The 57,373-nt window shown below is 44.1% G+C and overlaps 2 protein-coding genes, 2 non-coding genes and 1 pseudogene across 5 annotated transcripts; 1 reads left to right on the plus strand and 4 right to left on the minus strand.

Annotated features, from left to right (window-relative positions):
• The first annotated feature begins 223 nt into the window (after positions 1-223).
• GET1 (guided entry of tail-anchored proteins factor 1) lies at positions 224-15,947 on the plus strand. Of its 2 annotated transcripts, none has more exons than XM_069566268.1 (5): positions 224-441; positions 8,738-8,903; positions 9,921-9,988; positions 13,060-13,174; positions 15,048-15,947. In XM_069566268.1, exons 1-5 carry the CDS (start codon positions 265-267, stop codon positions 15,119-15,121), a joined length of 600 nt encoding a protein of 199 aa, XP_069422369.1. In that variant the 5' UTR covers positions 224-264; the 3' UTR covers positions 15,122-15,947. The 2 variants fall into 2 exon arrangements, with proteins under 2 accessions (XP_069422369.1, XP_069422360.1); XM_069566259.1 differs by having other exon boundaries at positions 251-441; positions 9,921-9,961.
• Positions 15,948-30,820: 14,873 nt separating this feature from the next.
• On the minus strand, positions 30,821-54,295 carry LCA5L (lebercilin LCA5 like). Its single transcript, XM_069566309.2, has 7 exons — positions 53,977-54,295; positions 46,058-46,572; positions 42,721-42,858; positions 37,919-38,003; positions 35,488-35,594; positions 35,204-35,321; positions 30,821-31,573 (listed from the first exon to the last, which is right to left on the minus strand). Exons 1-7 carry the CDS (start codon positions 54,293-54,295, stop codon positions 30,843-30,845), a joined length of 2,013 nt encoding a protein of 670 aa, XP_069422410.1. The 3' UTR covers positions 30,821-30,842.
• Positions 39,412-46,394, minus strand: LOC138427028 (nucleophosmin pseudogene; annotated as a pseudogene).
• Positions 49,436-49,505, minus strand: LOC138431654 (small nucleolar RNA U2-30). Its single transcript, XR_011253805.1, has one exon. It is a non-coding gene; the product is annotated as a small nucleolar RNA U2-30 (small nucleolar RNA).
• LOC138431656 (small nucleolar RNA U2-19) lies at positions 49,635-49,714 on the minus strand. Its single transcript, XR_011253806.1, has one exon. It is a non-coding gene; the product is annotated as a small nucleolar RNA U2-19 (small nucleolar RNA).
• Positions 54,296-57,373: the final 3,078 nt, after the last annotated feature.

A 57,373-nucleotide genomic window follows, 5' to 3' on the forward strand; every position in this document is an offset into this window, starting at 1 on the left:
ATACAGTTACTTAGGAATGAAGCTGAGTCGATTTAAATAAAGTATTAATTACATACTAACACAAGTGGTTTGCTGATAAAACAAAACTAAAGACACGGCGGAGGCCGAATTTGGGAAATAGGTTCTGCAGAGATGAAAGAACCGGAGCAAGAACGCTACGGAAGCCGGGAATGTCAAGAAATTAGAAGAAAAGATGGCCCCGCCTCCCGAAGCGCGGCTCAGTGCGCAGGCGCGGCGGCGCCCCACTGCGGCGCGCAGTTCTCAATGCGCACGCGCGGCCGTCGGCGTGGTCCCCATGGAGCTGCTTTAGCCGACCCGGCGACGCCGCTAGCTTCCGAGATGAGCACTGCCGAGGCCGACCGCTGGGCGTGGCTGCTGGTGCTCAGCTTCGTGTTTGGGTGCAATGTGCTCAGGATCCTCCTCCCGTCCTTCTCCTTCTTCGTAAGTGGCTATCTGGCCCTCCGGGGACCGGTGGGGTCGCAGCTTCGGTCCTCGGCTAACCGGCGGTAGACATAGGGTTCTCCAGCTGGCCGCCTGAGGGCCGGGTTCGGCCTGCTGAGGTGTCTCGGCTGGGCTGTTCTGTGTTCTAAGATGTTTTTGAGTGTGCTATAGTTTGGCTACAAAGCTTTACCCCTAAATCTGGATTTCTGGATTCTCGGTGAGAAAAACAAAGCATAATAACCTGCCCACACTTGGCCACGTTTTCACGTGGCAGCAGCCCTAAGCTTGGAGTGCCCAGTGCCTTTCTGCCCTCCTTCCCCCTCATTTCTGTTATCCTCTTGCCCCTGGGAGCGGAGAGCAGCCTTCGGGTGCTGAGGGCCAGTGCCCGCAGCTCGGCAGCCGGGGCTCCGGGAGGTCCCGCCTTGTCGTGTGCAGTGTCTATTGTGCCAAGTCCCAAGGGATGGGTCTCAGGGTGCAGGGGCTCCCATTCTTGGGGCGGGAGGGGTTGGAGACAGCATAGACAGAGAATCTCAGTGCTCTTCGTGTTGCTTCCGTTTCCCAGAGGAGCCACGGCCACCTCGGAGCACTTTGCGGGGCGTTTTGCCCATCATGAGTACACTGCCTCGTGTTCAGTCGCCAGGACTGCTGCCACCGTCATCCCATCTTCCTATACCTCCCTGAGGAGGTGTCTGGCCCAGAGTCTAGTAGTTGTATTAAGTCATCCAGCTGGTGACTGACGGCTGGAGATTTGATCTTTGGTTTGTGATCGATCCTCCAAGGTCTGCCCTTCTGGAGCATGAATATGGATGGGCTTCGGTGGCACATTTGATGGGAGGTGTGTGGGGGAAACGTAGGGAGCTGTTCCCCGGGGCAGGGCGCCCTCTGTATGCCCACGGTGGGACTGAGGAGCTGTCAGACTCAGACCCAGGCTTCAAACGTGGCGTGCACCACACTAGCAGTATCCAGGGAACTCAGTTCTGTTCTCTCCAGATATAAATTTGCGGTGGCTGCGATGTTCGGGTATTTAAAGATAGACAAGATTTCTACTTCTTTTGCTTTTACTCTACCCTGGAAAAGACCCTGATGCTGGGAAAGATTGGGGGCTGGAGGAGAAGGGGGCGACAGAGAATGAGACGGTTGGATGGCATCACCGATTCGATGGACATGAGTTTGAGCAAGCTCCAAGAGATAGTGAAGGGCAAGGAAGCCCAGCGTGCTTCAGTCCATGGGGTCAGAAAGAATCGGGCACGACTGAGCGACTGAACAACAACTGGTATCCACCGAGTGCCTGTTTTATGTAAAACTCTATTCTAGGACCTTACCACCCAAATTGCCCTGTCTCTGTGTTATGTCACTTCAGTTGTGTCCGTCTTTTTGTGACCCATGAACTGTAGCCCACCAAGCTCCTCTGTCCATGGGATTCTCCAGGCAAGAATACTGGAGTGGTGGTAGCCATTTCCTCCTTCAGGGGATCTTCCTGACCCAGGGAATGAACTCGCATCTCTTATGTCGCTTGCTTTAGCAGGTGGCTTCTTTACCACTACCACCACCTTGCCCTGAGGCATGGGGAATTCAGTCTTAATCCCATCCCCCGTTCAGAATTTTTCCTGATGCTGCCTTGTGTTTAAGATGATGTCCCAAGTACTTAGCAGTGCATAAAATACCCTTGAAGAGCAGGCCCTTGCCCACTTTTCTTTCATTTTATTTTTTAAAAAATTGTGGTAAAATACACATAGCATGAAATTGACCACTTTAACTTTTTAGGTACATAGTTCAGTGGCATTGAGTCTGTTCACATCGCTGTGTAACCATCACCACCATCCATCTCCAGAACATCTGTAGCTTCCTAAACAGACTCTCTCCCCACTGAACAGGGGGAGTTAGCCCCGTGTGGCTTCCCCCCACGCCTGGCAACCACCAGCTTACTCTCTCGTCTCTCTGAATTTGACTCTTCTAGGCACCTCGTATAAGTGAAGTCATAGTTTTCTGTCTTATATTTTATGTCCTTTTCTGTCTGGCTTATTTCTTCACTGAGCATAGTGTCTTTAGGGTTCATCCCTTTTGTAGCCTGTGTTAGGATTTCCTTCTTTTTTAAGGCCAAATAATATTCCATTGTATTTGGAGTAGGAAATGGCAACCCACTCCAGTATCCGTTCATGGAAAATTCCGTGGACAGAGAAGCCTGGTAGGCTATAGTCCATGGAGTTGAAAAGAGTTGGACACGACAGAATGACTGAGCATGCACTTACGTATATACTGCATTTTGTTTTTTATTCATCTTCTGATGGACATTGGGGTCGTTTCCACCTTTTGGCTGTTGTGAGTAATGCTGTCGGAATGTTGGTGTATGTGTTTATTTGAATCTGCTTTCACTTCTCTTGGGTAAATATCCAGAAGTAGAATTGCTGGATCATACGGTAATTCTGTTTTTTTTTTTTTTTTGAGAAGCTGCCATACTGTTTTCCACAGCAGCTACATCATTTAAATTCTCATCATTTCAATTTCTCCACATTCTCCATCACTTGTTATTTTTAGGTTATTATTTTTTTCTTTTTGAATAATAGACATCCTAATGGATGCTGAGTGGCTTATCTTCATTTTCCTAATGATCAGTGATGTTGAATACCATCTCATGTGTTTATTGGCTATCAGTATATGGAAAATGTCTATTCTGATCTGTGGCCTATTTTCTGGCCATGCCACATGGCTTGTGGGATTTTGGTTCCCTGACTAGGGACTGAACCTGCACCCTCAGCCCTCTCAGTTAGAGCTAGTGAGTGGAGTGCTTACTGCTGGACCATCAGAATTCCCTGTGGGCCGTTTTCCCATGGGGCTTCAGGAGCTGTCCCTAGGAGAAGGGCACCCTCTGCAGGTGCACCTCCAGAGTAAGAGGCTATGTTTTGATAGTTGAGTTAGAAGGTGGCTCAGACAGGGCTTCCCTCCTAGTTCAGTCAGTAAAGATTCTGCCTGCAGTGCAGGAGACCCAGGTTCAATCCCTGGGTCGGGAAGATCCCCTGGAGAAGTAAATGGCTACCCACTCCAGTATTCTTGCCTGGAAAATCCCATGGACAGAGGAGCCTGGTGGGCTGCAGTCCATGGGGTTGCGAAGAGTCGGGCATGACTGAGCGATTAACACTTCACTTCTTCACTCAGACGGTAAAGAATCTGCCTGCAAAGTAGGAGTCTCGGGTTTGATCCCTGGGTCAGGAAGATCCCCTGGAGAAAGAAATGGCTACCCACTGTAGTATTCTTGCCTGGAGAATTCCATGGACAGAGGAGCCTGGCAAGCTACAGTCCATGGGGTCACAAAGAGTTGGACACAACTGAGAGACTAACACTTTCACTAGAAGTTTTTTATACAGTCTGGATATTAACTCCTTATTAAATATATGACTTGCAGGTTTTTCTCCCATTTTGTGTGTTGCCTGGCACACCTATAGAATCACCTAGATTCTTCTGACTTACCCCCATCTCTCTCCGCCTCATGTTGGCTGCTGCCGCCTAGTCACTTCAGTTGTCACTGCAACCCTATGGTCTGTAGCCTGTCAGGCTCCTCTGTCCATGGGATTCTCCAGGCAAGAATACTGGAGAGGATTGCCACGCCCTCCTCCATCAAACCTCATCTTAGAAACACATACAAAACTAATCTCAGTTGTTCAAAGAGGCTGTTGGTTTTGTATTCCTCAGTGAATTGTTCCTGGGCTTCCCAGGTGGCTCAGTGGTAAGGAATCCACCTGCAATGCAGGAGATGCAAGTAATTTTTTAAAATTAATTTATTTTTTAATTGAAGGGTAATTGCTTTATATAATTTTGTTGTTTTCTGTCAAACCTCAACATGAATCAGCCATAGATATATATATATATCCCCTCCCTTTTAAACCTCCCTTCCATCTCCCTTCCCATCCCACCCCTCTAGGTTGATACAGAGCCCCGTTTGAGTTTTCTGAGATATACAGCAAATTCCCATTGGTTATCTATTATACATATGATAATGTAAGTTTCCGTGTTACTCTCTCCATACATCTCACCCTCTCCTCTCCTCTCCCCACATCCATAAGTCTGTTCTGTATGTCTGTTTTTTCACTGCTGTCCTGCAAATAAATTCTTCAGTACCATTTTTCTAGATTCTGTATATATTCATTAGTATACAGTATTTATCTTTCTTTTTCTGACTTACTTCACTCCGTGTAATAGGCTCTAGTTTCATCCACCTCATTAGAACTGACTCAAATGCATTCCTTTTTATGGCTGAGTTTATTCCATGGTGTATATGTACCACAACTTCTTTACCCATTCATCTGTCCATGGACATCTAGGTTGCTCCCATGTTCTAGCTACTGTAAATAGTGCTGCAGTGAACAATGGGATACATGTATCTCCTTCAATTTTGGTTTCCTCAGGGTATATGCCTAGCAGTGGGATTGCTGGGTCATATGGTGGTTTTATTCCTAGTTTTTAAAGGAATCTCCATATAGTCTTCCATAGTGGCTGTATCAATTTGCATTCCCACCAACAGTGCAAGAGTGCTCCCTTTTCTCCACTTCCACTCCAGCATTTATTTGTAGACTTTTTGATGATGGCCATTCTGACTGGTGTGAGGTGATATCTCACTGTAGTTTTGACTTGCATTTCTCTAATAATGAGCGATGTTGAGCATCTTTTCATGTGTTTGTTAGCCATCTGTATGTCGTCTTTGGAGAAATGTCTGTTTGGGTCTTTTCCCCACTCTTTGATTGGGTTGTTTGTCTTTCAGGAGATGTGAGTTTAATCCCTGAATCAGGAAGGTCCTCTGGAGATGGAAATGGCAAACCACTCCAGGGTTCTTGCCTGGGAAATCCCATAGATAGAGAAGCCTGGCGGGCTATAGTCCATGGGGTCGAAAAAGAGTAGGACACAACTTAGCGACTAAACAAACAAAAATAACAGCTATAAATAAGACCTATCATCATCTCTAGCTCCTTCCCCAAGCTTACAGCAAACCTAAGCCCTGCAGCTTCCACATTCTCATAAGAAATTATTGCTGCAGTCTGCTCATGCATGAGGCTTGTGTCTTATTAGATGGCTGTTTGTCATTCAGGTGAAAGATACTGGGTTTGTCCTTGGACCCGGGTCATATCCTTTTGCTGCATCCTACTGCTGTATAGCCTCTCTAATCTCAAGCCAGTTGTTGTTGTTGTTCAGTTGCTAAGTTGTGTCTGACTGTTTTAGCCCCATGAACTGCAGCACACCAGGCTTCTCTGTCCTTCACCATCTCCTGGAGTTTGCTCAAACTCATGTCCATTGAGTTGATGATGTCATCCAACCATTTTGTCCTGTGTTGCTTCCTTCCCCTGCCCTCAATCTCATCAGTCTTTTCCAGCTGGCTCCTCACATCAGGTGCCGAAAGTATTGGAGCTTCAGCATCAGCATCAGTCCTTCCAGTGAATATTCAAGGTCGATTTCCTTTAGGATTGCAGTCTCTCAAGAGTCTTCTCCAACACCACAGTTCAAAAGCATCATTTCTTTGGCATTCAGCCTTCTTTATGGTCCAGCTCTCACATCCATACATGACTACTGGAAAAGCCATAGCTTGACTATGAGGACCTTTGTTGGCAAAGTGATGTCTCTACTTTTTAATGTGCTTGTCTAGGTTTGTCAGCTTTCCTTCTAAGGGGCAAGTGTCTTAATTTCATGGCTGCAGTCACCATCTGCAGTGATTTTGGAGCCCAAGAAAATGGAATATGTCACTGCTTCCTCTTTTCCCCTTTGTCCTGAAGTGGTGAATCAGTAGGGTAACCACCACAACAGTCAAGATAAAGAATATCTCTGTGACCTCTGAAAGTCCTTTTCCCCACCCAGCAATTTCTTGGTTTACAAAGTTTAAGCAGCATCTATGAACTCCTTCCTCTTAAGATGATTCTGTGGTTTTAGAGCTAGTTGGGCACATTCCTGTGTTCTTCTCTAGGGTGGATCTGGCCGGAGTGTATGTCCTTTAGTTAGAGTGTAGGGCAGTGGTCAGTCCAGGGCAGAGAGGACAAGCCGAGCAGAGTGGAGCCCCCGCTGCAGGCTCGAGGCCTGCAGGAGGCTGCGCAGTGGTAAACACAGTGTGCTGCGGCGCAGGCGCCCTCTGGCCACCGAAGGGCCTCATTGCTCGGGCGCCGGAAAGCGGCCCTGGTGGGGCATTGAGGGGAGGGGCGCGTCTGCGCACCTGGAACTGAAGAGTCACCATACTGTGTGCCAGGCAGCAGGCACGGGGCTAGAGGAACAGACTCAATTATTGTGCACCTGCTGTGTACCAGTACACTGAAATATGTTTATATTTTTAAAAATTTGAAACAAACACAGATGTGCAGAGAAGTTCAATAGAAAGAACTGGTTGTTTCCTGAGCCATTTGAAAGTTAATTGTCGCCTTGAACACCCTCTTTCTCTCTCCCCGATACTTTAGTGTGTAAACAGCGGCCTTGTCCACAGCCCAAACGTTAGGTACAATCCTCCTGTCCTGTTCAGGGTTCTCTGTCCTGACCAGGTCCTTCCGAGCAGAAGGACCTTAGTCAGTGTCGTGTGTAGCGCACACTTGTCAGGCCTCTCTAGTCTGGAAGGAGTCTTGGTCCTTCCCTGACTTGTGTGGCTGACATGCCTGAGAATCGCAGGGCAGTGGTGTTGCACAGTGGCGTTCTGTGGCTGTCTCTGTCCGATGTTGGCGGGTTTGTCACATGAAGGATGCTGTGTTTCATTACATCTCATCAGGTGCTGTGGGCATGGATTTGGGGATGTCCACGCATCACTCGGGGCCAATCCCGAGGGATTCTTAGTCCCCTACTGTGGAGGAGCTGGAAGGCTTTGAGCAAATACTGAAAATGTATTTGCTCCACTCTTAATGAAGGTTGGAAGCTGGAACGAGCATAACAAAAAGTTATGAGCGTTCACTGAGTGCCTGAGGCTGGGAACGGATAACGAAGGGTTATACGCCCGGCCTTGAGGCTTTCGAAGGCTTCCTTCTGACCACCTGTTTCTGAGAGCAAGGACTGTTGTTTCATGATAAGACTCCCTTTAGAGTTTCGCCAAAGCTATGTTATGGCTTGGGTGGTGGGAACTGTATTTTATGCTTAAATGCTTTGATGTTTATCTGAAATGGCTACGTGCAAGTCTGTCTTATGCTCTATTCCCTGAAAATTATAAAGCTACACAATTGGATAATAAACTTTGTCAGTCCACTAGAGGCTGTCCCTGAGTGTCCTTTTCAGAGTGCGGTTCTCCGAGCCTTATACCCTACGAGGTCGCCCGTGGACCTCTGTGTGCCCCTGTGAGAGTGGTCACCTCTCTCTCCCCTCACTGTCCTGGGACCCTCACTCGTCCTAGTCAGTTTGGCACCACCTGGCAGCCACTGCCATCTGGAGTCTGGGCCGCTGGCGTTCCTGGCAGGTTTGTGTGTGTGTGTTGAGGGGTGGTGCCTGGGAAGGGTGTCAGAGGCGAGAGTGGGTCCCCTCCACTATCTGGTGCTAGGAACACCTTGGGGAGGGCGCCTGGGCCAGCTGCTTCCCATAGGGGCCCTGGCTGTGCAGGCGAATCCTTTGCAAACATTCATGTCTGTCATTGCCTCTGTCTCTATGTCTGGAAAGTCACGTGTCTCCAATTTTAATCTACGCCTGCAGGACTCATTCTAGTTCTCTACGGATTTGTCTTTCTCACTCCCTTTTCTAACAGTGAGAACACTGCTACCGTTATCCTCAGTAGGTTTACTTGACTAGCTCAATGCTTTGTAAATGATCCTCGGTCTCCAGCACCGCCCCATCCCTCTCTGGGGCTCTGACACCATGATAGGCGGGGTTCCTTCTTCCTGTCATGTATGCTTATGTAAGCCCCCCTCACCTGCTGGGACTCTGACTCTCATGCCAGGCAGCTCCTCTAGGAGCGCTGTCTTCACCAGCCACCACTTCGTCCCTGACACCCAGCACCCACCCCTGCTCTGCCCTAATTGAGGACAGAATTGAATTCTTAAGGGTGAGAAGAGGATGCGGGATCCTTGCCGCCTGAGTGCAGCTCCGGGGGTGGAATCAGCGTTCACTCTATAATCACAGTTTTACAGTACACAAATGTACATAGCAGCTGAAGGAAGGGCATAGTTGACAGGAGACTCGCCTGTAAGGAGTCTTTATCTGTGCGGTGATTGTGGGCAGCATGCCCAGGACATGCAGCAAAGCCAGGCTGTGGAGGTAAAGGGCAGCTCGCCCAGGGGCAGGAGGCGGCAAGCCGATAGGACGGAGGAGGAGGAGGAGGTGGGGGACAAGGCCCTGACCCCTCTGTTTCCTCCCCCAGATGTCCCGGGTGCTGCAGAAGGATGCAGAGCAGGAGTCCCAGATGCGAGCGGAGATCCAGGGCATGAAGCAGGAGCTCTCCACCGTCAACATGATGGACGAGTTTGCCAGATATGCCAGGCTGGAGAGGAAGATCAACAAGATGATGGATAAACTCAAAACTCATGGTACTGTGCTCAGCTGTAGCCTGGAAAGCTTCGTAAGAGCTGGTTCACAGAGAAGCCTTTATATGAAGATGCATAGCGTATACCCTTTGAGCTTCAACGTTCTGATGTTGATGGAGAGTTTTAAGTTGTCTGGAAGAGACCTGACAATAATTCTTACTTTGTCCTTAGTTTGCTGATGAACCTTTGCTTTCTAAACACAGAAACCTGGGAACTCCCTGGTGGTCCAGTGGTTAGGACTCTGCACTTTCACTGCTGGGGCCCCAGGTTCCATCCCTAGTCTGGAAACTAAGATCACGCAAGCCTCGAGGTGTGGCCAAAAAAATTTTTTTTAAACTCAAAAAACAAAACAAAAAAACCCACACAGAAAGCTCTAACATCCTCTTAGATTTTCTTCATTCTCTGTAGGCTGATACTCTCAAATTCAACACTTTTCTGAGAGAAGCCCAGGAAAATCTTACAGTGAATTTTCAAGGGCTTTTGTGAACACTCTCTAAAAATTGCCCAGGAGTCTCCTTATCTGAGTGTTGACTTCAGGGTGGGGATCAAGTCTTACTCAGCCACTGTTCCTAACTCTCTCATGGGATGGAGAGGAGGTCAGCGTGTGTGCCAAGAGTGTGTGTGGCTTGTAAAACATGCCAAGGGGGCCTCCCCAGGCCTGAGACAAACTAGACTATGGGTTAGTGTCCTGTGTGGGCTAAGAAGTCTGGAAAGAAAGTATAGTTCTGTTGGTTAAGTGCATTGTAAAATGAATCTCTGATTTAGATGAATAGTTTTAAGAGTTTTTAAAATTAAAGCTTCAGATCTCATAATCTGTGAGTGATTCTATTTTGAATAATGGCATAGTGGGTGATTTTAAAGAAATTGCATTTTATATTTTCTAAGCATGTTGAGCAAATGTTGCATACATAGTTAGAAAATATTTAATGAGAGGGAAAAACATTTCTGTGTTCTTGAATATTTTCTTCATTTTTTTTTGTTGTTTGTTTTAGGACTGATATCATTTGTTTTTCCTTTCAGTGAAAGCACGGACAGCTCAGTTGGCCAAGATAAAATGGGTTGTAAGTGTTGCCTTCTACATATTGCAAGTAAGTGCCCTGTTGTGTCACCTGGGGGTCATTGAAGTCCTCCAAAACCGTGTGACCCAGAATCCAGGCCTGGAATTCAGGCTTTCCCACTTTCAGCTGCCGGCTGGTCCTGCTAGTGTGTGACTCTGAACACTGTGAGTTTCTAAGTTAGATTTTAAAAAAAGCACCTTTCTTCCTCTTAGTCTCTTTCAGCTTTTCTCTTTGTTGTTGTTGTTCAGTCACTAAGTTGTGTCTGACTCTTTGCAACCCCATGGACTGCAGCATGCCAGGCTTCGCTGTCCTTTACTATTTTCCAGAGTTTGCTCAGACTCATGTCCATTGAGTCAGTGATACCATCCAACCATCTTATCCTCTTCTGTTCTCCTCTTGCCTTCAATCTTTTCCAGCATCAGGGTCTTTTCCAGTGAGTCAGCTCTTCATATCAGGTGACCCAAGTATTGGAGTTTCAGCTTCAGCATCGATCCTTCTGGTGAATATTCAGGGTTGTTTTCCTTTAATGTTGACTGGTGGTTTGATCTCCTTGCTATCCAAGGGACTCAAGAGTCTTCTCCAGCACTACAATTAGAAAACATCAATTCTTTAGCACTCCACCTTCTTTATGGTCCAACTTTCACATCTGTACCTGACTGCTGGAAAACCATAGCTTTCATTTTACAGACCTTTGTCAGCAAAGTAATGCCTCTGCTTTTTAGTATGCTGTCTAGATTTGTCATAGCTTTTCTTTTTAGCAAGCATCTTTTAATTTCGTGGCTGCAGTCACCGTCCACAGTGATTTTGGAGCCCAAGAAAATAAAATCTGTCACTCTTTCCACTTTTTCTGCATGTATTTGCCATGAAGTGATGGGACAAGATGCCATGATCTTAGTTTTTTGAATGTTGAGTGTCAAGCTAGCTTTTTCACTCTCCTCTTTCACCCTCATCAAGAAGCTCTTTAGTTCCTCTTTGCTTTCTGCCATTAGAGTGGTGTCATCTGCATATCTGAGGTTGTGGATATTTCTCCTGGCTACCCCTCCAGTATTCTTGCCCGGAGAATTCCATGGACAGAGGAGCCTGGAGGGCTGCAGTTCATGGTATCTGTAGTCAGACGTGACTGAGCTTTTCTCTTTAAGAATTGTTAAATGTTGGAATTTTTTTAGCACATGAGCTTTTCTGGAGTTCTTTCATGTTGCAGTGTTGGGAGCCTGGGGGATCAAGTTGGAGAGCTTATTATTATTTTTTCATCTTCCTATGTGCTTTTATTTATTTTTTTATTGGCGGATAATTACTTTACAGTGTTGTGGTGGGCTCTGCCATACATCAGTGCCAGTCAGTCATAATTATATACTTATATCTTCTTCCTTTCGAGCCTGCCTTCTGCCTCCGTTCCGCCCCTCTAGGTCATCACAGTGCCTTGTTGGGCTCCGTGTGCTGCACAGCAGCTTCTCACTAGCCCTCTGTTTTACACGACGGTCTGTATATATCAGTGCTGCTCTCTCTTTTCCACCCTCTCCTTCCCCTGCCGTGGAGTCCACCAGTCCTTTCTCTGAATCTTTTTTTTTTCTTCTCTGTAATAGGTTCATCAGTACTGTTTTTCTAGATTCCACATACATGCGTTAATATTTGATATTTATTTTTCTCTTTCTGACTTACTTTGTGTAACAGGCTCTAGGTTCATCCACCTCACTACAATGGACTCAGCTTCGTTCCTTTTTATGGCTGAATGGCATTTCATTGTGTGTGTGTACCACAGCTCCTTTATCCATTCATCTGTCGATCGCCGTCTAGGTTGCTTCCATGTCCTGGCTGTTGGAAACAGTGCTGCAATGAACACTGGGGTGTGCGTGTGTCTTTCTGGGGTGTGCGTGTGTCTTTCTGGATTGTGGTTTCTCCGAGTATGTGCCCAGCAGTGGGATTGCTGCGTCACATGGTAGTTTTATTCCTAGTCTCCATGCTGTTCTCCATAGTGGCTGTACCAGTTTACATGCGCACCAGCGGTGCAGTAGGGTTCCTTTTTCTCTACATCCTCTCCAGCATTTATTGTCTGTTGCTACTGTTTTGTAGTCGCCAAGGCGTGTTTAGTGCCAAGTCTTTTGCGACCCCATGGACTGGAGCCCACCAGACTCCTCTGTCCATGGAATTTTCCAGGCGAGAACACTGGAGTGGGTAGCCATTTCCTTCTCCAGGGGATCTTCTGACTGAGGGATCAAACTTGGGTCTCCTGCCTTGACTGGCAGATTCTTTACCGTCTGAGCCATCCAGGCAAACCCTTTATTGTTTGTAGTTGATAGCTTATTTAGACATTATATTTTCTAAGCTGGTCAGTGATGTGGCAGTTGCTCGTCACCCGTGTAGATGACAAGTAGCTATCTATTCCAGTCAGGGGACACCTTATTCTCACCCAAGTCCAACACCATTGCTTCCCACCTTTCTCATCTGGTGGATTTTTCCTCGTTTCGTTTCTCGCCCCTGCTCCTCTCCCTCCACCCTGAGGTTGTGGATGGGCTGCACAAGAGGCTGGAGCTGCTTTAAATGATCTCCGAGTGTCCATGCTGGGAGCCCTGCCCCCCGCAGTCCCGGTGGTCTGGGGTGTGTGAGGACTTTGATCCTGGGGCACTGTCACTTTGCTATAAGAGAGGTTTCACAGGGACAGAAGTTGGGAGAGCCGCGCTCTTGGGTCTGGTCACCTGGGTGGCATTTTCAGGACTGTGGAGAGGACGGAAGACAGCTGGTAGAATGCTGCTGGGAAGTGAGGAGCCATTGAACCTCACAGAGGGCTCACTGCTGTGCTTGGGTTGAGGATGGGAGGAGTAGCTAGTTTTCTCAAGGGTCCGAGAGACATCACTTTTGTCACAAACGAGGTGTATTTAGCATAAGCTGGCCACTTCGGGGAGCTGCTTAATGGAAGGGAACACCTACACTGTGGGAGACCTTGGATAGTGTATCAGCTAATTTAATCATGTGTGTGGATGGTGAGGACTGGATTGGCCGGGAGTGAAGTCACTGACTGGGAGTTTCCTTAGTTTGTCTTCCTGTTTCCTTGTCTTCCGTGGTGGTGGGTCGTGTGTCTCTGCTCACCAGCCGTGTCTCTGCAGGCCGCCCTGATGGTCTCGCTCATCTGGAAGTATTACTCTGTCCCTGTGGCTGTGGTGCCAAGCAAGTGGATCACTCCCCTGGACCGCCTGGTAGCATTTCCTACGAGAGTCGCAGGTGAGAGGGTTCCGGCAAGCGTGGTGGGGGAGCGTGGCTAAGGCTGAAGTGGGGCGTCTGCAGTCAGGTGACCTCCCCCTGCCGCCTGGGGTGAATAGTGCTTGTCTCTGCCCCTCCCACGAGTCTTGCAGCAAAGAAGCCAACACCAGGAGAATTTACTTAACTAGTCCAGCATGACCGAACTGTGAACTAGCAGAGCTGTAATTCAGCCCAAGCCTGCCTCTACAGTCCAAGGCCAGTACCGTGGTCTGATACCTGTTTTTTGAAACACCACTTCTAATTCCCCGATTCAGTGGCTTCTTTTGAATTCACACTATGCTTAGTCCCTCAGCAGCATTTCCTGCTGTTGGCCATTCTTTCACTTATGAAAGAATTTTTTTCAAATGTTAAAATCAGTCCATGTCATGGGAATTCCCTGGCAGTCCAGTGATTAGGAATCTGTGCTTCCACTGCATGGGGCTCAGGTTCAATCCCTGGCTGGGAAACTAACATCCTACATGCTGCCTGGCATGGCCAGAAAAAGAAAAATTAGTGCATGTGTTTGTAGAATGAATAGAAATATCAGAAAAAAATTTTTTAAAGACTCATTAGCTATGGATTGCCCTCTTAACATTGTGGTGTATTTTTTCCAGTCTTCTTTGCTATATATTTTTATACAGTAAAGGTTATCTGGCACATACAATTTTTACCCTTCCTGTTATTTAAGCCTTTTCCCACATCGGGCTTCCCTAGTGGCTCAGACAGTAAAGAATCTGCCTGCAATGTGGGAGACCTGGGTTTGATCCCTGGGTTGGGAAGATCCCCTGGAGAAGGGAATGGCCAGCCACTCCATTCTGGCCTGGAGAATTCTGTGGACTGTATAGTTCATGGGGTCACGACTGAGTGACATTCACTCTCCCATATCATTAAGTTTCTTCACATTCAGTTCAGTTCAGTTCAGTTCAGTTCAGTTGCTCAGTTGTGTCCGACTCTTTGCGACCCCATGAATCGCAGCAAACCAGGCCTCCCTGTCTATCACCAACTCCCGGAGTTCACTCAGACTCACGTCCATTGAGTCAGTGACGCCATCCAGCCATCTCATCCTCTGTCGTCCCCTTCTCCTCCTGCCCCTAATCCCTCCCAGCATCAGAGTCTTACTGAAATGCTGCTGGCTATGCTGAGAGGGCAGCTTACGGAGTTTCTTTATGAAGGAACTTGGAGTAGCTGTTCTTCATTTAGGTGTGTTATCATTTATTAATTTCCCTGCTAAAGGACATTTGTTTTAGTCTGAGTTGTTGCTGTGGAGTGGATGCTGTAGTACACGTGCTGCTTGGCCAGTCTCTGGCTGTGATTTGTGGTCACCCTGGAGGTGAATTACTACATTAGCTTAGCCAACCCCCTTCCTTCCCCTCCTCTTCCTCCTTTCTGGATTCAACCAGGAGGGCACGGCTGGTGGTTCTCAGTGGTCCTATGCCGAGGAGCTAAGAGGCCACCCTTCCAGGCATCTTGTGGCCTGCTGTCCTGTCTCTCAGCCATCAGTGGGGCAGGGAAAGCCCAGGTAGACATTGCTCTGTGTTTGTAATGCTTTTGTGAGAAGGGAAAGACAAGTAGTCTGAGAGGGTGGTCCTGCCGTCAGTTAATATCATAAATAATGATGCACAGCTCTCAGGCAGGAAAGAGAAACTCAAACCATAGTTTATTGTTTTGAGTAATTCCTGCAGGTCCATGAATCGGTAGAAAGCATGATCAGTTTGAACCCACGGAACACAAACTTAGACCTAGCCCAGCATGACTCAGAGCAGCGTGCTCCGTCTCCCAGAAGTCAAAGGCAGCAGGGGCAGGAAATGTGGGCAGCACTCCTGCATGCTCTCATGTTGAATTTCTTTGTTTTTAGGTGGTGTTGGAATTACCTGTTGGATTTTAGTCTGTAACAAAGTTGTGGCCATTGTGCTTCACCCTTTCAGCTGAAAACGAAGACGAATTCAACTACAGCACTTTCAAAATCAAATTTTCACTTAGGAGGTTGCAAGTCTGACTTATACTTTTTTTTTTTTTTTTTTTTAAGAAACACAGCCACAGATTAGTTGTCGTTGAACATGTTTATTCTTGGACTTCATGTTGAGATTCTTAGAAGAATCACGATTTCCTGTGCTTGTCATGGGCCGTGACGGTCAGTCTCACGTGTGTGCGCTGGTCACCATGGCACCAGATTTGTGGTGAGAAGTGTGTGACATTATGGTCTACACATTTTTCCTTGTGATCTGCACTTGTGACATGTTTTAAAAGGTCATCTTGCCAACTGGAAAGTCAGGCTTTTCTAGTAATGTAAGTGCTTTAAAGAGTTGGAGCTATTTTTAAGCCCTATTACCAAGTAGCTTAATTTTAATACCACTACTAGAATTTGAAAATTTGTGTTTTAATTTCATGCAGTAGTACTGGGAGAGTAACACTAATGGACAGTGCTCTTTTCTTCCTCTGTTTCAAACGTCATTTGTTGAGCAAACCTTCAGATATTGTCTACTTATTTGAAGCGAATGTTTCATTGCTGTGTTTTATGTATTCATGAACCCATAATGCATTGTCTTATGCTTAAACTGTTTTATAAAGTATTTCCAATGAAGGGTATTTTTTAAAGCATATAATTTTTATGCTCTGTAGAATGGAAGGAAGTTAAAAAACAGGCTAGGACCCCTGATTAAATTACTTTGAATGACTGCCTGTTTGCCCCATCAAGTACATTTCTGCTAAGTATTTTTTAAAACACTTTTTTCTAATTAAAACTTTTGCAAGCGCTTGTGTGACTTCGTTCCTTATGGCCACTTTTTGCTACAACTGATCTGTGATGGGAGCTTGCACCGATGACTAAGTGGGACTCAGCCCTGTAAAACCAAATACTAGCATGAGTTTTTGTTTTGTTTTTAAAGTATTTACTTGAATTGAAGTATAAGTGCTTTATGACGTTGTGTTAGTTTCTGCTGTACAACAGCATGAGTCAGCTATATGTAGACATATATCCCCTCCTCCTTGAGCCTCCCTCCCACCCGCCTGTGGCAGCCCTCTAGGTCATCGCAGAGCACCGAGCTGAGCTCCCTGCGCTTCTCAGTGGCTTCCCACTAGCTGTTTTACACGTGCTGGTGTGCACGTCCCTGCTCCTCTCGCAGTCTGTCCCGTCCTCTCCTTCCCCTGCTGTGTCCACTGGTCCACTCTCTGCACATGTGTCTCTGTTCTGCCCTGTGGAGAGGTTCATCGGTACCGTTTTTCTGGATTGTGTGTGTATGTGTTAATATGCGGTATTTGTTTTTCTCCTTCTGACTTCATGCTGTATGGCAGACTCTGGGTCCTTCTGCATCACTGCAGGTGGCCCGGTTTCTTTGCTTTTTCTGGCTGAATACTCCGTTATATAAAGGTACCACACCTTCTCTATCGCTTCCTCTGTCAGTGGACTTCTAGGCTGCTTTCATGTAGCACGAGTTTTAAAAAATCATGTGTGTATCCTTGTACTCCCTGATGCTGTGATAAGTAAGCTCATTATTGTTTCTGCTGATCATGCTATGAAGGGACCAAGCACTGTGTTGCTGCAGTCAGGCATCACCAGAGTGGGTTTCAGGTTCCTCTCCGACTCACTCAGCCCCAGGCTGCCCCAGCTCTGAAGGTGATGCAGAACGGGCAAGACATCCGTGCTTACAGCCAAAACCAGAGTCCACCATCCAGTCACCTCACAGGGTATGTTTCAGCTGCAGGGGATGAGCTGCTGACCTCGTCCTCATCAGTGGAGGCAATTACAGCAGCACAAGGAAGCTGTGGGGTCTCGGCCCCTAGGAAGCCATATGCCCAGTGTGATTTTATGAGCTGCAGACATAAATGGCAGGTGACAGTCCACAGTTGGGTGGCCAGGTATCCTCCTCCCCAGGCCCATCCTGGGATCACTAATCCATGAAAGTCTCCTGGGCTCGATCCTCATTTCTCTACTAAGGATATAGTCTTTCTGCACGCATTTTGATAAATTTCACTGAGGCTAGGAGAAAAGGTTTATAATTCACAGCTGTTCCCTTTTTCCTGCCGGGAGCCAGCGTGAGGAATCCCGCCCATGGCAAAGGTCATGAGGAAGGAAGCCAGACATATGCAAAGACGTGATCTGGCTTCAGGGGTTCCCCCTGGGTTTTCCTGAACATCTACCCCCCAAAACCAGAGTCTGCCTGCCTTACTGTACTGTGCTTTCCACTCTTCTGCCTCTAAAAGGAATTAACTTAGGGCTCCAGTTAACATTCTCCTGCATATAAAAAGAATGTCTCAGTTTAAACCCCTCTGATAGCTTTCTGACTTATCTGATCAGTCTGCGCAGACTTTTACAACTTGTGAATTGTTTATAGCCCCCCAACCACGAGAGGCACAAAGCTTAAAGCATCTTAAAGATACAAAGCCTTTTTCTAAAGAGCTAAAAATTATACTGGTGACGGGTTTCACTGTTGAGTCAATGACTGCTGCCAGGCCGCCATATTCTTAATCTTTTAAGCACCTGAAGGATATTAATCAATGTAATTGGGATATAGAAAAAGGAATATAGTAGTTTTGATGTTAGCAACACTAGACTTTTGAGTTACTTTTCTCTTTGTTATAAATCACTGTACTTCTTTAATTGTTATAAATTGTGGTGTCCTTGCTATGTAAGAATGTAACTTTATTTAGTGCTTTCTGAGGGTGGCACCAGACTTTGGGAAGAACAACACTATTAAGGCAAATAAGTCTTCTGGTTGACAAACCCTTATCAGAAAAGAGCTGTAAAATGTTAATTGGCCTTCTGGCCAGAAGATGATGTAAATCACCTAAGACTTATGTATACAACTAGGTATGCAGAGAGAAAGCCTGGTCTCAACAGAGTCAGGGCTGCTGACGCTGCATAATTTTGTATTATCCATTGATCTCTATGTACAATCAAAAGTATATAAGGCCTTTCCGGACAATAGAGGATGGCCAGTCACTGGAAAGACTGGTTTCCCCCGTGTCTTTTCTTACTCTGTTTTCTGGCTGAATTCCCATCTCGGGCATGGAGGCTTGCCATGTCTGCTTACTAGTCCTGGCTTCTAAGACCCATGAGAGAGGAAGCCCAAGGCCGGGCACCCTCCGCTATTCAAACAGGCGCCGGTGGCCTAACGTAGATGGTGCACATCTCTTGTCCTGAGGTTTTATTAGTTCTCCACGTAAACCAAGTTATTCAGCCTCTTTTCTCCACTAAATTTCCCACTACATTATTCTTTCCTAATCTCTCTTTTATATTTCTAAATAAGTTTTTCCTTGCTTACGCCGTCCCCGCTTCGAATTACCCTGGATCTACCGGGGCTGGACCCCGGCATTTTCCCACATACATTAATAATAGTTTGTGAAGATTAAATAGGGGGCATTTAAATGTCTGTCATGTTTCACATCCTTGTGGTTTTTGAAAAGTGGGTTTTTTAAAAAATAGTAAATGTGGGACTGAATTCAAAAGATACAAAAAGATGGGATAAAAGTACATCTTCTAAGCTTCTGCTGTCATGCCCCTCAATTTTCCAGAGTTGTCCCTGCTACCAGTTTCCTCTGGTGATATTTCATACCTTTATGAAAACTGATACATGTGCTTTTAAAATAACTTTTTGAAAGTAACGCCTAAAAAACTCTTATTTATTTTTTTTAAAATCCTAGCTGGAAAGTACACAAAAGGAACTAGGAAGTGAAGTCTCCCAAGATTCGACAGAACTGGGACTGTGGTGTTATCGTTTGAGCTTTTCCTTTCTTTCTAAAATTTTATGGATAGCTTTAGGTTTTGTGCTCCTATTAAAAATTACTGGATATGGTTTATAGCTTCACATGAAAATAGACATCTGTTTGATTTAAAATACATCTAAAGTGGGAATTCCCTGGCGATCCAGTGGTTAGGATTCTGTTGCTTTCACTGCCAGGCCAGGGTTTGTTCCCTGGTGGGCGAACAAAGATCCCACAGCTGTAGAGTGCAGCCAAAAAAAAAAAATTCTAAAGTTCTCCTCGTACCAGTTTGGTTGGCTCTAAATTTATGATAAATCAAGCAGGAGGAGAATCTTTTTATATACAAACCCACGATTGTTTGTATGTGCTTAACACAGTCTGTTACTGGCACAGGAGGGAGGAATGCTACCTTGGCTAGTTTGTTCTTCCTTGACATGGCCAGACTGTTTGGCCACCCATGATTTTTCTTATACACAGGTCTGTGGGGGCAGTGTGTGTGTGTGTGTGTGTGTGTGTGTGTGTGTGTGTCTGTGCGTGTGCGCATGCAAGTATGTGTGATGCCTCTTCTGTCCAATCTATACTTTGTATGCTAACTCATTTCAGTCGTCTCCGACTCTTTTGCAACCCTATGGACTGTAGCCCGCCAGGCTCCTCTGTCCATGGGATTCTCTGGGTAAGAATACTGGAGAAGGTTGCCATGCTCTTCTCCAGGGGATCTTCTGAACCCTGGGATTGAACCCCCTCTTATGTCTCCTGTTTATATCTTATTGTCCCTTTAAGATTATTTATGAAGCTTTTTCTGACCACTTTAGATGATAGTGATTTCTTTTTCTCCCCCTCCTTGTCTGAACATCTGAAGTAGTGTCAGTATGACTGATCTGTCAACAAATTTTGTATTGACTTGCGATATCGGCTATTGTGTGTTTTTATTCCAGATGTTTGGTGGTGGTTTTTAGTCCATAAGTCCTGTCTGATTCTTTTGCGACCCCGTGGGCTGTAGCCCACCAGGCTTCTCTGTCCATGGGGTTTTCGAGGCAAGAATACTGGAGTGAGTTGCCATTTACTTCTCCAGGGGGTCTTCCTAACCCAGGGATCTAATCCCGGTCTCCTGCACTGCAGGCAGATGCTTTACCATCTGAGCCACTAGGGAAGTCTGATTCCTAATGTTTAAATACTTCTTTTGTGATAAAGGGCTTCCCTGGTGGCTCAGATGGTAAAGCATCTGCCTGCAATGCGGGAGACCCGGGTTCGATCCCTGGGTTAGGAAGATCTCCTGGAAAAGGAAATGGCAACCCACTCCAGTACTCTTGCCTGGAGAATCTCACGGACGGAGGAGCCTGGTAGGCTACAGTCCATGGGGTCGCAAAGAGTCAGACATGACTGAGTGACTTCACTTCACTTTGTGATAAAGGGTTTTCCTTCTGTTGATGCTGTAAGTGCCTTTAGGGCCAGAGACTGTTGCTTAGGCTTTTTTATACCCCTCCCAGCATGTTGTAAGTCAAAACCCAGGAATATTTAACTTAAAAAAAACTCCACCAAATAATGGTTTTCTCCTAAGGGCCATGAACACCTTTTCAGGGAATATATCTTCACAGTTGAGCTGTTACCAGTTAGCAGTTAGGGGAACTTCCTTGGGTGCTGTTCTCTTACAAGTTCATGGTGGAGCCTTTTGGTGGTCTCACCAGATCCACAGCTCTGTGTGTTCGCACCCCATGTGGATCCTGGGACTCATGGCTCATTTTCTCTCTGGGTTCACTATTCTTTTCCTTTTGGGGGCAGGGGGTGATGTGTGCACCGTGCTGCTTGTTGGGCCTTAGCTTTTTGGGCCAGGGGTCAAACCTCTGCTCCCTGCAGCGGAAATGTGGAGTCTTAGCCACTGGCCCTCCAGGGAGGTCCCAGGTTCACCATTCTTGCTTGTGTGTGTCGGCCTTGCTGCCTGCGTGTTTGGAACGTAAAGTGTATGTGTCTCTCTTGCAGTATGGAGAGCACCGACTCTTGCTGTTGAGTCCAACCTTAAGTTGAATGAATGCTGTGTATTCTGCTGATGCTTTAGCTGTTGCTTGTGCTTTTGGTGTCATTCCTAAGAATCCATCGCCAGGTCCAAGGTCAAAGGTTGATGCCTATGTTTTCTTTTCAGAGTTTTATAGTGTTCGCTTTTACATTTAGGTCTTTGGTTCATTTTGAGTTAATTTTATATACAGAGTGAGGTAAGGATTCAGTTTTATTCTTTTACATGTGGGTATTCTGTTGTCCAGGCTTCCCTGATGGCTCAGTGGTAAAGAATCCACCTGCCAACGTGGGAGACCTGGGTATGATCCTGGCTCAGGAATATCCTGGAGAAGGAAACGGCAACCCACTTCAGTATATTTGCCTGGAAAATTCCCCGGACAGAGGAGCTGGTGGTCTACAGTCCACTGGGCCACAAAGAGTTGGACACGACTTAGCAACTGAGAATGCACGCATGCAGCCTGTTGTGCAAGCACTGTTTGTTAAAGAGACTTATTCCCCATTGAGTGGTCTTGTAACCTTTTCAAAAATCAGTGGACTATAAATACATGGATTTGTTTTTTGGACTCAGTTCTGTTCCACCCATCTGCATATCATTCTCATACCAATTCCACGGTGTTTTGATTACTGTTACTTGGTAGTAAGTTTTGAAATTAGGAAGTGTGAAGCCTCCAGTATTGTTCTTTTGAAAGATTTTTTTGGCTGTTCTAGGTCCCTTGTGATTCCATCTGAATTTTAGAATCAGCTTTTCAGCTTCTTCAGTGATGTTAGCTGGGGTTGTGTTGCCATCTTGACGTTATCTTTCAGTCCTTGTGCACAGGGTGTCTTTCCAGTTATTTCGATCTTTAATTTCCCTCAACAATGTTCTGTAGTTTTCAAATGATAGACATTGCATATCTTTTGTTAAATTTATACATTAGTATTTTATTCTTTTAATGCCATTATAAATGTTTTAAAATTTCAGTTGAGAGTTTTTGTTTCAGGTATATAGAAATAGATTTTTGCACATTGATCTTGTTTTATTGCTCCTCCCCTTGCCTCCTTGGAGCAATTCTCTCAGGGCTACTTGAGGTGCTGCCTCCTGGGCTTAAAGTCCTAAAAATTATCGACGAATAAAACATAACTCTCAACTTTTAGGCTGTGAATATTTTTTTAAGTTCTCACCCCATAACAAGCAACTCTCTGGGACACCAACTTGGTGTCCAGCAAGTTAACTCAGTTCTGACAAACTTTACCTGGAGATGGTGTCAGATGCCACAGGTGAAGCTCTCAGTACCATAACACTGCCCCCTCTCCTTCCCCCACTTCAGATGCCAATCCCAAGTTAGGTTGTCACAGGGCTTCTGACTGACCAGTTAAATATCCGAGGTTCCCACAGCCCTCTGCTCAGCAGTTGCAATTTAATTAATTTGCTAGAGCTGCTCATGGAACTCAGGAAAACCACGTACTTAACTGTTTTGCTGTTCAGTTGCTAAGTCATGTCTGACTCTTTGTGACCTCATGGATTGCAGCACACCAGGCTTCCCTGTCCTTCACCATCTCCCAGAGTGTGCTCAAACTCATGTCCATTGAGTCGGTGATGCCATCCAACCTTCTCATCCTCTGTCATCCCCTTCTCCTCCCACCTTCTATCTTTGCAGGGACTTTTCCAGTGAGTCAGCTCTTGGCATCAAGTGGCCAAAGTGTTGGAGCTTCAGCTTCAGCTTCAGCTTCAGCATCAGTCCTTCTAATGAGTATTCAGGGTTGATTTCCTTTAGGATTGACTGGTTAGATCTCCTTGCAGTCCAAGGGACTCTCAAGAGTCTTCTCTAGCACCACAGTTTGAAGGCATCAACTTTTCAGCACTCTGCCTTCTTTATGGTCCAGCTCTGACATCCATACATGACTAATGGAAAATCTATAACTTTGACTATACAGACTTTTGACTTTTTATCTGCAAAATGATGTGCATTTACTAGTTTTATTACCAGTTTTATTATAAAGGACGGGATAAAGAACCCCAATGGACATCAGGAGGAAGGAATTCGTAGGGCAGGGGCTTCGTGCCTTCTCTCGGCATGCCATTCTCCCCAAATCTCCATGGGGTCACCAACCCAGAAGCTCCCAGCCCTGTACTGTTGGGATTTTATGGAGGCTTCATCATGTAGGCATGATTGTCATTAACTCCATTTCAGCCCCTCCCTACTCAAGACAGTGGAATGCATGGCTGACAGGTCCAAGCTTCCAACCATGGCTTGGTCTTTGTGGTGACCAGCCCCCACCCAGGAGCCATTCAGGAGCCACCCAGAGTCAATTCATAGAACCAAAGACCCATCACCCAGGAAATGGCAGAGGCTTTTGGCGCTCAGTGCCAGGAGCTGGAGTCAAGGACCAAATAACAGAACAAAAGATGCCGCTGGTAGTCTCATTACTGGAATCGCCAGGGTTTCAGGAGCCTTGTGCCCAGAAACAGGAGCAGAGACCATTTCATGTTCTCTGTTATCTCACAATTACCTTTTGTTTTTCACATGTCTCTCCCATATGTTTTGAAGTTGATTTTTGCTTTAGTGCTTACACTAGAAAATTTATCAGTGCTTAAAAGTTAGTATTTTACTCTCCTCATCAGCAGTGTAAGACTCACAACACTTTAACTCCAGTCCTTTCCTCCCAGTGTGAATGTTATGCTTGTCATAAACTTATGTGATACAGGATACTTCAGCTGTATCTTACTTTTTTGCAAGACCATGAGGGATCAAAAACTAAATTCTTTAACTTGTTCAGGGAATTTAGCACAGGGAACTCTGCTCAATGTTATGTGGCAACGTGGATGGGAGGGGAGTTTGGGGGAGAATGGATACATGTATGGCTGAGTCCCTTTGTTGCCCATCTGAAACTGTCACAACATGGTTAACTGGGTATATCCCAATACAAAATAAAAAGTTAAATATAAAACAGTAATGTCGGGACTTCCCTGGAGGCTTGGTAGTAAAGAATCCATCTACAAATGCAAGAGACTTTCTGGGAAGAACCCACATGCTGCGGAGCGACTAAAGCTGTGCCGTAACCACTGAGCCTGTGCTCTGGAGCCCAGGAACTGCAACTACTGGGCCCGCTGGCCCTGGAACCTGTGCTCAGCAGCAAAAGAAGCCACTGAAGTGAGAAACCCATGAGCCGCAGCTGGAGAGTAGTCCCCACTCGACTCAACTAGAGAAAGGCCTGTTCAGCAGTGAAGACACAGCACAGCTGAAAATACAAAATTTTTAAAAGCAGTAAGTCACTTAAAATTACACATTTACTACTCTCTTGCATATGAGACCTTTTAAACATCTCAAGTCACTTTTCTCCTGCCTGAAGTTTATCAGTTAGGTCAAGGTTCACAAAACACTGTTTGCAAAATCAGGCAGCAGCAGGACTTGGCCTATAGGCTGAGTGTGTTTACTTTATTGGAACGCAGCCATGCCCTGAGATGTCTGGGCTTGCTGGAATAATTCCTTTGATATACATGTTTACTCTCCAGGGCCTGTATCCTGTTTTTCTCCATCCTGAATTTCCCTCGGCCATCAGGGGCAGCTGCAGTGGCTGATGGTTTTTTGGCCCCAGCATCCTTTGTTTACTGAAATGGCAGATGAGATTCTTTGTCCACAGTGGTAATAACACTAACATGTTAATAACTTGCAGAGCTGACCCCGGTATCTGTTGTTCCTGTTGGTTCTCTTAGCACTTTGTTTTCTTGTGTCTTCCTCTTACCTCTCGGGAATTTCTTGAGGCCTGGATCAAAGCTAGCTTCTTCCAGAGAGGGTTTGCATCTCTACTGCCCTGGGGGTACCATTTGCCTCGATCACTTTAAACTTTAGATTATAAATACCGGGTAACCATATAGTTAAGGCTATGGTCTTTCTGTTAGTCATGTATGGATGTGAGAGTTGAACAATAAAGAAGGCAGAGTGCTGAAGAATTGATGCTTTTGAACTGTGGTGCTGGAGAAGACTTGAGAGTCCCTTGGACTGCAAGGAGATCAAACCAGTCAATATTAAAGGAAATCAACCCTGAATACCCTTAGGCAGGGCTGATGCTGAAGCTGAAGTGCCAGGACTTTGGCCACCTGGTGGGAAAAGCTGATTCATCAGAAAAGACCCTGATGCTGGGAAAGATTGAAGGCAGAAGGAGAAAAGGGCAACAGGCAATGAGATGGTTGGATGGCATCACCGATTCATTGGACATGAACTTGGGCAAACTCCAGGAGATGGTGAGGGACAGAGAAGCCTGCATGCTGCAGTCCATAGGGTTGCAAAGATTAGGACAGACTTGGTGACTGAACAACCACCACCCAGTTCAGGCTCTCCTGAGGATGAATGCTGATTACGGTTACAGAGTTTCAGAGTTTAAGACAGTTTGGGAGCTCATGGAGGCTGGATGTCCCCTTATGTGGGAGGGAACTCCTCTGAGGCTCCTACTTGGGCTGGTTTTGTCCTCTGGGTTTTATCCTGGAGGCTTTTTGGATACTTATCAAGTGCCCGGTGAACTAGAAATGTCCCTGCCATATCCATTAACAGAGGATGCTGCAGCCGCGGTGTTGCAGCCTCCCCAAGGTGAGCACCAGTGGAACAGGATGCCCGCCATCTAGTGGTCAACTGCTGCAGCTGCCCTGACTGCACCCTGAGGAGACTCAGCATGTGAAAAAACAGGATCCTGGCCTGAGAACAAGTGTGCATCAGAGGAATGATTTCAGTGAGCCCAGACTCTTGCATCTTCCCATATGTAGGTGCACTAAATTCCTTAACTTGAGATGCCTGGTTTTCTTTAACAGTCATCTTTTGATGTTCTGACTACCTGGTCTTTGTTGTGAAAACTATATATCCTGGCTTCCCGCCTTGCTTGCCTCTTCAGAGCAATCCCTCAGAGTGACCTGAGATGATGAGTCCCAGGCTTAGGTCCTCAGCTTTGTCTGTGGAATAAAGCATAACTCTCAACTCTTACGTTGTGCTTTTTTTTTCAGTCGACAACCTGTTAGGCGGAAGCTGACTTCAGAGTCCTCCTTCCAGCCTCCCTGGTGCCAACTTTCCTGAGTGTTTACCTGCTCAACAACTGGTCAAGAAACATGTTTATATACTTACTATGGCATTTTTAGCCTTTTTACAGCAGGAGATCCAGAGGACCTTGTATACCAGACTACATGAAATGGTGCTCTTGTTTTTATTTTGAAACGTTTTTTCTTCCTGTTTACAAAATTGTGTTCATTATAGAAAGTCACAGTAAAAAAAAAAAAAAAAGCCAAAGAATAAATTTAAAAATTGGCCACAATCTCATTCCTCAGAAATAAAAATTTAGCATTTTATTACTTTAACTTCCTACACCTATAATTTTTAAAATAAAATGACCAGAAGATAACCATCTTAGTTTATATTAGATTATATTTTTAAAATATTCCCTACAGAGGCTCTTTTAGATTGCTCTGATTTAATGTTACGATTTGTGCTTCTATTGTGGGCATAAGAAAAGATCCCCCAAAATTCTCCATCTGCTATAAAGCAGGAGTAGGTGTTGGAATATTGTAATATTATTCTGTACACCATTTCATCCAATCCTGTATATTCATTGGAAGGACTGATGCTGAAGCTGAAGCTTGAATACTTTGGCCACCTGATTCAAAGAGCTGACTCACTGGAAAAGACCCTGATGCTGGGAAGATTGAAGGCACGAGGAGAAGGGAATGATAGAGGATGAGTTGGTTGGATGGCATTATCAACTCAATGGACATGAGTTTGAGCAAACTTTAGGAGATGGTGAAGGACAGGGAAGCCTGGTGCTGCAGTCCATGGGGTTGTAGAGAGTTGGATATGACTTAGCAAATGAACACCACCACCACGACCATTTCTAAGAATCCTTTTAGTACATTTCTCCAGAATGTAGAGATGAGCAGTTGTATAATGTCATGTGCATTCATGTGTCTCCCCCTCTAGACGCCTCTGAGAATTCTAACTCTCCTCCCTCCCTCTCGCCCCTTATCTTTTTTTTTATCCCCCCTATGTTTTCATAAAGATCAAAGCTTACGCCAGTTCTAGTATTTATCTCATCTTTGACTTTAAATATAGTTCTTTTCTAACCATGACTTCTGTTTCCTTTAGAAAATTTATTTGGCTATTCCCAGTTTTCAAAAGGATGCTGCTATTAATGAAATAAAACTCTTATTTTATGGTGAGACTTTAAACATAAACATTTCCTCTGCCCAATTGGGCCTTCTCTCTCCCCTTTGGTGTCTGCTGTGTGTCTGCATTAACCAGACCCCCTTAGGAGATAACATTCCTTCTTAGTCTCAGGAAGGATCACACTGCTCAGAAAGATAACCTCCCTTCTTGATGTTACAAGGTCATGGTGATTCACTGTTTGTACGTGTAGATCTGGACTGTGTAAACTAGCAACAGTAGATAATCTTTTGATAGATAACCGTTTGTCTTAAAAACTTACATAACTTACATAACTGCACAAAACTTACGTAACTGCACTTTGACCTTTGGTGGGCGGAACGGTCCTAGAGCTTTCTGAAATGTTGTCTCCAGGTTTTAATCTTCAGCTTGGCTTGAATGAAGTTTAACATTTCTTAGGTCGACTACAGTCTTAGATCAACAATATTACATACCAACCCATAAACATATTTGAAAATAATATGGTCTAAATTATAAATCAGTTCAGTTCAGTTGCTCAGTTGTGTCCCACTCTTTGTGACCCCATGAATTGCAGCACGCCAGGCCTCCCTGTCCATTACCAACTCCTGGGGTTTACCCAAACTCATGTCCATCTAGTCGGTGATGCCATCCAGCCATCTCATCCTCTGTCATCCCCTTCTCCTCCTGCCCCAATCCCTCCCAGCATCAGGGTCTTTTCCAATGAGTCAACTCTTTGCATGAGGTGGCCAAAGTACTGGAGTTTCAGCTTCAGCATCAGTCCTTCCAAAGAATACCCAGGACTAATTTCCTTTAGGATGGACTGATTGGATCTCCTTGCAGTCCAAGGACACTCAAGAGTCTTCTCCAACACCACAGTTCAGAAGCATCAATTCTTCGGTGCTCAGCTTTCTTCCAGTCCAACTCTCACATCCATACATAACTACTGGAAAAACCATAGCCTTGACTAGATGGACCTTTGTTGGCAAAGTAATGCCTCTGCTTTTTAATATGCTATCTAGGTTGGTCATAAATTTCCTTCCAAGGAGTAAGCATCTTTTAATTTTATGGCTGCAATCACCATCTGCAGTGATTTTGGAGCCCCCCAAAATAAAGTCTGACACTGTTTCCACTGTTTCCCCATCTATTTCTCATGGAGTGATGGGGCTGGATGCCATGATCTTAGTTTTCGAATGCTGAGCTTTAAGCCATCTTTTTCACTCTCCTCTTTCACTTTCATCAAGAGGCTTTTTAGTTCTTCACTTTCTGCCATAAAGGTGAAAAATAAGTTACCCTTATACATACATTACTTTGCCAACAAATGTTCTAGGTCTAGTCAAGGCTGTGGTGCTGGGAGCCAGTATAGGGAATCCCACCTGTGGCAAAAGTCATGAGGAAGGAGGCCTGACAAAATGCAAAGGCCGGGCCTCAGGGCCCCCCCTCCCCCAACGGATTTTCTTGAGTATCTACCCCCAGAACCAAAATCTATCTGCTTTATTATATTAAGCCTTTCACCAACTCCTCTGACATTAACAGGGGGCTATCCCCCACCACCTTTTTCTGGAAAAAGTCAACTTAGAACTCCAGCTAACAGTCTCCTGCATATAAAAGGAGTGTCTCAGCTCAAACCCCTCTGGTAGCTTTCTAACTTGCCTGACAGGTCTGTCCAGACCTTTTACGACTGCGCAGGTGATTGCTCATAGCCTCCTGAACCGAGAGGCGCAGGAAGCTTAAAAAATCCTAGGAATAGGGGCTTCCGAGGAGTCGAAATCATTAGAATAGGACAGATTAAGGGTTTCATTGTTGAGCCAATACTTGCTGCCAAATTTTCATATCTTTTATTTGTTGATATAGTTGGTATATAGAAAAAACAAGTAGCAACATAGATCTTTGAGTTAAGTACCTTCTTTGTTATAACCCACTGCACCTTTGTTCTACAGGGATGTAACTTTATTTAGTGCTTTAAGGGTGATGCAGATTAAAGAAAAACACTTTAGAGGAAATGAGATTAACATTCACTAAGGAAGAGAGCCATAAAGTGTTAACAGGCCTCTTGGCCAGAAGATAATGTAAATCACCTGAGACCTTTTGTATATGGAAAGATATGCAGAAAGAAAGTCTGGTATCCATAAGGGTCAGGACTGTTGCCTGCATGACTCTGTATCTTCCATTATGTAAAACTTAGGGTATATAAGCACCTTTTGAAAATAAAGTTATGGGGTTTCTGCACAAGCTTGGCCTCCTCCGTGTCGACTCTCTGTCTCTTTCTCCCTCTCCCTCCCTCTCTTTTTCAGGCTGATCCCCTGGAACACAGAGGCTCTCCGTGTCTACTTATTTGCCTGGGCTTCTAAGACCTATGTGAGAGGGAGCCCAAGGTGGGGCACCCTCTGCTATTCAAGCAGGCGCCTGTGGCCTAACGTAGATGGTGCAAGTTTCTTGTCTTGAGACTTTATTAGCTTTCCGTGTAAACCAAGGAATATCAGCCTCTTTTTTCCACTAATTTTCCTACTACACTATTCTTTCCTAATCTCTCCGTATATCTTTAATTAAACAATTAATTCCTCAGATGCCGACGCCTTCCCCACTTCAAATTCCCTGGATCCACCGGGGCTGGACCCCGGCACTATGGTTTTTCCAGTAGTCACGCATGGATGTGAGAGTTGGATTATAAAGAAAGCTGAGTGCCGAAGAATTGATGCTTTTGAACTGCGGTGTTGGAGAAGACTCTTGAGAGTCCCTTGGACTGCAAGGAGATCCAACCAGTCCATTCTAAAGGAAATCAGTCCTGACTATTCATTGGAAGGACTGATGTTGAAGCTAAAACTCCAATCCGTTGGACACCTGATGCAAAGAACTGACTCATTGGAAAAGACCCTGATGCTGGGAAAGATTGAAGGCAGAAGAAGGAGATAATAGAGAATGAGATGGTTGGATGGTGTCACTGACTCAATGGACATGAGTTTGAGTAAACTCCAGGAGTTGGTGATGGACAGGGAGGCCGGCATGCTGCAGTTCACGGGGGTCGCAAAAAGCTGGACACAATTGAGCGACTGAATTGAACTGAACTGATATATGAATAAAGGTAAGTTAATTAACATTGGGAGTACAGTCTCCTCTGTACAGTCCTAATATAAAATATTCTAAGTATAATGAATATATTCATTAGGACTGAGCAGCTAACCCAGTGGACACTAATTATAACAATATACTGTTTTAAACAAGATTGATAGAAAAAGGGTTACGTTACAAGTATTCAACACATATAAATAAAAAATATGGGTGTACTTGAGGAAAGTGTTAACAACCAGGGCAGGATATTGGATACCCAGTTTACCTGAATAAGAGATGCTCAAAAATAATTTTCATAAAACCAAGCTTGGTAATCAATATGCTTTTTTTAAAAAAAGAAAAGAGAGCCTTCTTATATTCTCTTTCAGAGCTGCTTCCATGCTTTTAAGTTACAATGTAGTCTGATTCCTGATAAGGTTCTGACAGGTATGAGAAGTGTATGTTTTGGGTTGACTAACTTAGACTTATTAGCTATGGAGCCCCATGGAATATTGAAATAATATAATGAATTAGTCTTCCAAAAGATAGTGGACATGTTTCAGTTGTTGGAAAAAAAGATGTAATTTTGTATTTGAAATGTTGTCATTGGCTAATATACAATGGACTTTTAAAATTAGATTAGAAATAAAACAAAACCTTAATTTTAAAAAATCAGTTTAAGTATTGAAAACACACATTAAAGTTACAAGACTAAAGGCCCATAAAGCCAGAGTGGGTTAGGATACTGATTATATTTAAATAATTATCTTTGTCTTTCCTTCTGTGGGTGAAGATGACTTAATAGAATTTACTACAGTTACTCCAGAATCTCCAAAAGCATTGCTGGTGGGGGCCTGGCTAGGGGGTAGATGATGTATCTTTGTACTCTGCAAAGTCTCCTCAGGCTCTTTCATAACAGTAGTACTTGTTTGGTTGTTTTTTAAGACAGAGCCTGATCCAAAGAGTTCCTCTACTAGATTGCTTTTCTTCTCCCTGAAAGTTGTGTCTTTTGCCTTTGTTCTGGAAGATTTAGCAAAGGAGGGTTCGTGGGCGATGGCAGGATGCTCCAGCTTCATTTCTTCCGAGTGACTGTGGTGCTTGCCTGTGCTATGAGTGTACCTCATGCTGCCTGCACTGACCAGCCCACCTGAGGCGGGAAGCCCGTGATGCAGGTTTTCGATTGCTTCTGTGAATGAATAATGCTTTCTTTGTCTAAAGGGTATTTTGAAATTTGGAGCAGCATTTTTATCTGGCATATCACCCATGTCACTGATTTCTGGACTTCTTTTAAACTTGTCTTTTTCTGTATCGTCTTCCTGACCACCTTCCCCTTCGGGATGGATTACTTCAATTCTTTTTGGTGGTAGTTCCTGTTCTTCTTTCACCAAAGTGGTCTTCTTTTCTTGATTTTCTGTTCTGTCTCTCTGTTGTCCAGTATTCTTCAGAGATGGTTGTGCTTCCAAATATTGTTCTTCCTTGGATAAATCTGTAGTAGAAAAATAGTCAATTTATTGATCTTTAAAATTAGTAGATTTCTGTTTCAAGATGGCATGTTGAGCACACTTATTTATACCTCCTGACAAGCACATTAAAATGACAAAAAGGAAATAAAAGTAATGTGTACAACCCTAGAATACAGGGAAAGGTGCTATTAGCAAGTCTGATATGTTATACTTTTGTAGAACATACCAGATAAGTGAAAATTATGAAGCCAAAAGAAAATGATGTTCATAAACTTTGCCAATACATTATTAACAGATGTTCAACATCACCAGCTAGGTTGTGCCAATTAAAAAACAGTGAGTATTTTTCACTCATCCAATTGGCAAGTAATTTTCAGAACTGGTGAGAATATGGGGAAATGGAAACTTTTGTTCCCCATTGATGGGTGAGTAAGATGGTAGGTAGTCTGGATGGTGATTTGGAAGTATCTATCAAAATTTTAGGTGAGCATGCCCTTAGACCCAACAACTTCCCTTTTAGAAACAAACTCTACCAAAATATACAAAAGTGTGTCTAAGGATGTTCACTGTAGCCTGATTTAGTAAGAGTGAAACATCCTGAATATCCCTGGAAGGAGTCCTGGTTGAATCAGTTAGAGCAAGCGCATGCATGCTGTCTCTTCAGTCGTGTCTAACTCTTTAGGACCCAAGAACTGTAGACCCCAGGCTCCTCCATCCATGGGATTTTCCAGGCAAGAATGCTGAAGTGGGTTGCCATTTCCTACTCCAGGGGATGTTCCCGCCCCAGAGACCGAACCCAGTCTCTTATGTTTCCTGCGTAGACATTGGCAGACAGGTTCTTTACCATTAGTGTCACCTGGGAAGCCCCCAAGAACGCTTGGGGCTGTACAATCTGGGCAGTAATTATAGAGAATGAGAAGGTAGCCTGTGCTGACAGAAGACACAATCGCAGAACACCGTCAGGTGCAGAGATGTTCTTTCCTCTGCTGCTTCTTCCCCGGGCACCCAGGAAACCCTGTGTGCAGCCCTCTGCTCGTCCCAGGACCAGACCTGCGTGGGTTCTGAGGAAACAGCATCACTCCCTGCCAGGCACTCAGCGAGGCCATCGTTTGTGAGGGAGAATGGGGACACAGTTGGGTATGCAGAGTTGAAACGTTTTCTCATGTGAATAAACTCTTGAATAAAATAATTTACCTACACTCTAGGAAAATGAAAAAAAAATACTAGGAGGAGAAAGTAGTATGTTTCAAGAATTAATGGTGAGCCTAGAAGCTAGTCAAACATACTAAATACTGTTAATATTATGCCTTATAACACCTGATGAGAATGTTAACATTTGAGACCATGGGGGGGAATGTGCTTGTTTTCCCCTGCCTCCCCTGTCCCCACCTGGCCTCCCTGGCCCCAGAAGAGGGTCTGCTCCCTCCTCTGCTCCAGCTGGTTCCAGCTCCTGGGGATCTTCCTGGAGGCCACAGCCCTTGTACGACTCCTCTTCTGGCCCTGGCATCCCTAGGACATTCTGTGCCAGGAGTAGGTCATGTCCTTACTGGTCTCTCTTGAGCTGTCTGGACTCAACGTTGTCTTTCCCTCCACCCCTCCTCCCCACCCCCTCCTTAGTCTGGACCCTCTTTTTCATACCCATTGCCCTCCATCACTGCTGATCTCCCCAAGAGCACAGGATCCTGAGAGCACAGCATTTCCCCCCAGTATTTGGAGCAGTCCCAGACACACAGTATATGCTCAGAAAATATTTGTCAAGCAAGTGAAGAAACTTTCTAGGACAATATGTGTGAGTGTTAGTTGTTCAGTGGTGTCTGACTCTTTGTAACCCCATGGACTGTAGCCCACCAGGTTCCTCTGTCCATGGGACTCTCCAGGCAAGAATACTGGAGTGGGTTACCATTTCTGTCTACAGGGGATATTCCCAACCCAGAGATTGAACTCAGGTCTCCTGCATTACAGGTGGATACTTTATCTTCTGAGCCATTACCAAAATGGACTAAAAAACAGGTGGAAAAAGTAAACAGAACCAGTATTTACTGCATTGGAGCAGTGGTTTTCCAGGTGGTGCAACCTGACCTGGGGTTTGTTTAAACTTCATTCTAAGGCCATTTGGGGACTTCCCTGGTGGTCCAGTGGCTAAAACTTTGCACTCCCAATGCAGAGGGCCTGGGTTTGATTCCTGGTCAGGAAACTAGATCCTACATGTCACAACTAAGACCTGGCCCAGCCAAATAAATAAACATTACAAAAAGAAAATAAAGCTTTCCTGGTGGCTCAGAATATGCTTGCAAAGCAGGAGACTGAGATTTGATCCTTGGGTCAGAAAGATCCCCTTGAGAAGGAAATGGCAACCCACTGCAGTATTCTTGCCTAGAGAATCAGGCAAGAATCAGGAAAGTATCCTGGGCTACAGTCCATTGGGGTTGCAAAGAGTTGGATATACTACAACTAAGACCTGGCATGGCCAACTAAATAAACATTACAAAAAGAAAATAAAGCCACTTGGGCCCCACAGCTAAGATGTGGCCTCTCCAGGCCCACTGCCTGAGGCCCTGAGGGCCCCCTGGGAGGTCTTTCCCGTGGCTGCTCTTTCCAGGGGGTTGTGCTTGCCCAGCTGGGTGGAGGGTCACCCAGATGCCCCTATATCAATAATTTAACATGGAAACAATGGGGGAGTATCTTCAACATTCTGAGGGAAAATGATCTTTGTACTAGAATTTTCTTTCCAGTCCATTACTAACCAAGTCTAGGGTAGAACCATGACATCCCCAGGGAAAGGTACACAGAGTTGCCTAATGTGCACCTGTTTCTCAAGAAGCCAGTAGAGGTTTTGCTCCTTGTCCAGGATGGCATTCATTACAGGAGGATACAGGAAGAAGGGGGGCAAGAATCAGCAGGAAGGGTGATGGGAGCCCCTGGACCACAGAGGCAAAGGGTACCAGGCCTGAGGCCAAGGGCTTAAACCTTAAGGGCTGGCATCACCAAGACTCTGCTAGCTAACCCCCCAGCGTCTAGCATCCTTGGTCCATCCTGACCGGCCCGTAGCCTGGTGGAGGCATCCCTCCCACTGTGGTGTCTGCAGCCTGGGTGGGCTGAGAATGCTCCAGAGCCCAGTGCACGGGGCCTCTCCCTGCACCAGCAGAGCAACCCTGCCACGTGTCTGGCTCTTATGGGTCCCCGTCCCCCAGGACTGTGAGTGACCTTGACCCCGGCCAGGCCCTGTGCCCTCAGGGAAGCTGCAGCCAGTTTGTATCCAGCCTGCCTGCTCTGCAGTCTTCTTCAGGGGCGGTGCTTCCCTTAATTCAGCTGGGTTTGGGTTTGAGACTCAGTTTTTCAAAAGTGAATATGTTGTTTAGGATACACACAGGTTTGGGAGCTGTGGCAGAAAATGGAATGTCGAGGTTGCTTTTGGTGGTGGTGATGGGGCGGGGCAAGAGCGTTATGGTTATGAAGAGCCCACAGGGTGTCCCAGGGGATGCTCATGTTCTGTTTCTTAAACAAGGTAGTGGGTACGCAGGTGTTTATTTTGTAACAGTTCTCTCAACTGAACACATCTGTTTTATGTATATTTTTAAACACAAACATAGTGAGTAATTCACAACTTAAAAAAACAAAGTGTAAAGGAGACTTTTACTAGTTGTTAAAATTACCTTCATATTTTCTCTTGGAATCCTCTTGGTTTGGTAGTTTGCTGATACAGGGAGGAATTGCATGGATTATTTCAATAGATTTCTCTTTATGACCATTGTTTCCTGTTGTCTTTTTGCTCTATAATTTAGAAAAGTGGCAAAAAATATTTTTTGGTGGTAGAGATAATTTTAAATTGTGCTTTATTTAATGACTACAACAACTTTTTGTATAGAACAAGTGTGTAAAGCCTATGTTTGCAAAAGTATGTTTAATTAGACAGTTCAAGAATTCAAATTTGCTGTACCTTAGTTGTCCAAGGTGGAACATCTTCCGATTTTTGGGTTTCCTGGTGTCGCATACTCGTAAATGGAAAACTTTTCTTGTCTGCTTGTACTGACTTTGTTGAAGAAACTACAGAACAGTTACATTCAATATATGTGAGAAGCATAACTTACATTTGGAAGCAATGTTGATTTTAAATAGAAAATAACAACTGAAGTTGGTAACGTAATAATGAAACAAAGTATACTAGACATTTTCTAAAGATGTTCAGTAAATATGAAACATTTGCCAGTTTCACTTTCTCCTCTGCCACGTTAGCACTTTTCTCCTGTTTTGGGCTGCAGAGGTTATGGGTATCACAGTGGTGCCCATACAAGAGGCATGAGGATGGGTGGGCATTGCTCTGGGAGGACACAGCGGCCCCTGCTGGCAGGAGGGGTTCAGAAGCATAGTTCTGCAGTTGCAATAGGGGCGCCACCATGTCTCCTGCGTCAGAGCTCTTGGTTATCAATGGTTAGATCGCCCATGCTAAAGTTCACGACTTCTAAATCTGGTAGCCACTTTCTTCGGAGGTTTTATCCTATTTAAATAACCCCATGTTTGATTTTATCATCTCTGCTGGCTGTTATTCTGGATTATAAACCAAGAGCAAAGAGATTGTTGCCTTGAAAAGTAAACACATAGTTACTTCTAGCAAGAAGAGGTGTTTCTGTTGTTCCTCTTCTTAGCAGAATCTTGCTGGAAGGTCTTGTCTGTCCAGGGTGGGGTGGGGAGTGAGTAAGTACATCCTGTCTTGAAGGACAAGGTACTACTGATCCCCTGGAGAAAGGAATGGCAACCCCACTGCAGTATTCTTGCCTGGGAAATCTCATGGACAGAGGAGCCTGGTGGGCTACATACAGTCCATGGGGTCACAAAGGGTCGGACACGACTGAACGACAAAACACAAACACAACACAGCAATAAAAAGGTACAAACTAATGATAATAGCACAGCATAGATGAGTCTCAAACACACTATGCTGAATAAGAGAAGACAGATACAAAAGAGGACCTGCTGTATAATCCCACTTGTGAATCTGTAAAACAGGCAGACTGAGCAACTGTGACTGAAGGGAGGTCAGAGGTGGCTTTGGGCTGGGCCTGGAGGATCCCTGACCTGACTGCCAGGGACAAGGGCACCTCCTGAGGAGACGGCCATATTCTACATCTAGACAGAGGTAATGGTTACATGGGTATAAGCACATGTCAAAACCCACTGGACTGCACACTTAAAATGGAGGCACTGCACTGAGGTTTATGCATACTCAGTTGTGTCTGACTCTTAGCGACCCCATGGACTGTAGCTTGCCAGGCTCCTCTGTCCATGGGATTTCCCAGGCAAGAATACTGCAGTGGGTTTGCCATTTCCTCCTCCAGGGGATCTTCCTGACCCAGGGATCGAACCTGCCTCTCCTTTGTCTCCTGCATTGGCAGGTGGATTTACCACTGAGCAACCCAGGAAACCCACTGTATTGAGGTGAGAGTGTTAGTTGCTCAGTCGTGTCCAATTCTTTACATCCCAAGGGCTATACCTGCCAGGCTCCTCTGTCCATGAAATTCTCCAGGCAAGAATACTGGAGTGGGTTGCCATTCCCAACCCAGGGATTGAATTCTGGTCTCCTGCATTGCAGGCAGATTCTTTACCATCTGAGCCAAAGGTACCTAAATAAAGGTAACCTTAAAAATCTACACAGGGTCCTCCCTGGTGGTCCAGTGAGTGGTTAGGACTCGGTGCTTCTACTGCAGGGGGTGTGAGTTCCATTCCTAGGTCTGGGAACTAGGATCTCACATGCCATGAGGCTCCGCCAAAACAAAAAACAAAAAACAACCCAAACAGAAAACAAAACAAAAAATCCACACACTGGATGACAGATCTACCTAGAAAGTTCAGTATTTGGCAGACATGTTGCATCAAACTGAAAGTTATCCTCTCATTCATGCGAGTGAGGACATAAAGGACCGAGCCGAAGATGGGGAGGACTGCATCTCTGTTTTCTTCTAGCTGTTTCAACCATGGGGTGGTTTCATTATTCCATATTATGTTACAGTGCCTAACAAAATGATTTTTTAAAAAATAGACTTTTGGACTCTGTGGAAGAAGGCGAGGGTGGGATGATTTATAGATGGCCAGTCCAGGTTCGATGCATGAGACAGGGTGCTCAGGGCTGGTGCACTGCCTGAGGGATGGGATGGGGGGGAGGTGGGAGAGGGGTTCAGGATAGGGGACACATGTACACCCATGGCTGAATCATGTGAATGTATGGCAAAAACCACTACAATAAGTTAATTAGCCTCCAATTAAAATAAATTAATTTGAAAAAAATGTCCATTATCTTGATGATATTAGTTAGGAAAATTTGACTACATACTTGAAAACAGATTTCAAGCAAAAATAATTGAAACATGCTTTACCTTTTGGATAATCTTCTTTGTCATGTAAATTTCTGAGTATCCGGTTAGTATAGATGTTTCTAATTTCGAGCTCTCGATCCTTCTCCTATAAAGAACCACAATACCAATATTTCTATAAGTGTTTACTTTTATCAACCTTCATTTTCTGTAAAAAACTATTTAATGTGAGGAGCTTGGTAAGCTCTAGCAGAAATTGGCCATATCATGTTATATCATTCCCAACATAAAAAAGTTAGTTCTTTTTTAAAAAATATGTATTTATTTTGGCCACGGTAGGTCTTAGTTGTGGCATGTGGAATCTTGTTCCCTGACTGGGGATTGAACCTGGGTCCCTTGCTTTGGGGAGTCTTAGCTGCTGGACCACCAGGGAAGTGCCAAAAAAGCACTAGCTTTTGAACAGAGTGATAAACCATTGTGACTCAGACAATATTTTGAAGAGTTTGCAAGCCAAATTCTTTCACAGTTTTTTTTTTCTGTTCCCTGGGTCTGCGCCAAGTTTACTGTTCTTTGTGGTGCAATTCAGTGGCCACTAATCATGTTGTTCCTTGGATTAACTAGAATTAAAAATATTTAGTTCTGTGTCACATGACCCGTATTGTGGATGCTCAGTCCTGTATGTGAGTGGTGACCACAGGGTTGGACAGTGAGAGAGAACACTGTCCTCATCACAGAAAGTTTTGTCTGTACAGCCAGTGCAGGGTGGGTGGGACCTGGAACAAAAATACTGCTCTTTAGTTTGAGATTTCGGTGCTGACTTTTTAAGTCTTGGCAAAACAAAAGGTTTGACACCCTGGTTTTCTGACAAAAATTGAAGTATGGTTGATGTATAGTATTATATAAGTTACAGGTGTGGTGTAGTGATCACAAGTTTTAAAGGTTATACTCCTTATTGTAAAATATTGGCTATATTCCCTGTATTGTACTGTGTTTCCCTGTAGCTTAGTTTATACCTAATAGTTTGAATGTTTTACTTTCCTACCCCTATAGTACCCTTCCACCTCTCCCTCCCCATTGTTGACCACAAGTTTGTTCTGTATACTCATGAGTCTGCTTCTTTTTTGTTATATTCACTAGGTTGTTGTATTTTTTAGACTCCACATTTAAGTGATATCATAACAGTATTTGTCTTTCTCTGTTTAACATATTTCACTTGACACTATTTTGAGCTGTGGTGTTGGAGAAGACTCTTGAGAGTCCCTTGGACTGCAAGGAGATCCAACCAGTCCATTCTAAAGGAAATCAGTCCTGGGTGTTCTTTGGAAGGACTGATGCTAAAGCTGAAACTCCAATACTTTGGCCACCTCATGTGAAGAGTTGACTCATTGGAAAAGACCCTGATGCTGGGAGGGATTGTGGGCAGGAGGAGAAGGGGACGACAGAGGATGAGATGGCTGGATGGCATCACATGACTGAGCGACTGAACTGAACTGAACTGAATACCTTCCAAGTTAGGCTATACTTTAAAAGTCAGTTTTGTAAGAAGCAAGTGAGACTTTTATTTTTTTATTTTTTACTTTATTAAAATACTGAGTTTATTTCACATGTATATTTGTCTCCCTACCATTCCCATCTGTCTGACCACCACTACTACTATTCCTATCATAACATTCCATACATACTTAAAACCAAGCAAAGGGTGGAGTTCCATCTTTAAAAACTAAACAGGCATTTTGGACAACACATTCTTGGCAATGGAACGTGGACAACATTTATCAGACACGGTAGGGAAAGTTCTCACTCTGCATTATAAAAAGGACAGCCAGATATCAACTGTTACAGAAATGAAATAAGATGGAAAATTTTTAACAAACTGTTTAAACTATTTTTTTAAAGAGACTTCCTCCACTGCCAGAGATCTTGAATAGCCTCCTGGTCAGTCATCCGGAAACAATTCTTCACATAATTGATAAACTTGGCTTCCACTTTGGGAAGGGAACCACCTTTTTCTATACTTGCTTGCATTTTTGGTTTAATGTCTTCTACAGAGCTAGGTCCTTTTGGTGTTTTAGGTGTTTTTTCCTGTTTCTTGAAGGATTCTTGACCTTTTGATCTTGGTGTTGACGGTTTTGAGTCTTTTCCATTTTGGTTAGATTTTTGTGCATTTTTGGCTGGAGTATCTCGTACAGATTTCTTTACTGGAGCTTTTTCTTCAACTTCCTCATCAAAATCGTCATCATCATCATCTTCTTCATCATCATCGTCGTCGTCGTCATCATCATCTTCATCTTCATCAGCAGCAAGCTTTACTTTTTTCTGGGGAACCTTGCTACCACTTCCAGGGGCAGAACGCTTTCCAGATATACTTAGGAGTTTCACCTCCTCCTCCTCCTCTTCTTCTGACTCTGCATCTTCCTCCACAGCTACTAAGTGCTGTCCACTGATATGCACAGGCCCTGAACCACACTTCAACCGTAAGACCACAGGTGGTGTAATTTCAAAGCCCCCAAGAGAAACCGTTGGCTGTACAGACATCTTCAAAGTCGCCAGTGTTACTTTAATTGGGCTGCCTTCATAATTCATCGCCTCTGTTTCAACAATGTGTTACTCATCCTTTGCTCCAGCCCCTAAACTGACCGTTCTTAAAGATAACTGGTGCTCATTTTCATCATTATCCACCTTGAAGTGATAAGCTCTGTCAGCCTTTAGTTCACAACCGAAAAGATAGTTCTGGGGCCTCAAGGGGCTCATGTCCATGTCCATTGAATCCTCCATGGGTTGGTGGCACGCACTTATGTGGGAGAGAAGCCGGACGGAATTAAACGACTACTATTCGAACCAGCAGCCGCGCAGGACGGAATCACACCAGGGAAAGGCGCAAGTGAGACTTTAAAATGAATTTATGTATATATAAAGTAGATAAGCAACAAGGATTTACCATATAACCCAGGCAATAATATTCAAGATCTTATAATAACCTACAATGGAAAATAACCTGAAAAAATATAACTGAACCACTTTCTACCTGAAACTAACATAATATTGTAAATAAACTATCCTTCAAAAAAACAAATAAAATGAATTTATGGGCCACTCAGATGTTGGAGAAGACTCTTTAGAGTCCCTTGCACTGCGAGGAGATCCAACCAGTCCATCCCAAAGGAGATCAGTCCTGGGTGTTCATTGGAAGGACTGATGTTGAAGCTGAAACTCCAGTACTTTGGCCATCTGATGCGAAGAACTGACTCATTTGAAAAGACCTTGATGCTGGGAAAGATTGAGGGCAGGGGGAGAAGGGGATGACAGAGGATGAGATGGTTGAATGGCATCACTGACTCAATGGACATGGGTTTGGGTGGACTCCAGGAGTTGGTGATGGACAGGGCCTGGTGTGCTGCAATTCATGGGGTCACAAAGAGTAGGACACGACTGAGTGACTGAACTGAACTGAAAATTATTCTAACTATTTTAATGTTATAAGTTAATTCTTTAATCCAAAAATTTATTTTGGGTTCCACTAAAGTGTTGAGAAACGCTGGGCTGGAAGAAGAACAAGCTGGAATCAAGATTGCCGGCAGAAATATCAATAACCTCAGATATGCAGATGACACCATCCTTATGGCAGAAAGTGAAGAGGAACTGAAAAGCCTCTTGATGAAAGTGAAAGAGGAGGGTGAAAAAGCTGGCTTAAAGCTCAACATTCAGAAAACGAAGATCATGGCATCTGGTCCCATCACTTCATGGGAAATAGATGGGGAAACAGTGGAAACAGTGTCAGACTTTATCTTTTTGGGCTGCAGATGGTGATTGCAGCCATGAAATGATAAGACGCTTATACCTTGTAAGGAAAGCATATTCAAAAGCAGAGACATTACTTTGCCAACAAAGGTCCGTCTAGTCAAGGCTATGGTTTTTCCAGTAGTCATGTATGGATGTGAGAGTTGGACTGGGAAGACAGCTGAGCACTGAAGAATTAATGCTTTTGAACTGTGGTGTTGGAGAAGACTCTTGAGAGTCCCTTGGACTGCAAGGAGATCCAACCAGTCCGTTCTGAAGGAGACCAGCCCTGGGATTTCTTTGGAAGGAATGATGCTAAAGCTGAAACTCCAGTACTTTGGCCACCTCATGCAAAGAGTTGACTCATTGGAAAAGGTTCTGATGCTGGGAGGGATTGTGGGCAGGAGGAGAAGGGGACGACAGAGGATGAGATGGCTGGATGGCATCACCAACTCGATAGACCTGAGTTGGAGTGAACTCTGGGAGTTGGTGATGGACAGGGAGGCCTGGCATGCTGCAGTCCACGGGGTCACAGAATCAGAGATAACTGAGCGACTGAACTGAACTGAACTGTCTGTATAGTCAAAGCTATGGTTTTTCTGGTAGTCATGTACAGATGTGAGAGTTGTATCATAAAGAAGCCTGAGCACAAAAGAAATTATGCTTTCAAATTATTGTGTTGGAGAAAACTCTTGAAATCCCTTGGAGTGCAAGGAGATCAAAGCAGTCAATATTAAAGGAAATCAGTCCTGAATATTCATTGAAAACACTGATGCTGAAGCTGAAACTCCAATACTTTGGCCACCTGATAGGAAGAGCTGCCTCATTGGAAAAGACCCTGATGCTGGAAAGGATGAGGGCAAGAAGAAAATGGGGCAATAAAGGATGAGATTGTGGGTTGGCATCATCGAACCAATGGACATGAGTTTGAGCAAGCTCTGGGAGATAGTGAAGGACAAGGAAGCCTGGTGTGCTGCAGTTCATGGGGTCACAAAGAGTCGGACATGACTGAACAGCAACAGCTCTGATATTTTTGGAAGCTGAATTTCACAAGTTTTGGTACATTTTGCTTTAAAAAAAAAAAGTACCTTAAGTTTTTGTTGAAGGTGTTTTATTTCCATCTGCAGAGTCTTTGTGGCAGCCTGAGCTGCTAAGGTCTTCCGGTTCTCAAAGGTCAGCTGCCGAGTAAAGGCTTTATTGTTCAGCCTCAATTGTTTCTCCAAGCCCTGAAAACAGTACATATTTCAGCTCTTTGTGACCAGTGTAGTATTATACAAAACGTCAACTGTAATGAAACTAATTACACTTATGAAAAGTTCAAGATTTTAATATAATTTTAGTGGGGAGAACACATATTAGAACTAAAAATTATCATACACTCACAGAGAGGCACAAAGCCCAAAAATCTCAGATCCCAATGCTAGAGAATATATATCATGTTTACAGTCTGATGTTTTTTACACTCTGGAAGTTGATAAAAAAGAAATTTTTTGGGGGGGGAACAGAGCCTGAAAATCAATAAGCATAATCAGTGTTACACTTTCGGAGAAGGCAATGGCAACCCACTCCAGTGTTCTTGCCTGGAGAATCCCAGGGACGGGGGAGCCTGGTGGGCTGCCGTCTCTGGGGTCGCACAGAGTCGGACACGACTGAAGCGACTTAGCAGCAGCAGCAGCAGCAGTGTTACACTTTCAAACTAAACCTAAGCAATTGTATTGAAATGAAGTATTATGCTAACTTGGCATAGTGCACTCTGTGAAAATCTTTCAAGCATCTCTTGCTGAAAGCTTTACCAGCATCAGTGCAGATCATGATTCTGTGGGACTGTGATTCTCGGATAACCGAGACTGGAAATTATGCTGGGGCCTCACTGAGCCACACCTGTGTGAATGGGTTATATGTGAGACAGTGACATGACTGACTTATTAGCACAATGGAGTGGAGTGGAGTGGAGTTGCTCAGTCGTGTCCGACTCTTTGAGACCCCACGGACTGTAGCTTACCAGGCTCCTCTGTCCATGGGATTTTCCAGGCAATAGTACTGGAGTGGGTTGCCATTTCCTTCTCCAATAACCTCCTATAAAAATGCAGGATTTACTATTGCCTATTCACCTTTCTGGAATGAGACGTGTTTTACTAGAGAACTGTTTGAGCAGGACTTTAACAAGAGGTTGGCCTAAAGACCTTTTCTTTCCTTTTTTACCATAAAGTTTCCCTTTATGGATTCCCTCATTATAACATTAACACTTTCTCATTAAAGTGTAAAATATGATAAACTAATGGGATTGAAATGAAATAATCTTTAAAATCACACTTTCTAAAATATTAACATTAAAAAAATACCTACATGTTTTGTCCCACAAATGTTTTCCCCCCACCAAATGCCCTAAAATCAAATGAAATCTCCTATATGACCAAGGGCTCCTGATAAGAAAATAGCTAAGTAGTTCTTGAATTCTTTTTGGTTTTGGTTGTAGTATAGAGACATGAACTACTTAAACATATCTGTAAAAATATGTAGATGAGATACAAATACATGTACTTTCACATGACAGACAGATGCTAAGATGGATTCAGTGCTACCTGAAAGGCCAAACATTAGGAACTTGGTACACTATTTACGACAGTAAAAAAGGACATTCCTCATTATGTCCTGTAGCTCACATATCCATTTTATGTGAGAAAATTCTCTTTGAAAATAGAGGAGGATTTTTACCAAAAAAGAAAGAAAGAACTGAGAAATGGCTGAAATGAACTTAATGTCTTATTATTTCAAGTAAATACTTGTCTACTTCATGAATGATTTCTATTTCATAGAAAATACTTGTCTCTCACCATTAAGGAATGCAAGAATAAGTTAATTCCATTTGTGTCCATTCCATTTTGTGTTCATAGAGACCAAAACCACCTAATGTAGAATAGGCAGAATTCTCAGTGTAATCAGTGTTCTCCCAAATCACTCCTTGTAAACCCAAGCTTTTAACCACCATGCACCCTTGAGGAATAACAACCTATCCATTCCTTCAGTGATTTACATTCCTTTCCCCTATCTGTCTCCAGGAATATTATTAGAAAACTTGTCTGTTTCCAGGACATGGGTCTTTGTGGTCAGACTGGACAGATGGATGAGGGAGAGAACAAGGAAGGGGGTGAGGAGATGCACTTACAGTTTAGAGACGTGATCTTTTCAGAAGCAGTTTGGAGCAGAGGCTCACTTTCTAAGAAAGGTTTCCCACAACATAGCACAGCACGACACAGCACGACACAGCACGACACACTGCCCTCCAGCATGTGAACAGATTCCCCTCACCCTGGCAGCCAGACCATCTCAGAGAATGCTCATTTCCAGATAAATGAGCCCCACTGTAACCGAGTAGGACACTATGGGGCTTTTTCTGGAATAGGGACCCCTCCCCACCACATGTCCTCCATCTGCCTCCTGTCTTTAGAAAAGCTTTAGCCTCCTATAACTTGCCTGAGTTCCAAAGAGTAATTTTAATCAGAGAAGTGAGAAGATGCAGAAAGAAATGAAAATAGTAAAGTAAGACAATTTGTTTCCCTGGTGACTCAGATGGTAAGAAGCTGCCTGAAATGCAGGAGACCCAGGTTTGATCCCTAGGTCAGGAAGATACCTTGGAGAAAGGAATGGCTACCCACTCCAGTATTCTTGCCTGGAAAATCCCATAGACAGAGGAGCCTGGTGGGCTATAGTCCATGGGGTAGCAAAGAGTTAGACATGACTGAGCGACTAAACACAGCACAAGACAAAATAATAATAGTTTAGCTATTAAAGTTAAGAACTTTTAGTTCCTCCTCAAGGGCTATAGGTAATATTCCGAGCCATTTTCTGTGAGTTGTTTTGCAGATACTGAACCCCCACCAGGTAGAAGAAGTTTAACTGCATGCTGCCCACAAGCACACAGACCCCAGACTGGCTGGAACCAGAAGGTTGATGATGCTGACTCCTGAATACCTCACCACCAACCAGTCAGAGGAATGTCCATGAACTGATCACATAACACACCACCCCCAACCTTGTCTTTAAAAATTTTTCCCTGAAAGCCACTGGGGGATTTCAGGCGTTTTGATCACTAACTACCTGGACTCCTTGCTTGGCATTTGCAATAAATGCTGCGCTTTCCTTTAGCACTTCAGCGCAGGGTCAGTAGACTGGCTTTGCTGCCCGTGGATGAGTGGACCTGAGTTAGGTTGTGTGACACAAACACAGAAGGAGCCCTGGCTCAGTCCACAGCAAGAGGGGCTGTTTCTGTTTCTCCTGCACACCTCCCGTTCCTGCCCCCACCCCATCTCACCATCCGTGTGCTCAGCCCAGTAGTGCTTCATTCCTCAGGCAAGTATGATGAATGCACACCCTCTCCAGATTGCTTTTGGAACCTTAATGTTTCTAGGCCTCTGAAGTACAGACCTGTATCTTTTTGTCGTTTGCCTCCATCTTTGCTGTAAGAATGGACAACCTCTGAGTGAGCTCTTCTCTCTCTGAAAGACTCTTGTCTTCAGAAATCCTCTGCAGTGCCTGCAAGGCATCTTTTGTCCTCAGCAGCTCACTGTCTGTCTCTCTCAGCTTCCTTGACACGGCTCTTTCTTTTCCCTGGGATTTTCTGAGGAGCTGCCTTAAATTTTTCACTTCGTTCTGATGTTTGGCCATAATTTGAGGTAGATTATTTTGTGAATTCTCATATTTTCCTATAGCTTTCAAGTGCTTAAGCTGGAGTTGTTTCAGAAATTGGTTTTCTATGACTGTGGCCTCCGCTTTGTGGTGCAGATCAGCTAACTCATTCTTCAGTTCTTTGATCTTATGAAGCCTCGCTGACAGGATGCGGTGGGCCATGGCATCGCGTCGCTGGGCAGCCACACTGATCTGAGAGTTGAGAAATGGTACATTCCAGCTGTGCTTTTTTCTAACCGAGATTTCCTTCTGGCCTGTGTAAGAAGATAATCCAGTCTGTTACTATAGTCATATGTATGTGCTTAGTTGCTCAGTCATGTGTGACTCTTTGTGATCCTATGGACTGTAGCCCGCCAGACTCCTCTATCCATGGGGATTCTCCAGGCAAGAATATTGGAGTGGGTGGCCTATCCCTTCTCCAGAGGCTCTTTCTGACCCAGGAATCAAACCAGGGTCTCCTGCATTGCAGATGGAGTCTTTACAAGCTGAGTTACCAGGGAAGTCCAATCATATGCATATAGATATGTAAGTATGCAGGTATCTGTAATACTCATGCCCCCCCCTTCCCCCCTACTCCCACACACATATACACATACACACACAAGGTAGAAGGGGAAGGAACTAACACTGAATGAATACTCATGCTTTATGCTAGGTACTTTAAGTCCAGCGATCTCATTTAATGCAATCCTTTTAAGGTCAGTAGTAGTCCATTTTATAGCTAGAGATTATAAGTCATTTGTCCATGGTTCAGTTCAGTTCAGTTCAGTCGCTCAGTTGTGTCCGGCTCTTTGTGACCCCATGAATTGCAGCACGCCAGGCCTCCCTGTCCATCACCAACTCCCGGAGTTCACTCAAACTCATGTCCATTGAGTCAGTGATGCCATTCAGCCATCTCATCCTCTGTCGTCCCCTTCTTCTCCTGCCCCCAATCCCTCCCAGCATCAAAGTCTTTTCCAATGAGTCAACTCTCCTCATGAGGTTACATAACCACAAAGTGACATAAAAGGAATTGAAATCAGTTCTTCTCTGACTCTAAAACCCGCACTTACTTCTATTATAAAAGGTAAACTAAAAACCATAAGAATAAATAACATTTACTAAGCATTTCCCATATGTGAAGCATTGAATTAAATGCTTTATGTAATAGATTATCTGATGTAATTCTGCCAACAAAATGTTATGAGGCAATTAGAGGGTAACATTAGAGCCAAGAGTTATATATGAAGGTCTCATAGATTTAAAAAGATGTTTAAAGAGCCATTAAATTGCTTAGAGAATTCATATAAGTATTCTATCTCTCAATATATCTAACATAGGCAGTTTTTCCTTTGTTGCTTTTGGCTGGGCACTCAATTAACCAGTTAGATAGTTTGTGCTCAGGAAACTATTTTGATCAAAAAGCATCTAAATGATATTACACCAAGCTCATATAACTGAATTTGCATATGTCAACTGTATGTGTAACATCACTGTATTATTATCCCATTTTATTTTTTAAATTAATTTTCATTGGAGTATAGTTGTTTAACACTGTTGTGTTAGTTTCTGCTGTACAGCAAAGTGAACCAGCTATATGTGTACATACATCCCTTCTTCTTGGATTTCCTTATTTAGGTCACCACAGAGCACTGAGTAGAATTCCCTATATATTATGTTCTCATTAGTTATCTATTTTATATATGGTATCAGTAGTGTCTTTTATTGCATTTTAATGATGATGCTTATCAACGGGCACACAGCTAGTAAGTGGTGAAACAGACTCCGGTCTGTGTACCTTTGCCACTTCCCCACAGGTATGTGCGTTTATATGATATTCATATGTGCATCTGTGTATGTACACATGTGTGTGCCTGTATCTATATCAGTATACCTGTATTCTGAGAAAGAGTGGTTGGAACTGGATTCTAGAATTTAAAAATGTATGATCCTCATCCTGCAGAGAAAGCCTCTTAGTGGCCAGTGTCACTGGGGTCTTAGCCCTGAGCTATTGGCCCAAGTGAGGACACATTGTTTGAGACACGGCTCAGTGTGTTTGGTCTAGTGGTGGGAAAGGCAATTCTGCCTGTGATGGAAACAATGAGCCAGCAGAGATAGAGGACACTTTCTGGGGATAAAGCATCTGCATCTTGGGGGTGACAGACCACACAGATATCAGTGACCACACTATCTGTTTCCCAGGTGGTTCAGTGGTAAAGAATCTGCCTGCCAATGCAGGAGATGCAAGAGACATGGGTTTGATCACAAGTTTGGGAAGATCCCCTGGAGAAGGAAATGGCAACTCTCTCCAGTATTCTTGCCTGGAGAATCCTCATGAACAGAGGAGCTTGGCGGGCTATAGTTCATGGAGCCACAAAGAATCAAACACGACTGAGCGATTAGCACTTTCCTTTTTTTTTTTTTTTAAAGCTGAATGGTTAAACTACTCTTAAGATACCTAGTTGTTAAACCACTAGGCTAAAACACTTAAATTAATTCACCAAAAACATGTACATCTAGGTCCATAGTCAAAAAGGGACTCTTGTTACTCAAGACCAGTCATGCCTTCCCAGTACAGACAGTGAAATAAGCTCTTTGGACAGACCTAAGCCCAAGCCCTGCTTCACTGGCTCCAACTTTCCTCAGCCATTTCCCCAGGTACACCCTCACTCCCATCCTCCTTTTCAAAGCACCTCTGTCCTCCTGTCACACTGCTGTGCCCATCCTCCCAGCCCCGTTGTGGTCCTGTCTCGATGTCATCTTCCTCTTTGTGTCACAGTCTCATTCTGTTCCTGCCGTCTGCGCCCTCAGTCTGGTTTAGGTCCTCATCCTGAGCCAGGTCCCTGCTGGTGCTGGCGCTACCCTCTGCTGGGTCCTCTCTCTCTTCCAGGTCACCTTAAAGGAGGTGGCCCCTTCTTCCAAAGACCAGGGTAGGAAGAGGTTCAAAGGCAGGCCTTTCCCCTTCCTGTTCTCCACAGCTCCAGCATCAGTTGCAAAGCATACCTGCTTAACCCCACCTTAGGGCTTCCACCCACCTCTGCCCAAAGACAATAGGGCAAAAGGTGTCCCAAGCAAATGAACGTACTAAAATAACTTTTCTTTTTTGGTATACCATTTTTTCCCCCTTATTTAAAATTCTGAGCTCAGAGCAAGTGTAGAAACCTTCATAGTTATACAGGTCCACAGTAAAACCTTTTCATCATTGCTCAGAAATGATCAGTCTTTCATACACATACATCCACAGCCAGCTCTCACTCACCCACCAATAAGTCCTCAGTTATCCACTGTCACCTTTACAAACACACACACACATCTTATTTTAAATTATTCTCTTGGTTCTCAGAACTACAGAGATCATGCATCAGGTAGACTGGGAGCTCTTCTGAGGCTCAGATTTGGCTATGTTCATCATTGATCCACTTCAGTGAGAGCAGATCTCAGAGAAGGTATACCAGTTTTTTGAATGACTATCACAAAACATCTTGGTGGGCTTCCCAGGTGGTACTAGTGGTAAAGAACCTATCTGCCAGTGCAGGAGACATAAGGAATCACAGGTTTGATCCCTGGGTCAGGAAGATCCCCTGGAGTAGGGCATGACAACCCCATCCAGTATTCCACTAATGAACCTTGCCTGGAGAATCCCATGGACAGAGAAGCCTGGCAGGCTACAGTCCATGGAGGTCACAAAGAGTCAGACATGACTGAGCGACTTAGCATGCACCCACGTGCACACATGTTTTGGCATTGTATTGACAAATCACAGTAAAGAAGGGTACAATTGAAGGAATTCTGAAAGTAAATTTTTCTACAAAAGAAAGAACCACATTTTGAAAATCAAATTATAGAAATATGTTGCTTCCTATTTACAGTAATCTAAAGAAAGGCAATGGCAAAGAATGCTCAAACTACCGCACAATTGCACTCATCTCAGATGCTAATAAAGTGATGCTTAAAATTCTCAAAGCCAGGCTTCAGCAATATGTGAACTGTAAACTTCCGGATGTTCAAGCTGGTTTTAGAAGAGGCAGAGGAACCAGAGATCAAATTGCCAACATTCCCTGGATCATCGAAAAAGCCAGAGAGTTCCAGAAAAACATCTATTTCTGCTTTATTGACTATGCCAAAGCCTTTGACTGTGTGGATCACAATAAATTGAGGAAGATTCTGCAAGAGTTGGGAATATCAGACCACCTGACCTGCCTCTTGAGAAACGTGTATGCAGGTCAGGAAGCAACAGTTCAAACTGGACATGGAACAATAGACTAGTTCCAAATAGGAAAAGGAGTACGTCAAGGCTGTATATTGTCACCCTGCTTATTTAACTTATATGCAGAGTATATCATGAGAAACGTTGGGCTGGAAGAAGCACAAGCTAGAATCAAGATTGCTGGGAGAAATATCAATACCCTCAGATATGCAGATGACACCACCCTTATGGTAGAAAGTGAAGAAGAACTAAAGAGCTTCTTGATGAAAGCAAAAGAGGAGAGTGAAAAAGTTGGCTTAAAGCTCAACATTCAGAAAATGAAGATCATGGCATCTGGTCCCATCACTTCATGGGAAATAGATGGGGAAACAGAGGAAACAGTGTCAGACTTTATTTTTCTGGGCTCCAAAATCACTGCAGATGGTGACTGCAGCCATGAAATTAAAAGAAGCTTACTCCTTGGAAGAAAAGTTATGACCAACCTAGACAGCATATTCAAAAGCAGAGACATTACTTTGCCGACAAAGGTCCATCTAGTCAAGGCTATGGCTTTTCCAGTAGTCATGTATGGATGTGAGGGCTGGGCTATAAAGAAAGCTGAGCACCAAAAAATTGATGCTTTTGAACTGTGGTGTTGGAGAAGACTCTTGAGAGTCCCTTGGACTGCAAGGAGATCCAACCAGTCCATCCTAAAGGAGATCAGTTCTGGGTGTTCATTGGAAGGACTGATGTTGAAGCTGAAACTCCAATACTTTGGCAACCTGATGTGAAGAGTTGACTCAATTGAAAAGACCTTGATGCTGGGAAAGATTGAGGGCAGGAGGATAAGGGGACGACAGAGGATGAGATGGTTGGATGGCATCACCGACTCAATGGACATGGGTTTGGGTGGACTCTGGGAGTCAGTGATGGACAGGGAGGCCTGGCATGCTGGGATTCATGTGGTCGCAAAGAGTCAGACATGACTAAGCGACTCAACTGAACTGAACTGAAGTATATAAATCTCTAGTATCTAACCAGAGCAAAAATCCTATCAAATTGAAGTTCTCATTTTATCCTTATAATTTTTCTCTATGAGATGTTCTTCTGCTATAAAATGTGCTTTTCTAAGATGAGAATTGAAAATAATCTCTGATGCTATTATCTTTGAGTGAATTCTGGGTCTCTATTGGTGGTTCCTGATTCAATGTTACCAGCCCCTGAGGGTCAGAGGTCTCCTTTTATATATCAGAAAGCTGAACAGAAATTGAACCTTCACTGAAGAAGGGACTGCATTGGCTAGACATTATGCCTTATTGGTTGAGGTTAGTTACATTTTTGTGTGCCTACTTAGTTGCTAAGTTTTGTCCCACTCTTTGTGACCCTATGGACTGCACCTGCCAGGCTCCTCTGTCCATGGAATTCTGCAGGCAAGAATCCTGGAGTGGGTTGCTATTTCCTTCTCCAGGGGATCTTCCTGATCCAGGATTGAACCTGCATCTCCTGCACTGGCAGGCAGATTCTTTACCACAAAGCCACCAGGGAACCCCAAGAATTACCTTACCCAAGCATTGATTCTTTACTTACTTGCTGATTGAATTTTTTTGGCAAACACTTACACGACATGGGCTGTGAAGGAAGAAAAGAATAAAAGGATACACCAAGAATATTTTTTATCGTTCTGTGACAAAGCTTGATGTTACAAGTGTTTGAAGGTCATTACACATTGGGGTACAGGGATCTTCAGGGGCATAAAATTTGGGTTAAAGAAGCAGCCAAGATTTACTTAAAATAATTCGAGAGTATTCACACACAAAAGAGTACCCAAGGGAGAACAAGTCTTCACTAGTGGATTCACTAGTCCTCACTAGGATCATGGAATTTAGGTTCTGCGTGCTCAGTCACTTCAGCAGTGTCCGACTGTTTGTGACCCCATGAACTGTAGCCCTCCAGGCTCCTCTGTGCATGGGATTCTCCAGGCAAGAATACTGGAGTGGGGTGCCATGCCCTCCTCCTGGGGATCTTCTATACCCAAGGATCAAAGTCTTCTGCATTGGCAGCAGATTCTTTACCACCGTGTCACCTGGGAAACCCTCACTTGGATCACGGAATCTAGGTTCTAGTCCACTGTGAAGTGATAGTTCATTTGGGCTGCTGCCAATTTATGAATAAGTACCTTGCATAAAGGATACAATAAACACTTGGTGGAATAAATATATGAGGAATCAGTTTTTAAAATTTGTATTGTAAGGCTCTTAGAACTCAACATGCAGTTTGTTTCTTGTAGAAATAATTTTATAAACACTAACTGCCTTCTTACACAGTTCTGTGAAATTCTAGACTCCGTATAAGATGTAGTATATTGTTTGATGATTTCTTGTCATAAACCCACGGGGACCAGACTACTTCTGAATTTTGGGGGGTTTATTCTTTGGGATGGGCTTTCCTGGTGGCTCAGGCTTCTCCTGGCAGGCTCTTCTGCCCTGGCCTTGCCAGTGGGTGCAGGACTCCCATCTCTCCAGAGAAAGGGCTGTGAAACCTTTCTAGAACCTGGAGGAAAACTATGGGTCCTTCTCCCTAGAAAGTTCACAAACACAAATAGATGCACACAGATACAGACACTCATACAAAATGCAAAGGATTCCCTAAGGCTCCCAGAGTCAGGTCTTAGATGAAGACTCCCTGCTCTGAGGCTGGGAAGAAGGGCAACTGAAGACTCCAGCTCTTCACAGGGTCCCAGGTGGGCTGGCTGTGGCACTGGACGTGCTCCACGTTCAACAGGCCCTTAATTGTTTTTCGGCCACTTACTGACACCAGTTCTGATGGTCCCAGCCGGAAAAGAGTGGCAGCGGTTTCTACACAGGGAATATTTATAAGCCCGGCATTGCATGCCTGGGAATAACCACAGTCTAGGCAAGGGGGCAGGAAGTGAGGAGGTCGAGGATGGTACAGAGCTACTCTCAGTTTGGACAGTTAGAAGCTGATGCTGTTGCTACTCTTAAAATCCACAAGGAAATGACATTAACAGCCTTTTGACCAGCCCTGTATCCTAAAAAGCATCTTTGCCAATATGCCTCACCGGACTCGAAGACCATCTTCCTGGGGTGCTGAGACAGATAGTTACATTTCACTGGAGATTGAAACCTTGCCTCTTCAGGTGAGATGAAAGGCAAGAAGCCCGTGAAATCCAAGTACTGTGGTGCGCTGTAACAGGGCCACCTGTTAACTAAAAACGGAACTAACCTCACTCATGGGTTCCAGGAGGGTAAGCTGGGCAAGAGGGCTTTCTGTCATTTTGTGATTATTCTTAATTTCTCTATTTCCTACTCCTTCTATGAAAAATTCACTTGTAATACTTATAATTTTATAAGTACTGGTGCAATCTGGAAAAACAATAAAACTGAATATGGGCCACTCCAGGTTACCAGTGCATTAAATAATAACGTTATTATAACCCGAAATTTGGTCTTGGTTGGGAGATTTTGCTTCTTACCTTTAGGTTGGGAGATTTTAGAAACATTATACTTCGTCTTCTCCTTTTTTTCTTTTACTGTAGGCTTCTCTAAGTAGTTGTTTCTAGCTGTGGTTTCTGAGCACACAGACAGAAAGTCTTCTGAATAATCGCAGTGGGAGCTTGGGCTTCTGCAGGAACACTGAGATCTGCTGTAATCAACACTCTTGGCAGAGGCCTCGCTGTTCCTGGGAAAACCTGGGCTGTTGCTCTCCCTTTTTGAGGAACTCCCGCCATTTTCGAAGGCTGTGCTGGGGAAATGTCCACCCAGATTTGTTTCTGTTGGACCAGCCAATGACATAGTAAACAACCTAATAGAAGAAAAGCATTTTTAGATTTGGAGCTACAGCCCTTACAACGAACCTATGCTTTATCATGTGTACGTGTTCAGTTGTGTCTGACTCTTTGTACCATGGACTGTATCCTGCCAGGCTCCTCTGTCCATGGGATTCTCCAGGCAAGAGTACTGGAGTGGGTTGCCATTTCCTCCTCCAGGGGATCTTCCTGATCCAGGGACTGGACCAGTGTCTCTTACGTCTCCTGCATTGGCAGGTGGGTTCTTTACCACTTGATCCACCTGGGAAGCCCATGCTTTATTATAGTTAACTAACTATAAATGCACAATTAGGGATGCAAAACAACACATTATTTTTGAAGTAGGTTTCAGAAAAAAATTTCAATTTGGTTTTTATATTTTTTTCTACCTGAAATATAAGACTCCTGGGACTGGACTTTGGGGAGACTATATTGACAGGAATTATAAAGTTCACATCAGATAACAACAACAGGGACAATTTATAAGTTAGTGAATTACATTCTCATTCTCTTAGGCTGGCTGTTTGTTGGGATTTTAAAAAATTGGAATATAGTTGATTTATAATCTTGTGTTAATTTCAGGTGTACAGCAAAGTGATTGAGTTATACATATATACATATATATATATATATGTATACACACTAGAACACAGAATGCTTTAAATTCCCAAACCAGTTCTATTTCTGAATCTTTCTCTAAGAACTACTTTGAGCTTCCTTAGACTCAGTCTGAACTGTGTTTTGTTTTGGGAAATGGTGATCAGGCGCTGTCTGGAAGATTACAAGGCCTTCCTGCTGATTATCAAGAGGGATAAATGGCACCTCACTGTTGTTTACTGGATGGTGAGGATCACCTAGCTACATTCATTCATTCACCTGGGAAAACAACCAGATGATTCCTCCATGTGTAGTCACTGTTCTTCCCCAGAGAGTGATCAAGAGGAGAACCACATTTACCCTTCAGACGTTGACTTTGGAATGCACACAGGTGGTGGGCAGCATCTAAGATGGCCTGCACCGATTCCCACTTTCTGGTGTAATCCCCTTAACTCCGGTGTGACTCAGAGGTGGCTTCTAAGGTGAGGTAACTAAAGGACTCTGACTTCCTTCTATTAAAAAAAATTATTTATTTTTAATACATTTATTATTTGTAATAAATAAATTAATATTATTTGTTTATAAATGCTCTTCCCTGGTGGCTCAGATGGTAAAGAATTTGCTTGCAATGTGGAAGACCTGGGTTCAATCCCTGGGTCAGGAAGATCCCCTGGAGGAGGGAATGGCAACTCATTCCAGTATTCTTGCCTGGAGAATCCCATGGACAGAGGAGCCTGGCGAGCTACAGTCCATGGGGTTGCAAAGAGTTAGACATGACTGAGTGACTAACACTTTCACTTGGACTTATAATAAATGTATTATATTTACATTATTTATATAATATTTATATATAATAACTAATGTTATCTATAATAATATATTAATATTATTAATATAATTTATATTAATGTACATAATATTATATATACACACACAGAGGTCTCCATTACTGCCTGTGGGCTTTCTCTGGTTGCAGCCAGCAGGGTCTACTCTCTAGTTCTGGACTGTGGGCTTTTCATCATAGTAACTTCTGTTGTGGCAGATCATGGGCTGCAGGGGGCAAGGGTTCAGTGGTTGTGACACATGGTCCCACGGCAAGTGTGATCTTCTTGGACCAGCAGTTGAACCCATGTTCCCTGCATTGGAACACGGATTCTTAACCTCTGGACAATGGGGAACATACAGCCTGCTAAGTCTTGGTATATCCAATTTATGATAGTGTACAGTTCAGATTTTCAGTAGCATTTATAATTGAACAATTAGTGTTTACACTATAACGATGCCCGTTTTATTGCACCTGAAGCATGATTTTACTGTGTTTCTATCATTATAGAGTTTTTAGTATTAGTAGTCTCTTTGCTGTTACGTATGACTCAGGAATTGCAGGTCAAGAAGAAACAGTACCTGACATGAAACAGCTGACCGGTTCAGATTTGGGAAAGGAGAGTGACAAGGCTGTATGTTGTCACCCTGCTTATTTAACTTATATGCAGAGTACATCATGTGAAATGCCAGGCTGGATGAAGCGCAAGCTGGAATCAAGATTGCTGGGAGAAATATCAATAACCTCAGATATGCAGATGACACCACCCTTATGGCAGAAAATGAAGAGGAACTAAAGAGCCTCTTGATGTAAGTGAAATAGGAGAGTGAAAAAGTTGGCTTAAAACTCAACATTATAAAAACAAAAATCATGGCATCAGGTCCCATCACTTCATGGCAAATAGAAGGGGAAAAAGTGGAAGCAGTGACAGATTTTCTCTTCTTGGTCTCCAAAATCACTACAAATGGTGACTGTAGTTATGAAATTAGAAGACACTTACTTCTTAGAAGAAAGGCTATGACATATGGCAATCTGAACATTTTAAAAAGCAAAGACATCAGTTTACCGAACAAGGTCCGTATAGTCAAAGCTATGGTCTTTCCAGTAGTCATGTACGGATGTGAGAGTTGGACCATAAAGAAGGCTGAACACCAAAGAATTGATGCTTTCAAATTGTGCTGGAGAAGACTCTTGAGAGTCCCTTGGAATGCAAGATCAAACCAGCTAATCCTAAGGGAATCAACTCTGAGTACTTATTGGAAATCAACCCTGAATCCTCATTGGAAGGACTGATGCTGAAACTGAAGTTCCAGTACTTTGGCCACCTGATGTGAAGAGCTGACTCATTGGAAAAGACCCCGATGCTGGGAAAGACTGACAACAAAAGGAGAAGAGAGTGCAGAGAATGAGTTGGTTGGATGGCATCATCAATTCAATGGACATGAACTTGGACAAACTCTGGGAGATGGGGAGGGACAGGGAGGCCTCACATGCTGCAGTCCATGAGGTCCCAAAGAGTTGGACACAACTTAGCAAGTGAACAACATGACTCAGGAATATAACCCACAATTAAAAAGACTAATGGAAAATTGTGAACCTTTTGATGATATGATTTTTCTGGAATGCACTGTGGTGAAAAGGGGT

Source organism: Ovis canadensis, chromosome 1 (assembly GCF_042477335.2).
Source record: "Ovis canadensis isolate MfBH-ARS-UI-01 breed Bighorn chromosome 1, ARS-UI_OviCan_v2, whole genome shotgun sequence".
Taxonomy (NCBI): Eukaryota; Metazoa; Chordata; class Mammalia; order Artiodactyla; family Bovidae; genus Ovis; species Ovis canadensis.

Bases quoted from the DNA above. Each gene is read 5' to 3' on its own strand.
- GET1 (XM_069566268.1), top strand. From the start codon at position 265: ATGCGCACGCGCGGCCGTCGGCGTGGTCCCCATGGAGCTGCTTTAGCC. The intron at 8,904-9,920 runs GTACTGTGCTCA...TTTTCCTTTCAG, and splicing joins GGATAAACTCAAAACTCATG to TGAAAGCACGGACAGCTCAG. The intron at 13,175-15,047 runs GTGAGAGGGTTC...CTTTGTTTTTAG, and splicing joins ATTTCCTACGAGAGTCGCAG to GTGGTGTTGGAATTACCTGT.
- LCA5L (XM_069566309.2), bottom strand. From the start codon at position 54,295: ATGTCATTGGCTGGTCCAACAGAAACAAATCTGGGTGGACATTTCCCC. The intron at 42,859-46,057 runs GTCTGTACTTCA...TACTGTTTTCAG, and splicing joins CAAACGACAAAAAGATACAG to GGCTTGGAGAAACAATTGAG. The intron at 35,595-37,918 runs GTAAAGCATGTT...ACTGTTCTGTAG, and splicing joins CAAAGAAGATTATCCAAAAG to TTTCTTCAACAAAGTCAGTA.